General features: G+C 44.2%; 1 protein-coding gene across 1 annotated transcript; it reads left to right on the forward strand.

The window, feature by feature from the left end:
• The first annotated feature begins 7,049 nt into the window (after positions 1 to 7,049).
• On the forward strand, positions 7,050 to 52,838 carry APCDD1 (APC down-regulated 1). The gene is made up of 8 exons (XM_063077470.1): positions 7,050 to 7,116; positions 13,581 to 13,644; positions 13,759 to 14,048; positions 24,236 to 24,523; positions 36,908 to 37,091; positions 39,910 to 40,441; positions 49,783 to 50,104; positions 51,571 to 52,838. The coding sequence occupies exons 1-8, from the start codon at positions 7,050 to 7,052 to the stop codon at positions 52,017 to 52,019; spliced, it is 2,196 nt and encodes a 731-aa protein (XP_062933540.1). The 3' UTR covers positions 52,020 to 52,838.
• Positions 52,839 to 72,089: the final 19,251 nt, after the last annotated feature.

The following is a 72,089-nucleotide window of genomic DNA, read 5'->3' on the forward strand; positions in this document are numbered from 1 at the left end:
TTCACTTAAGATTTTAATATATCACTGAAAATTCTACTCAGGAAATATACCATTGACCAATTTCATTTTTGTCGACTTGGTTTAACCAGCATTTTAATGACACATTATGATTTCAGGAGACCATGGTAATGCCCCACCCTTTTTGCCACGGGGCAATTCTTCCATCTACACCGAGATCTTACATCTCAGCCTCCCTCTTGTGTACAGTGTAGTGCAGAATAGGTGACATTTGGAGATCATTACTAACCCTCAGGAGTCAGGACTTCTTTTCAATTCATAGTACAAATACGTCTCCAGTGAACATCTGGTATAATCAACTAGGCCTCACTAACTAGTTCAGATGAAAAAAGACTCCTCTGATGAACAGGTGGAACACCTATTTGGATTTTTAGGGCAGCGAAACTATTCTGTATGATACTGTAATGGTGGATACAAGTCACCCCACATTTGTCCAAATGCAAAGAGTCTACAGCCCCAGGGATGAATCTTAATGTAAACTACAGACTTAGTTAACAGTAACGTATCAATATTGGCTCATCAAGTGGAACAAATGTACCCCACTAATGCAAGATGTTGAAAACAGGGGAGTCAGAGGAAGGAGGACATGAGCGTGTATATAGTACGTTTACTATATAGACTTAAAACTGCTCAAATAAACAAAATAAAGTCTATTAATTAAGGGAAAAGACCCTCGTCTTAGCCATTATGCAAATCTACAACAGCAAAATAATGGAAGAAAGAAAAAAAGAAGAAAGAAAGAAAGCAAAGGACCCAATTAGGAAGAAAACATAACTTAAGAAGTGGAAGAACTGTGAATATAACTTAAGAAAAAGAAGAAACTCGCTAGCTGGTTTACACTATAAAAGTTTGAAAATGCACATTAATAAATGATTATAATGTGGCTCAGATCTAGCCAAGGCAGAATCCAGCAAGGCAGTAGAGAGGCTAATCGAGTCCACCACCAGCGAGATAAATGGCAGCAGCAGGAGTTCAGCACAGAATTCCATCTGTCCAAACCTGGGATTAACACGTGGAGTAGAGCAGGATGGGCCACGAACAGTGAGCACATGATGGGCTCATGATGGGCTCCCTGGTGAAACTAAATCTCCCCTAAACGTGAGTGTTTGGGCTTCTCTGATGCCCTGAGAGCCAGCACGGGTGATCAGAAAGGTTGAGCACGTTCATCTGTGGCTTGGAGCCACTGCTAGTACTTGACCACTGCAAAGTGACTTTATATGCATTGGATGCATTGGAGACAGGCACCAGCTCAAGGAGAATAAGGTGGTGTGTAAAAAATGCCTTTCTGTTGTACCAGTTAGAAAAAGGTGAATCCTGTGGGCAGAGCAGTGAGTGTGAGGGTCCTTCCTCCAGTCTGACACACACCCTGGCTGGCGCCATGTCTTGGCAGAGTGCAGGCTGGATTATAGCTCCTGTGATGCCCTTGTGCACATACCCTTGTGCAGGGTATAACTTGCACAACTGTTCCTGACTTCTTTACTTGGATAAAATCATCCTGCAAGTGTGCAGCCCTCACTTACTGCATCCTGAGCTCAGATCTTGGATCAATAAGCAAGTGCACTGATGCCTAGACTTTTTGGTCCAGGAAACCTCAGTCCACTTGAGAAGGTAAAACTATTCCTCTTTGCTGGACATGGAAATGTATAAGCACATGAGGTTTTAAAAAATAAATATGAAGATAAAGTAATTCAAACTTACAAGGTTGTGTCAAATTTATGTTTATAAAAAGAAGAATTGAATTTGTGGGTTATACTTGAACTCTTAAAATTAGATCTTGAGATTTTCAAGTTTAATCAGTCAAATATTCATTTTAAGTGGAATAAGCTATAAATAATCCTTTCTGCACATAAAATCACTGATCTAAGATTTAAAACAACTCCATAAAACTATAGACAAAACAGGATTTGGAGGAAACACAGATTGAGGGTAACTGTAGAGCTGAAGAAACAAATTGAGCATTAAAATAATACCATTACAAAATCAATAAATAAGTTGGAAACATCAAGAAACAAAATAGTTAAGGTCAGAAATCAATTCCTAAAGTAAAGGAATGGCTTAAAATAATCAGAGTAAATTTAAAGGAAAAAGACAAAATCCCACATAGTAAAGAGAGGATAATAGGTATAAAGTTGGTGTTATGGGGGGATGGGGGTGGGGGAGCCAGCAAATGAAAACCTAAAAGTATTCAAAGATACACCAGGAAAAACATTTTTCCAAAATGCAGAAAGAAGGGAACTTCCAGGTCATAGAAGCACATTTTTCCAGAAAAGCAATCCAAAGATGATGAATATTGAGAATTTTCCTGGGTGTTATTAACCTTTAAGGCAAAAATCAGGATTTCTGCAGTTATCCAACTAGAGAATCTCCTGGGGCCCAGCTGGCTGGCCTCAGACTTGGCCACAACAATATTCATAGCCAAAATACATTTGAGCAATGTTGTAAGGGAGAGAAAATATGATCCAAGAATGTTATACCCAACCAAGATGTCATTCAAGTACAAAGACAATAGGTCAAAAGTCCCAAACATGAAAGAACTCAAGAAATATAGCACCCTTGGGTTCTTCTTGAAAAACTGTGCATTGATGAAATCAAGCTAACCAAGGGCTGACTGGAGAAACTAAGGGCTAATATTTCATGCCAGAAGATAGCCAAGCAATGTTCATGAGATTCTGAGGAAAAGTGACCCAGGAATTAGATATCCAGCCATGTTTTACTGTCAAATATTTTAGAATGAAATCCAGCCAACCAAGTGATAAATCAAAATACAGAAACAAGGGACAGAACAGCCATGGTAAAAGAACTATTGGTGAGTAAGGAATCATTTACAAACAAACATAAGGCTGAGCCACCTGTGGTTACAGGATGAAATATGAGTGCTCTAAAACTTTCTGAAAAAAATCATGACTGAGCACAAGACAGGCAGGGAGAAGTGGAAAAGTACTCGACTGTCACATTTTTCACTTCAGGAGGGAATTTATCTGATCTAATATTGAAATGTATTTTAAAACTGCCAATGACTCCTACCACTTACTACTTTCCTGATCTTTTTCATTAATCATAGAATGGTGAAAAACCATTGATTTGATGTCCTAAAATCCCTTTATTTTTTCATAAGTTTCTACTTAATTTAATAAAAATTATGTTTTATTATTTCTACTTAGAAATAGAATGCGCAACATGATTCTAGGATTATAAGAGGATGTGGTTAAGTCTGTTGATGCTTTTGTTTGTACATGTTCATAGAAAGATGGCTGGAAATTTGTTCACTTAATGCTAGCAACACTTAATTCTTTGTGATGATTTGGGTGAATTTTTTTTTCTTTTTTCTTTGTATTTTTATGCATTGCTTAAAATTTCATAACAATTATGAATAATTTTTACAAAAAAGTAGTTATTCTGAAAGGAAAACTTGGTCTCAGGAGGAGAAAAATTGGTGGATAGGGAGGAGGAGGGCTGTATATGCCAGTAGTCAGTTTAAAAGGACCACGGGCAAAGATCTAATCTGAAAGGTGAGAACAGAAGCCACTTCCTGACCTTGTGTGATTGAAGGACACAAGAAGATGTCAGCCCATCCAAAACAATCATTCCTCCAAATGGTCAACTACGATTCCATCTAGGTGAATTCATTTACCAGAGTAGAGGCCCCAGAGACTGCATGCAGCACAGAAGCAGGTCAGTTTGAGAAACAAAGCCAGCTAAGAACCAAGGGAAGTTAACAGTGGAAGAGTAAGGCTGAGATGGGCTTGCTTAAGAGAAATTTCCAGACCCTGCTCTAGGAGGCCCCTGGCTCACATTATAGGCTCTCTTTCCCCATTTTGGCATGGGAGAAATGCAGTGACAAAGCTGAGATAGGAGGCATGAGCTGAGTGGTCTAACTTGGATGGAGTCCCATACGTAGCCTGGGAGCAGCAGGAGATGGAGATGGAGATGGAGGGGGAGATGGAGATGATGAAGATGGAGATGGAGATGGGGATGGAGATGATGGAGATGGAGATGGAGATGGGGATGGAGATGATGGAGATGGGGATGGAAATGGGCATGGGGATGGGAATGGAGCTGGAGATGGGGATGGGGATGGAGATGATGGAGATGGAGATGATGATGGAGATGATGGAGATAGAGATGGAGATGGGGATGGAGATGGAGATGATGATGGAGATGATAGAGATGGAGATGGAGATGGGGATGGAGATGATGGAGATGGAGATGATGGAGATGGAGATGGGCATGGGGATGGGAATGGAGATGGAGATGGGGATGGGGATAGAGATGATGGAGATGGAGATGGGGATGGAGATGATGGAGAGGGAAATGGGCATGGGGATGGGAATGGAGATGGAGATGTGGAGATGGAGATGATGATGATGGAGATGATGATGATGGAGATGATGATGATGGAGATGATGATGATGGAGATGATGATGGAGATGATGGAGATGATGGGGATGGGCATGGGGATGGGGATAGAGATGGAGATGATGGAGATGGAGATGATGATGATGGAGATGATAGAGATGATGGAGATGGAGATGGTGAAGATGGAGATGGAGATGGAGATGGGGATGGAGGTAGAGATGGAGATGATGGAGATGGAGATGATGATGATGGAGATGATAGAGATGATGGAGATGGAGATGGTGAAGATGGAGATGGAGATGGAGATGGGGATGGAGGTAGAGATGGAGATGATGGAGATGGAGATGATGATGATGGAGATGATAGAGATGATGGAGATGGAGATGGTGAAGATGGAGATGGAGATGGAGATGGGGATGGAGGTAGAGATGGAGATGATGGAGATGGGGATGGGGATGATGGAGATGGAGATGGGGATGGAGATGATGGAGATGGAGATGGAGATGGGCATGGGGACGGGGATAGAAATAGAGATGATGGAGATGGAGATAGGGATGGAGATGGAGATGGGGATGGAGATGGAGATGGGGATGGAGATAGAGATTGAGATGATGGAGATGGGGATGGGGATGATGGAGATGGAGATGTTGGAGCTGGAGCTGGAGATGAGAGCCTCCACTAGGAGGGGCAAAGTGTGGCCTTGAAAGGTGTGTGTGTTGAGAGGGGTGATGATGAGCACCAAAAGTCAACTCCTTATCTCCCCATGTTCCCCTGTATCCAGCTGGGCTTGCCCCTGTGGAAATCGTAGGACACATCCTTGAATAAGCCAAGGCAAAGGTGCTGAGAGTCGATAGAAGGGGCACTTTCAGGGGGCAAGCAGCTGGTCTCCTCTGATCAGTGGGAGGGGATAAACTTGTGCTGGTTACTCTGTGCACACAGCTGCTTTCAAGACCCTCACCTGCTTCTGAATTTTAAACAGGTTAACCCCAGCCAAAGGCAAAAAGTCTGCTTGTTCTCTGTTTGCATGGTGGCAGTATAGAAATTACGCTGAGCTCCTATTAAGCTAGTTGACTCACGCTGAAACTCAGGATTTATTTCCAATTAGTAATGATGTGTAGTAGAAGGTGTTCCTCAGGCAGCCTTGAAACACTCCCATTGTGTCAACAGGGCTCACAAAGACAGTGTTTGGCAGCTCCATTACACAGTGGGCCAAAAAATGGAGAAGGGATTAACTTTGAGTAAATCCATTTAAAAACCAATATTAGTCACTTCAGTGTACACCCAAAGACTGACAAAGGCCAAGTATGCATACAGCTACTAATGCGAAACTTGGAACAAAGACTACAACAGGCATCCACAGAGTCAGACGAGGAATAAACAGCCACGAAGGAAACATAATTAAAGGTATTCTCCCTCTGCAGAGAGGCAAGACTCTGCCCTTGAAGGAAGTCAGGGACTGAAAAGATGTTCTGAGCACTGAAGCTGAGAACAGCTTCTCAACATCACTATGGAGACCATTAGACAAACACTATCCCTACCTACCTGACAGTGTGAACGTGTAGAGAACACTGCAGAAACATAAGTGAATGAAAGGTCAAGCAGAGCAGTGGGAGCATGTACTGGCAGGGAGTGGTTAGCACAGCTCCTCCACTAGTTGGCACTGTAGCCTTAGCCAATCACTTAAATGTTCAAGGTCTCAGTTTCCTCATCTGTAAAATGGAGCACTATTGGTCAGCACTATCCACTTGGCTGCAGACCATGAACCTGGAGTCCTCCTACCCTCTTCAGTACCCAGATTCTTCCATGGGTCACCAAGTCCAGTAGCCTCTTTCCCTCCTCCTCACGCTCCACCCCAAGCACCTGCCTCAGCTTGTGCCATCCCCCACCGTGGTCACCTCGAGAGCTTCCTTCCCACCGGAGTCTCACTCTCTTGTAATCAATCATCCACCTGACCTTCAAAGTGATCTTCCTAAAACGTGAACCTGACGATCCTCCCCTGCTTCAGGACCTTTATTGGCTCCCGCAGCTCTCCATCTAGAGCTAAAACCCCCTGATTTGGCACAGGTACAGTCAGGGTGTGAACTATGCCCACCTGTCTGGCCTTATCCTCCCGCTGTTCCCAAGTGACCAACTGCCCCAGTTTGCCCAGGACTGTCCTGGGTTCAGTACTGTGTCCTGGGAAACCTCTCAGTCCCTGGCAAACCAGGATAATTGCTTTCTCTACATGGGCCCCTCTCTACAGCCCTAAGGGCTGTTTATAATGCCCACAGTCTCCCCCTTGGCATTTCTTATGTCTAGAATGATCCTCTCTTTTTTCCTCCTACAAAACCCAGCCAAATGTCTCCTCCTCTGGGACAGTGTTTCTCAAAGGGTGGGCTCCCAACCAGCAGCATCAGCAGCCCTGGGCACTTGATGGAGATGCAAATCCTTGGGCCTCACCCAGACCTACCGAATCAGAAGCTCTGGGTGTGGGGCCCAGTGCTCTGTGTTTTAACAGCCCTCCAGGGGATCCCTGCTGTATGTGCCAGTGTGAGAACCACCAGTCCAGGAGCCCTTCCCTGAGCAATGACCCCTCGCCAGAGCAGACTGGCCAGTTCCCTTTCATACATTAGCAGGGGGCCTGGCTCCTATGTTTATTACTGTACTCGCCCACCCAGTTGCAATGATTTGCTGACATGTCTGTTTCTCAGTCCAACTACAAGTTCTTTGAAGGCAGCATTGCCACTTTCTATTGCTTTCCAGGTAAGGTCAGACTATGTTTATAAATCCTTGGCAGTTTTATTAGCTTTTTTAATAAGGGAACAGACTTATTAAGTTATATTTAGTTTCCTAAGTCAAACCATGTTGGAGAGAAATGTGTAATCCTCAGAGAGAGAATGCAGAGAATGAAGAGCAGCAGGTGTCACGCTGTCACCCTGAAGTGTCTGCATGGGCCCGTCCTGCCCTCTCCTCAATTACACGTCACAGGTATTGGCTACTATCATCTAATGTCAGAATGAAAGACACTGTTTCCTGCTCTAAGAGCTCTCACCACTTTTCAAACTATCTTATCCCTGAACTCTAAGGCCACACACTGAATTTTGAGGAGTTAGAAAAAAACTCTGAAGGACTTCAGATTGCCTGTGAGCCTTTCATGGCCACTAAGCTCGCACTCTCTTTGTGCTCGTAAGAACCCACACTTTTGGTCTCAATTAAAAACACTGCCACATGTCTGCTATTAATAATGACAGCAATTTACTTATGTTGAAAGACTTCGATTCACTTTGAAAAACCTAAATGCATTTCACATGGTTTACAGACATGTTTCAAAGCTTTCCACTCCTTTATAGTTTTTTTTTTCTTTTTGTTTTTCAAAATAGACTTAATTTTCAAAGTTTATGATGTCCATTTGGTGTGTGAAGATAGAGATCTAAACATGCACACATATGTATATGCATATGTTTGTGTATTTATATTGATATTTACATGTTGTGGTTAAATGAATAGGTCTGCTTTCTGAGGCAATTGCTATTGTTAATGTGAATATAATTTAACTGTTTTTTCCCTCGCATCTTTACTTGACATGTTAAAAGTCAGTGAAACTAACAAAAGAAAAAAAAAGAAAAACCTTGCAACGAAGAAACATAATTGTTTTCAGCTAACTGCGTGTGACACTTCAGATTTATGTTTTAGACGGTATTGTCTTGAACGAACATACAATTGAGAATATTTTTTAAAGTAAATCATTAGAAGAAAACCTAAAACAATGAATTAACATTCATCAAATACATAAGAAGAGATGTGATTTTGACCACATCAGTGGTCTGAGTTTTAATAGGCCAGTTTCACCCACTGAACATTTAAGAAACAAATTCTGATTCAAGGATCATGCCCTCCTGCAGACAAGTGCACACGTGCTGGAGGGGCTGCAGAGAGTCAGCAGACACCTGGAAGCGACTGGGGACACTTCCCCCATGGTCACAGAAAGCAGTCCTATGCCAGGCCTTGGATTTTTGAAGGACTTGGAAAATTTAGGGTCAAAATTAAGTAAACGTTTTTTGAGGCAATAATTTGGAAAATTCATTTTTACAATTAGCTTAAAGCCATTAATAATGAAGTTTGGGGGGTTTTCTTTGGAATTTGTTCAGTTTGGCCATCCTCATGAATCATATTTGTTGAAATAGCTTAGCTGTCTCATTTTGCTGAATATACACAAAATAAACCCATATGCAATTGTGTAATGAACAGCAATATACTTAATACAGAAAATTTTTTATATTTATGATGTATCAATCAAGCATTTTTATTTATCCATTTGTGCATTATTGAAACAGTGATTGGTCCATTATAGATGCTTGACAGATTGGATGTTTTAGTAATTGTTCAGTAACTATTGTAAATTCCTAACAGGTATTGTATTATATTGTCTTTTTTACTTAACTTTTTGCCTAGGAGTTGAACAGACCAAATATTTCAGGGTTATTCAATTTGGCTATATTCACAGAGAAATAATGTGAAGGGAGAATGTAGATATTGGGGTGGAGATTAATGAGAAACTAGTTGGAAATGATGCTATATTGGTGGATTAAAAGTAAACCCATAAATAGACTGAAAACCCAAATGCTGCAATATTCCTATCTCTGTAGGATTCCGTAATTAAAATAAAATAAAATATTAACCATAAATAGCTGAATTAAAACAACTAGATATAACTGAACACACAGAATATATAAATCCTTGTGATATACAATGGAATACTACTCTGCCATAAAAAGGAATGAAATCTGCCATTCACGGCAACATGGATGAACTTAGAGAAAATTGTGTTAAGCAAAATAAGCCAAGCACAGAAAGAGAAATACCACATGTCCTCACTCATAAGTGGGAGCTAAAAAAGAATGAAAGAAAGAAAGAACAACAGTCACTGTAATTCCTTGAGCTTTCAAAAGGAGAGAACAGAACTGAGGCCACCAGAGGTGGAAAGGGGGAGGCAGAGTTAGTGAGAAGTTGGTACAGGGCCACAAAAAATGTTTACATTGTGTAATAATAACATTAAGAGAAAAAACATCTTTGTTATATAGTTAAAGTGGCATAAGCATTCCCCAAATTTCCACTTTTAGAGTATATTGTTTATAAGAACGTTTTTTAAAAAAAAACAAAAGCTCTGACATTATTTAGAAAACAAGTTATTTAAATTGTATCAAAATTAGAGGCTGAAAATAAGTCTTTCATGACAATTAGAAATTAAATTAAACAGATTTCTATATTCAACTGGTCCACAATTTCTGTATTACAATTTTCATCTACTGCTCCAGCTATTTTTGACCCTTCCTTATTAAGGTAATACTAAAAATCTAATAGTTAACATATTTATAAAGAGTTAAATATGTAAAATTATATATACTTTGTCAAGTTAACACTCTGTAACTTTCTTCTTAACTTCTTATTTGAGACACAAAATTAGTAAATTTTGGTAATCTCCTTGAGATGTTTAATTTAGCTTTTTACAGTATAGCTGAAGCACCTTCTAACAAGTGGAAGGAAGTTCATCTTCCATTTGCCTCGCCTGCAGGAAGAAATCCAGTTTCTCCAGATTTTATAAACGTCGAGATCATACAGCCCCTCTGGTAAAAACAAACAAACAAACAAACAAACAAAAAGAGCATCACGCCACTATGTCCTTAACACAACATACACGAAGACTAGGATTTTGAAAAGTATGAGATAAACTAAACAATATCTTAAACGTTAATAAATGTTACAAAAGCCTCTTTGTTTTATGATTGACTATGCTCCTTTGTAAAGCCTTTGGAAATCTTGCTTTAGCACTTGTGATAAAGAGATTTAAATGTCTGGCTCTAAATCAGTTGACCATAATTCTTGGCTAAAGAAGGCAAGACATTTCATAATATCAAACGGAAGAAGCTCCACTGGCTGGTGTCCTGAATCATGGTACTTATTTTTCAGTCCCGTGCACCAATTTTCTCAAAGTTTCCATAGAAATTTGCCTGAAGTTGTTTCATATTCTTCAAAATTTTGTACTGTTTGCAAACGAATCAGGTTTGGCACTTTAATGTTTGGACATTAAATTGGACATTCTAGAAAATCTTCTTTCCGAGTATTTTAAGAGTAGAGATATCACATTTTTAATATTATTTTAGTAACAAAATCATATAATGATTGAAATAATTGCAAATATCTATTTTCAAGTTTTTCTGCCTCAAGAGTTTCTTTTGAAAATGAGTTTCTTTCTTTCTGTTTTAAAAAGTCACATTTGCTGTGAGAGTAATATACTAAATAGCTGCTATTTATTTTTGAGGATTGCTTCTTCATGAGATAGCTGCTCCCTCCCGCCAAAAAAAACCCCTGCTAGGTAGCTTTCCACTGACACGGAATTATTGTTACAAAAAAGGACAGAATTTCTGAAACATGTTGCCTTTTATTAATAAACAAATACTACTTATTTATATATTAGACAACTCTTCTAAGAACTGTAGTATAAGACAGCAGTAAACCTAGTGTGGAACAAAAGATTCCCGTGCTAACCCACAGTCTCATGACGAAGCATCGCGCTTCCCACTTACAGTTCTTAGTTGTGACAAGAGACAGCGGTGCACCCCAGGCACACGGAGCACCACTGACGACGGGCTGAAGGAGCCCCACGGGCCACTGGCATGGGACGTGTGACTGGTGGCCTCCTGACACATAGACCAAATGAGCATGATGGGCCAGCACATGGATTAAAAAATAGAAAAACTTAGTTTTTGCTTATTTTTATCATAAGAATAACAGTAATTAGAAGTTCTACTATTTTCCTGCTGTCCCCAATGAGGAGGGAAGCATGCATGGCCACTGTGGAAACTGCCATCCTCCGGCTTTCCCAGTCACATTTGTGTCTGTCCTCTATCCGCCATCTCCAACCTGCGGTCCGGGAAGAGGCAACAAGGTCACTGTGCTGGACGATGGCATATCCACACGTGTCAGTGGCACCCTGGGAAAGCCGCAGTGAAGGCTGCCCTCTCCCTAGAAGGTGGCCTGGGGTAGGGGAAGTTTTGAGGACCCTCCATGAGCTTTCCTGGTGCAGCTTAACTAGGACCAGGAGACGCTTCTTCAGCCCTCACCAGTATAGGGTTGGGACTCATCCGGGCTAGAGCCCGTGACAATGAGTATGACATGCTGATCTGACCTCTCCCGATGTGTCAGGACCACAGGAGCATGGTGCCAGGGACTCATCCAGCTCTCCAGGCTGACCTCCCATCTCAACATCCAGGGGTCTCCCCTTCCATGTTCACGTCCCACACACGCTTTCTATCCCCAAGTTGTTTTTCCTTGTTAATCCCCTAGATGCCTTCTACAAGGAGTGCACTGGTTGTCCCTTTGGTGCTTCCGAGAAGACTGAGGCAGGCTCAGGTGGAGGCTAAAACACATGGGTACAAGGAACTGGGTGCCAGCCAGTCCCCAAGTGTTGCCTCTTCTAGCTCTGCAGCTCATGGGGGCTGGAATCGACGCATGCTCCCACGGCTGAATCAGGAGCCCCTGTAGGGCAGCAGTGCAGCCAGCCTGAGAAATGTCAAGGGGCCCAGGGCACAAAGCACCCAGGAACACAGAGGGCACTCCTGTAGGCCTAACGCAGCTTCCTGAGAAGGGAACTCTTTCTAGTATCATGTACTGCGGTTGCAAAGACCCACCCACATCTGAGCCCCGCTGCCTCCACATTCACGTTCCTCTGCCTGGACCCCAGGGCCTTCTCTGTCCTTTCCTTCTGTCCTTGGCCTCTTCCCTGGCTCAGGATGAAGGCCTTCTCGTGATCAAAGAACCCCCAGATTCTTAGAGACAGGAAGCCCAAACTCAGGCCGTGGGGCTCCCATCAAGGATGATTCCTCAGGGATGCTCAGAAGTACAAGAGGCCGGCCATGGGGAGAGGAATCTTAAAGACCTGAGATGACAAAGTTAGGTTCTAACCATTGTCTCTGGAGGGAATCAAAGTACATGGACCAAACCACTGGGGGCACTGACTGCCTCCTGAGCTCCAGGAACTGTCACATACATGATGTGGCTTCTTCTTTACAGTTCCATTAGAAGTATTATAATGATGACCCTCATTTTTCAGATAGGGACGCTGACACCCAGAGGCGTGCTGTACACAAAGCTAACGAATGACGGACAAGACTGCACCAGGTCTCCTGATTCCCTCTGCCTCTGTCCAGCACCCACAAGCTGCGTCTACACTGTTGGATGTGTAAAAAAACCTTTCAATATGTGGACTCAGTTGAGAGAATGGTCTTCCTTTCAAACTGGACATGAAACCAGTTAACATAATCTAGGGAATGACAGGAAATTTCCTGTCTTGTTTAATACCCCAAAAAGCACATTTTCAGTCTATGATTGGCTTGTAGTTAATCAGTTCATTATTATAAGCTGACTGTAGAATATTAGAGAGCCCTCAGGCCCTCTGCTGAGGATGCTTGCTAATTTTGCTGGCCTTCCAGCACATGAACCCCATTCATATAATGAGAGCTGCAGCCCACCTTCCACAAGAAGTTAATAGTGCCAGCCTCCCTTGCAGATTAAGGTTTAGGCCTGTGACCAGGTGCTGCCAAACAGACTCACCCGCCCAAAGTCTGGATCAGAAACTCGTGGTGACAAGAATAAGGGTCCTTTAGGAATCTGTCATGGTGCAGGTGGGGGCAGCAGGGGCAGCCAGTCACCATTTGAGAGGGGGCAATTCTAGTGGCTCTTCCCAGGGTCTGATGTGCATGGTGTCCCTGGAGCAATCTGCAGTGTCTGGTCCCAGGGCAGCAGCAGCCTGTCTGTCTCAGACCAGCTCTGTACTTCAGTTAGCCAAAGTTGGTCTCTGCTGCTTTATAGCCGAGAACATTCCTGGCTTTTGCAGTCTTATAGGTGGATTCGAGGCCACAGAGAGTTGCCATCTGTCCTCAGAGCTGGCCGGAGGGACAGGCAGCACCCTCGGGAACTCACCTGGCCAGCCTACCCGAGGGCGCTCAGCCACCACCGCTGAGTGCCCATTGACTGATATTCACCATGCGGGGTGCAGTGTGGAGAGTTCAGTGGTTCTCTCACCAAGTCTCATCCAATCCTCACAGCGACCTGACATCAGCGCTACCCTTTGACAAATGAGAAACAAGGTTCTCCGGAGGGTGAGTAACTCAGGGAAATCTCATTGCCATACCCCCCCCCACCCCGTGATCCCCCCCCACCCCCGCCAGGGTACACCAGCCGCGCCCCCCGCTGTGCTCCGCGCCCGCAGCCCCGGTTCTTTATCACCTGCAGGTGAGCAACTCATTGCCGACCCTGCTGAGTCCCACCTTTTGACCCAGCACGAACCAGTTTAAAAATAGGGAGCAGTTTTCAACCGAGACATTCGAACTTCTGCCAACCGCACAGATTGGAGAAGCGACTATCAAAACGGCCAGTTGAAGTCATGTCAGATGTGGCTGCGACCCTCAGTGCAAATTTTAAAAATCGCCTAAAAATCGTGCAGTCCATAGGCTTGAGCAAAAGGACAGAAACTGCCTTCCCACCCCGCGCCTGCGGCCCGGAGGCCGGGAACCCAGCGCCACACTGCGTCCCGCCGGTCCCCAGACCCGCCGTAGGCCCGCGCCGTGCGACGCTGTGGGGTCTTCCCAGGCTCTGGCTCCACCGCCTCTCTGCCCGGCCCTGCCGCTCCCGACCGCGTCGGTGCTCCATGATTCAACGTCTCTTTTGTCATCTGTGTTGAGGCTGGGAAAAGCCATCACGGGGTTGGGACAATAGAAAATCAGTGCACTGGATGCACATTCAATGCGCACACAAGCCCCAGTAATGTCTCCCTGTGCTCTGGCCCTTTTGAGCAGATGGTTTGTTTTAGTTTTACGAAGCCCTGTCTTCTAATCTGGTGAACTACACTTCATACATAAAAGGAGTTGGTTCTGGACTCTGTGGTTTTAATATTTTCCGTCTTTGTATGAATGTTCGTGTTAAAACACTCAAAGGACATTGTAAGCTGGCCGGCAGCATTAACTTTGGTTCTGTTTGTTTTTCTCCAGTTTATGCACGTTACCATGTGTATTTTGTAAATGTATGCAGTAGGCACTACATGCACACACAGCTTGATCGTTTAGCAGCTACCTGAATACCGCTTCATTTGAGTAAAAAGATACAATTTTAAAAATACTATTATTTTTCTTTGTGTGTATACATTCAGGCTGTGTTTTAGCCATTCTGTATATTCTCTAAACTGTAAAAGCTAACTTGCACCCCCAAAAGCAAATGAATTAAAGCTAAACCATTCCATTTCTACTTAGTAACAACTTCTGTCTCCACCTGAAATGAAATTAATTTAATAGGCTGACGATGACCCATCTTCATATTACTAGGAGAGGTTGTTCTCCCTTGAAAGAAGAAAATAAACAAAGTGGAAATTTTAAATAAACACGAACAGAGCACTTCTCTGTAGGACTAAAAGAAACTTTTCATTTCCTGTCTCTTAAAGAATCATGAGTCTTACTGCAGTCCAGAGAAATGTTTTTAAGTTTACTTTTTGTTTTTTATCTTTTTATTCTTATTTAACTTCAAAGAGTTTTGTATCCGAATGGAATAGAAAGTATGAGAAATTGCTTCAGAAGTCTGATAAGAAAATATCTTTCTTTCATCTCCAAGAATGGCAAACCTCTTTCCACAGAGAAAGATGCAATCCTAAGGTGTCTGTCAGACTCTGTCCTATTTATTTATTTAAGTCAGGTACACTAATTTTCATAATGAGCTGTAAATAAAGCTTGTTACAGCTTGCATTTATGAGATCAGAGTCCCACATGTAAAGATAGACTACTTATTCCTTCCTTAGGTAATACTGAAATACCGATGCATTGGCTTGGGTCTTGGGCCAAGCCATACCTCACCCCAGCCAACCTCAGGCCACTATCAGCACTTTTGGGGCCTTTGACACATCTGGAGATCCATCTAGAGGCTGCAAAGTCCATCATGACACAATGTGCTACTGCCAGGTGTCTTCTGCTTCTTCCTGTTTCATGTGTTCTTGGAGAGCATGAAGGACTGCCAGCACATTCGGTGATGGGACCATTGCCAGCTCTTGAAGGCATGAACTGCCCATCTATTGCAGAAGATCTCCAGGGTGAGGCCACTGGCCAGTAGGGGATGGGAACGAGGAATCCTAGACCTCTAGCTTGCTGATGATGGAGAAATCACCACGGAAAATGAAAGGTGAGGAGACCAGGGAAAAGTGTGGAATGAGAAGGAGGTAGATAGAGCCTCTGGTCACTGCACTGTGTATCAGTCTTCCCTAGTGACACCTCACACAAGATGCAGTGACTGGCCAAAGCATGGTGGGGAGGAGAGGAGGGACAGGGAGGGGAGGGGCGGGGAGAGAAGGACTAGTGAGAAGCAAACAGTCCTAAAAATTTATCTGACTTAACAGGGATGGTGATTATCTGCAGACAAGTCCCACTGTTCCTCTATACTTTCATGTGGGAAAGGGAAGGGTTCTGCAACCCGATTAATGGCTCAGATAACTGAGATACTGGATCTATATTACATAAGGTGGAAAAGAGAATAGAACCAGATAACATTTACAAGTTAGAACGGAACCAAAAGACAGCACTCGGTGGTGTTACCCAATTCTCCACCCCCAGCTAAAACTAATAAAGCGACCAGACCTATAATGTAAATGAAGAGAAATCTGGCTTCCCCAGAGCTCAAGATAAACACAGCAAAGCCAAGTCTCCACCACTCCCCCCACTCCCACCCCCACATGGGGAGGACACCTCTAAGATACTGCAGATAAGCTTGTGGCAGCATGACTCACTGAAGGTGACATGCCATGGGGTTGTTCTGAGTGCTGTGGACTCCACCTTTCCCGTTCCATTCTAGCTCGGGGCTTCATCTGCAGTTTCAGTGTAAGAACCAAGATAAAGGCTCCCGCTTTAGGACTTGAGGGTTATTTATATTTTAGCACAAATGAGTTTATGAGATCAGTTCTTCTTTGAAGGAAGAGGGCAGAGGACATGAGGACACTGGTATCCTTAGGGAGGATGGGGCGAAGAAAGGAAGCCCTAGGAGATGAATTTTGACCACGGCAAAGTGGACCAAACCCAAGGCAGCATAGGGAGAAGAAGACCAGAAATACTTCTTGGGATCTGTCATCTAATGCTTACGCTCTTCTGTGTTCATCTGGTGGCAATAGTGGTGCACTTATGAACACAGTGCGTGAACCACGGTGGATGCTAAGGACATATTTACTGAATGAGTGACTTAAAGGAGACATGGAAGGCTCTCATTATGTTCCGAGTACTATTAATAACAGGTGGCCCAGGGTCTGAGCTGCAGCCCCTCAGGCCACCCTTCCTGGTTCCTAGTGCTATACCAATGACAAGGTCCTTCGTGGACCAGGCACTGTGCTCGATACTTTCCATAATCCACGTCCCTAAGCCCCTGCCAGCTCTAAGAAGTAACTCTCACCACTCTTACGACTACTGGGCTGCATGAGGACTCACAGACCCCAGGGCCCAAGCTTGGGGTCCTAACCACAGGCGATGCTGCCACTTTCTTAACTGAAAAAGTGAAAATACACTCTCATGTGTATCATCACGATTCTTCCTACTGTGATCACATGTGTTTGGAAAGGTCTTCGATATAATTTAGTAGATTCTCATGGGAAATTTTAGAAAAACAGTGGTTTTCAAATGCGGAGTGCACCTGCTGGCAGTCATTCCCACACACATTTGATTAGATTTGACACTGCAGAGAATTTAATTTTCAAAAACATTTAGGTGAAAGAGGAGAAATAAGACTCACTTCTCAATAAATATTTGTTGAACAAAGAAAAAAGGTTTCTTTACTATTTGGCTCTCTATATACAACAGCTTTATTCTAAGGTTTCTCTGTAATGTTTCTTTTCTTTCTTTATCCTTATTCTCAGATTGCTCCTGTTCTTTGGTTTGTTGGAGAGAATTAATATCTATTTTCAAATTATTTTGCTACAATATGATTTCAGTTATTGCTTGTGCAGAAGTCTTTGGACTCAGATATGCTTACTCACCAACTGATCTCTTTGAGTTAACTTGTCCAGCACCAGGTAGAATGGAGTATCTACATCAGCATCATTTATTATCCAAGGGGAGGACTTTAAGTCTTTGGAGCTGGAGAAAGACCTGTGTGGACATGTCCCCTGGTGGTAGTTGTGATAACTACTTCTGCCCGGACAGTGCTTTATGGCTCTTCCACTCCAGCACCTTCTACATCCAGGACTCAGACCTGCACAGACGCTTGGGTTCCATGGCAAGAATGTCTCTGTGGCAGGGCGGTGGGTGAATGCGTGGGAGGATTAGGGAGGTTCTTCTATGCAAAGTTTTTGCAGGCTCAAGATTTTACATCTGAGCTACTGAATTCAGTAAAATAGGCTGCGTTAGCACTCTTCAAATGGCCTTATAGCCAGTGGTCCCACCTCTAAAAGTACCAGATGTCATGAGGTCTGCCTGCCACAGTGACTTCCATGGAATTGGTGACAATGTGCACCATGTTAAGTTTAGCTTGGGCTAGGAATGCCTTAGCCTCACATCCATAAATCATGAACCAACTGATGCCCACCCTGGCACCCCTGTATTCTTGGAGAGCCACTAAGTCTTAGCAAACTCGGCACACCTAACTCTGCATTGTCAAGAAAAAGTTCTCTGTACTTCATTCTGCATTAAAACACTAGAAAGATGGGTATGAGGATCTGGGAAGGTACGGCAGAATGTTTATGGGAATGTAGCTTCTAACATCTCTCCTTTGTCCATCTCTCCCAGAGACCTGCTCTGCAACATGAATAAATTCTTCTGAAGTGGTTCTCTCCGCAACTCACCCTCACAGAAGCACGCTGGCCATTCCGCACAAGTTCTGTATGTGAAAATGAAACAGATTCTAAATTAGACTGCAGAATAAAGTGCACATTCATAGTGCCTGCGGAGCCATCATTAACCTCTCTAAACCTCAGTTTTGCATCTCTCCATCAGAACAGCCCTAGCTGTCCTCTGGCCTTCACAAAATTGCATGAAGATCAAAAGAGACCATTTCTGTGGAAGTCTTTTGAGAATTACAAAGTATTACATGATTATGGAGATAAGCATCACACGAGCTTTGTGACATTGAATTTGGTGGCCCAGAAAGCTGTTTAGTTTGTATGCTCAACTCTGCTTTAGAGACTTAAGCTTCAGATAGATGTAACATGATTGCATATAGCCATTCCTGAACGAATAGGAACTCCTTTTTGGTTGTGCTATTCCTCTCTGAATAGGCACAACCAAAAACACAATCACACAAATGTGAACATTCTAAAGGGACTGGTCAAGTCCTAATACCAAAAAGTACAGAGACTCATGACCATGAGCAGCATTTTAGTCATTAGCTGGTCTGCGTGTGTGTTTTACAGATTGCAATAATCTGTTCTAAAAGTGAAAATGGGGCCGGCCCGTGGCTCACTCGGGAGAGTGCGGTGCTGATAAAAGTGAAAATGTTTGGAAATTTTATACATAAAACAGTGAATTATAGCACCAAAAATTAAGATGCCAACTTCAATAAATGTCCAAATAGCCTCCTCCTTCAGCTTGAATGTTTCAATCTGAATCAATTTTCTAAATCACATCTACTAAGCACATATAAGACGATTTTCTACTTCTGAGATGTAAAGGACTTTTTCTTTTTGGTTTAGACTTAGAGCTAAAAAGGGCTTCTTACTGAGAGTTAGAAAACCTGATGATTCCACCCCTATAAAGTTGTGACTTTTACAGGCAAACCACTCGATCTGTTTGTCTTCAGTGTTCCCATCTGCAGAAAGAGACTAGGAATAGTGAACTATCTAGATCACAGATAAACAATACTGAAATGTGATGTTACGGTGATGTAATCAGATGGTAGACCACCACTCCAGATGGTCAGCTGAAGTAAAACAGATTTTGTTTCATATAATCAAAACATATTCAGTGAATTAAAGAAACAGTTATTATAAATGTTTGATTATATGATTAATTATAATAGGACTAATCTTCTGATTTATTCACCTTGTGCAATATTTCTAAACTTTTTTATTGCCTCTCCCCCCCAGGGAGCCTTTAAAACTTTTCTCCCAATTGCCTGCCACCCCCATGAGATTGTACGTACCATGGATATACTTTATATCTGGTTAAGTACTGTGTCATTTTGGAGGCCACAAACCATTGTAATATCTAAGTTTTCTCACCTCCCCCAAGAACCAATTTCACCTCCTTGGGGGCAATTTTGCTGTTGTTGAGAATGTATGGTCTACTCTAGACTAATTACTGTCAATGAGTTATTTTGTAGTGCTTAACTATGTGTGGGCTTATGCTACTATTGTCCCCATTTTACAGATGGGGAAACTGGGGCACAGCCAGGTTAAGTAGCTCACCCAAGGCCATACAACGGAAAGACTGAGCCTAGTGACTCTGGCTCCTTGGCAGTCATGCTACACTGCCTCCCGTTCCGCAGATACGTTTGAGCGCTGTTATGTGTGCCTGACAACCTAGGGCATGCTCAGATTGAATACCAGAGTTGTTGTATCTTTCTGTTTCTGTGTTGTGTGCCATCGTGGCTTAGGGTGGTGTTAGCCTCATAAAGACTCTTTCTTGATGGTCTGATCTTATCCTGCCTCATTTACCAGCCCAACAAATGCCCATTATGGAAGGACATGTGAAGGGGCTGGGGGAGGAGACACAGCATAATGCCCAACTTTCTTTCTGCCTTCAAAGAGCCGAGTAATCGAGTGCAACAGATAAAGCATTAGGCAGAGAAGGCAACCAGTACTACGAGAAAGAAAATTCTTGGAGTCTAATGAAGGTACAGACAAAAAACTACTAAGGTTCTTTATTGTTTCCTGCCCCCAAAGGGGTCTCATACTTTCTTCCAGTACTAAGGATCCTAAGTCATCTCATCAGTCCCCCAAAGAAACTATGAAAAAGAGTGAATGGCTGGTTCAGCTGAATCACCTCACACACATCTGTCCCTATCTTTACATGCTTGTTCCACACATCTGATACTTAGCAGTTGGTCAATACATGGATGAATCAACCAAGGGACAAACAAATGAACGCTAATCTCACAAACATTTTATTGGTTTTCTCTGATAAGTACCAGGAGTATAAAATCAAACGTAACATGTAATTTCTTAAGCTCAAAAGGTCATTCCATGCTGAGATATATCTAAACTACATTTTATTTTCAAAATAGAGTTTGTTCTAGTTGCATGTTTAAAAAAATATAACTCTGAAGTGTGCCCCTTTCTAAGGACTCCTCAGAATAATTTTATTATCTCTACCCCTGAGGAAGCTGTGTAGGATTTTATGTCTTTACCATTTGTCAAAGTCCTGCTGTGGGCAATATACTGGAAGCATTGGCTTAGGTGCTAAAAGGGGTATAGAAATGCTTAACTCTTTCCTGGCCTTCAGATGCTTCCAGTCTGCAGTAATTTAACATAATGCCACAGGGTTGGCACTGGCATCTAGTAAGTTTTGAGAAAAGTCTATTCCTGGTGACATTTCCCAGCCTCTGAGGATGCAGAGGTAGTAAAATGCTTTCAACCATATTTACAGTTGAGCATTTCAGAATTCATATTTTAATTACTTTGACCCTTCTTAAAACTATCATTTTCTTCAAGAACCAAAAGTCCCAGAATCTCAGAAATTCCAAATGCCTTGCGTGATGGCACAGCTATAGATCAATTTTCACAAGGACTGAATCAGAAAACCAAATTGTGGCATAAGTTTTAAGGGGCATTGGTCCTTTTGCCTCCCAGGACAATAATGAAATTGAGCTCTCTACTATTCTGTGCTCACTGAAAATCAAGACACCCTCCTGAGAAAATCAAATCAAGGTGATCACTCAAGCTCTGTGCCCAGTACAGGACATCCCAGGAAATGTGCTCATGATTCAGAGTTCCTATGGAAGAGCTACAGACTAGTTCTGACACAAAGACAGGGTTGATCATAGAGGCTTAAAGTTAGGATCATCAGAAAAGTCCTCTTGTTAAGACTGTGATTGACCTTGTGTGTTGGCAAGCGCACAAATCATGGAGTTCTGAGTGTGCTTGGTGGTTCGCTGTGTGGTTGAGAACTTGGCCCCTGAGTTTCCTCTTCTCCATCAACACAACAAACGTTATTTGTGAATAGCTCTGAATATTTTAGCACACCTGTTGATGCTACTAAGGCAATCCTGTTCAGCTGCCCCTGCCTGGGACTCTCCCATTATCTCCAGGACCTAGTCACACATGTTCTTGTTTGAGGCTTGGGTCCTCACAGGGGTCTGGGGAATTCCCCGTGCTTGCTTCAGGGGTTTGGATTCTGAACTGGATTTAAGAACAGTTTTATTACCTCCCCGGCAATGCCTTCTTCCCAATTCTATCACTTTAAGCATATATCTACAAATACTCTAAGACAAACATGCACTGCATTTTGTTCATTATTCTTCTCCAGAATGGGGTAGCCTCACAGCAAAAGTAAAAAGTAATGCAGAAAGCAAATGCTGTCACTAGGTCACATCTCAACCTTTCAGACAGGCAGAAGTGGGTGAGGACATTTCTGGGAGTAGTGACTCTGGCAGGATGTTACGTTGAGGGTCGAGCACGTAAATCTATGATACTACATGTGGAAAATAAACTGGCAAGACAAGTTTAAACTGCTGACATTATTCTGGCTATGTTTATATCACAACAATAAAACCAGTTGGAAAAACAAAAATCGAAACAATTTAACTGTCAACATGACACCAAATTACCACTGGCCTGTTGGTTTTCTTCTTTCTTTTAAATAACAAAATCAAATAATTATTTAAGTAAATGTATAGCCCAATTGTTCTGCTAATATGTGATGCATGACCTTAACATTTTTCAGTTACTATCAACCACATTGCTTATACAAAACACACCAGCCCTAACACCTTAACACCCTCTTATGTTGTTTGCATGTTTCAAATATTTCCTGATAAACCAAAAGGCACCCTCCTAAGAAAATCAAGTTTAGAAAACTAAACACCACCTAGTATGTGTTCTTGGTGACAAGGCTAATGTTCTACTTAAGGAGCCAAGTATGCTGTTTACATTATTTCCAACTGCCCAACATTCATGAAGAAATCAAGTTCTTGGTTTAAAATGAAGACCTGACTGACCCTTGGGAAACATTCAAATCCTGCAAATCTGCCGCCCAAGCCTAGCAAGTGATCAGAAACGAGGTCAGACTCTGAAAGCTGTAGCGGTGCAAGATCGACTCACAGTAGTGCTCCTGCTCATAGGCATTACTTCGGTGATCTCTTTGCCCACACAAGGACTCTCTCATCTTCAAGATTTGCCAACAGTGGCAAGTTAATCCTCACAACACCATGTTCTGATCCCGTGTTAGTGATGGGAAGATGATAATGATGGTGATAAAAATTAAAACACGTCAAACACTATCAGCACCATCACATCAAAACATCCATGGCTTTCTCAGGGGCAAAAAAAAAAAAAAAAAAATTGGAAAAGTGTAAACTGTCTAACGTGTTCTCATCTGTTTTACTATTACACAGATGCTAAGATTCAACTAGTCTTGAAAGTCTAACGCACAAGGAGTTGAATTCTTGCATTGTTCAAAGGGGCAGAAAGCTCTCTTGGGAAGTCAGGCATTTTTAAAAGTGTTTTGTTTATGAAAAACACCAGCAGAGTTGAGTCAAGAAATGTTCTCTGGACTCCATAGGGTCTCATGTCTGTTCTTTATCCCAGAGTGAGGAAGAGGTGACATTTGGCTTAGGGGATTGGGTCAACCTCCTCCCTGGAGAAGTGAATGGCCAAAGCAGGACCTTTGCAAAGGAGAGACGTCGGAGGTAAATCAGACAGCCACTGGGGGGCTTCGCACCAGCACCCCGCGGAATGGAAGGAGGGGAGTGGAAGACTCCCAAAGGAGAGTTCCTGCCTTTGGGTCTTCAAAACCGATGAAAAACTGAACAACTGCCCCCAATCCTGAAACCACAGAACACATAAAACGAGCGCGACTGTGGTTATCACATTTACGCGCTGGGCGGGAAGAGGACTCGGGAGGGGCCTAAGCGCACTTTCTTAGGGACTGCCGGGGAGAGTTTCCCGAGATCTCTCCCGTGTTTCAACAAGTTTCTGCCTCCTGGAAGGGGGAGGAAAGAGAGAGAGGGCTCTCGCGGACTACACCGTGCGCTTCACAGGTCGGGGCCTGTGACGAGGCTCCTGCGCTCCCCAGAGGGGCCCAGGCACTCAGCCCTGATGGAGATTTGCAGTGAAGTCAGGGCCCGCGCCCCGAGGGAGCCCCGCTAGCGCTGCAGCGTCCCCAGCCCCGCGCTTGCAAGTGTCTGGAGCTCGTCTCCGCGCCCTCACGTGCGCGCACCGCGCCCACCCTTAGCAAGCAGACCGCCAGCCCCGCAGCCCCCCGCCCCGCCTTATCGAAGGAACACCTTTCTCAAGTGGTGAAGCCTCGGTTTCGGGGGACAGGAAGGCGCCAGTGCTGCCTGGGGGGGAGGCGGGGAGGGTGAAGGGCACATCGCTCCTTGTGCGCTGGGTTCGGTGCCAAGGGCTGCAAACCCCTCGCAGGAGGAGGCTCGTGTGGAGTGGGCGGAGCCAGAGGGGGCACCTGACGGAGGACTGAGGCGGGGAGGGAGAAGGGAGGAAGTAGGGAGGGGAGGGGAGGCTAAGAGGGGAGGGGAGGAGGGGAGGGGAGGGGAGGGGAGGAGGGGAGGGGAGGGGAGGGGAGGAGGGGAGGGGAGGGGAGGGGAGGAGGGGAGGGGAGGGGTGGGGAGGCGGGAGGAAGGGAGGGGAGGGGAGGGGAGGCGGGAGGAAGGGAGGGGAGGGGAGGCGGGAGGAGGGGAGGTCCCGCCCCCGCAGCCGCCCCGCCCCGCCCCGGCCGCCCCGCCGGCGGGCTCTGGAACTATGAAGAGGCGCGGCGGCGGCGGCGGCCACTGCGGCTCGGGGCGGCGCGCGAGGCGGCGGCCGGGGCGGGACGCGGGGCCGGGCATGGGGCGCGCCGCGGCCGCCTGAAGCGGGCCCGGCCGGGCCGCCGCGGGCTGCGGCCCCCGATCAGAGGACGGCGCGCGGACGGCCCGAGGAGCGCCGGAATGTCCCGGCCGTGCCGCTTCATGCTCGGATGCCTGGTCCCGGCCCTCCTGCTGCACGGTGAGTTCTCAGGACGCCCCCGGCCCCAGCCCTCCCCGGCGGCCCCGGCGGCGGCGGCGCGCAGACCTCTGGCCCTCGCTCCGCCCTCCGGAGCCGTCCCTCGAGTCCGCGGGAGAGCTTCTGTCCCCTCGGCTGGGTCTTCAAACCGTGGACGTCGCGGGTCGCAGGCTCGCGGTCCCGTCTCCAGAGGGGCGGCGCGCGGGGCCTCGCGGGGGTCCGAGCTTGAGGAGGGAGCCGAGCGCCCCGGGAGGAGCAGTCCTCGCCGCGGTCCGAGGACTCGCGGTGGCGTCCGCGTCCCGGGCTCCTGGCGGGCGGCGGCGGGGCTCCGGGCGCGGTTTCCCAGTTGTGATCATTGAAATCGGTCTCCTAAGGGTCTCCTGACCTTGCCGCCCTGTCGCTCTCAGGCTCCTGCTGGATCGTCTTGTCTCTTCCTGTGCTTCACGGGCCGCATTTTCGCGGCGACTCTAGTTAGCCAGTAGTCAGAGAACATCTGCGCTTTAAAAGGGTCCCAGAAATTGCACTGAGAAAAATAAGACGGAATTGCACTGGGGTGAACCAGGCGGGTTTGGGGCAGGTTGTCGTTGGTGACCATGACGGGCCATGGCAGAACACAATGTGCTGATTCAGGTGTCCCTCCTGGTTAGACACCTCACATTTCAGCAGAGTGACTGCGTGGTTCCCCTTCCACAGCACCCACTACAGACACCCAAACCTGCAGCTGGCCCTAGCTTCAGAATGCATAGTAGCTAGGACTGAAAGTGAGGCTGGGGACCCCCAGAGGATCAAGGCTGACTGCTTGGCTTCTCTCTTTGTAGTCCTGTGGGGGTGGGCGGCTCGCACAGCTCCACTGGCCTTGTGGACGTGTCTGGTTGGGCCTGACCTGCCAGATTGCCAAGGTGTACTGTGAGCCCCAGCGATCCCAGAATTTTAAGTCAGGATGCAAGGCTTGCAGTTGGAGGGCAAAAGAGAGAAGGTATAATTATAGGGTTGGACTCCTAGGCCCATCTGCTTAGAATTACAGAGCAGTTTTAATCTTTGGCTGAAACATGAAACAAATCAGAGCCAATGAGCAGATCAAACAGCAGCTGCCACACAGACAAGAAAAAAAATAAATAAATAAAAGAGAGAGATGAAACAGGGAAAATTGTCCCCTTTAAAAAAATTGTTGTAATATCTCTGAAGAAAAAGATAGTATGTTCAAATGATTTTAAAATGAAAAATTACTTGAAAATTTGGCATCAGCACAGATTTTTTTTGCGTAAAATCATTGCCTTTTAAACTGCTAAAGCAATCTAGAGTCATGCAACCTGGTCGAACTCTGAAGATTGTCTCCCTCTTTTGAGAAGTAAGGGATGCAGTTATGCTTCCTACTTGCCAATCCAAGCTGGTACGGTAAGAGCTGGCAGGTAACAAGAGCCCAAGAATATCCTCAGTGAGGGTCTAGTGTAGCTAACGTCTCCCGAATTTGAATCAGGAGTATGTGGTGACTCCTTGGGATCTGGGTGTTTACCCAGAACCAGTGGTACTGGGAAGGGGACAGCATGGGGTGGGAGTGGGAGTAACTGGAAAGGGCAGTCTGGTCTAAAAAGGGGAGCAGAGTGGAGCCAGACCCTGTATGTGTATGAAGAGAATAGAAGATAAGGTAGGTTTGCACAGCTGGATTGGATGATGTGGGCAAACCTATAAAAAGTTATCCAATTTCAAAATGAACCTGCAATGACAAAATTATTAAAACTAAAGTTGCCCAAATATCTACTTAGGTCCAGCAGGGAGTGTTGGACTTCAGTTTAGAAAATAAATAGAGGAGATAGTTGTTCAAATTACAGATCCTCAGGATTTAAGAAAGGTTTGTCAGAATTAGGGTGAAGTGAAGCACCAAAAAAAAAATTGGATATTTTCCCTTTCCTTCCCCCCATCTCCTGAGTTTTATTCAATTGAAGTTTTATTCGATTGAGTTTTATTCGATTGACTGAAACCCATTTTCACAGAAAATGGGTATTAATCAACCTAACCCAAGAGAATTGTTTGGTGAGTATGTCCTATTCCACAGATCAGGGTTTTGCAGGCATTTAAAAATTCCAGAGTAACAGATGAAGCTTGATCATGAATTTAAGTAGATGTTATAAATCTGAAGGAAGTTACTTGAATTTTTTTAGAATAGATTAATGGGTTTTTTTTTTCCTGATAGTAGGCATTTTATTTCGCTAACTGTATGATTTTATATGTCTATTTCTGGTAGCAATTTAGTAGGTAAAAGCATATATTCTGTAGTTATGAATGTACTTGTGACAAACTTGAGTGAGTTTAGTTTCAGACATCATTCATAGATTATGTGTTACACCAACAAGTCAGGTTAATAAGATTATAAAGCACACATGGCCTTCGTGAAAATCCCATGTAAAGATGCTGTAGACACCACTATGTTTGCATCCAGTCTTTGTTCAGTTTTTTGGCTACTGCTGTTTCAATTTATTGCAAGTCATAAATCGCCCCTAAATCCTATTGGTGAGTGAATTAGGCTCTGGCAAGACTTGAACCTGTTTATTGTTGCTGTTTTTCCCAAACTGTAAATGTAGTGCAAGACCCGAGTTCATAATTTGATGGCTTTAAAGTACATGTGTCAGTTTTACTTTCCTTCCCTTCAATTTTGAAAACAATTGCATTTCTTAATCCAAATAAAACCTATTGGATGTCCTGAAGGTATGCAGCTGGAAGATGTCCGTTATCGCTAGTTTCTCTGCTTGGATGAAAAGCCACAAAAGTTTTAGATGTCAAGTTCTAAAAAACACTTAGCCCACGAACACAGGTTCTCAAAGGGACCCTGAGGTGGTGTTTTAATGCACAGGGAGTGCCGATTCTCTTTGCCAGTAGAAGGATAGATTTTAAGTTCGGGGGCTGCTATTGGACAAGATATTCTATTCCCAAATGCTGTTTGCTTTTGTAGAAATCATTGACTTTTCTGAGAGGTGAAGACTCTTTCAGTTCTTCCCTTTTGTTCAGACTTATTCTGTCAAAACTGCTAAAAACTGTGGAGTTTAAAATGAGAGCTTAACTGACAAAATGTGAGGAAACATTTAAAGAGGGTAAAATAGAAATCTTTGAAATACTGTTTTACTGAAGACAGTTTTTGTTACTAAGAAAATATTGTCTTTTCTGAACTTTTTCCCCCTTTTAGTCATAAAAAGAAAATGAAATCTTGAAGAGACACATGATGCATCTGTTCACAACAGAGGGCAAGGGTCTTAGATGTTAAATATTCTCTGTTTAAATAAATTGACTTGCTTCAAACACGTAGTTAAGGAGTTTTACAATGGCCATGTTTGTTCTTTTTCCCCCTAAATGAGAAAAGAACTAAATATAGATGGGTGATAGGACTGTGTAATTACATACTGTTTTGGGACAGACTGGTGACAACTTGATATAATCAATCGAAGTGAAGCATGAAGCGTTCTAATACTAGAAATAGAAGATGGTATGCTAGGGACTGTCTATGTCAGCTGAAGGTGTCCACAGCAGGGCATGCCTTCAGCGCACTATGCCTGGAGTTGAAGGGATGGCAGAGAAAACTTCAGGAAAAGCTCTATCACCATCATCCCAGTATGACTTCTTCCTGCGTCAAGATTTTATGTGTACAGGTCATTGCTTAGTTCTCTCCAACTTGGGAATAAAATTATTCTGGAAAGTTTTGTAATAGGTATCTAGGTTAGAGAGGAGATAATGGTGTCACCCTAAAATTACTAAGGGTATTCTGTTCTGTAATAGTTTTACAGTTTCATTCACTCAGCTAGCTATTCATTCAACAAGTTCATTTATGAAGGCCACTGCTTGCTAGGGACAGGAGCTGAGAAGGAGCATTCTCCCTGTCCTGAGGATTCTTGGAGAATACGTAGGGATGGGAAGAAATGCCGATTTTAGACCTCCGGAGCTGGCAGGATAGCACACTGTGATTGACTGCACTCTTTTCCTTGTTGGGAATCCCATACACACATACACATGCACACACACGACACACACACACACCACACATACTACACGTGCACACACCCGCGCACCACACACACTGCACAAACTGTGGACACTCCCCCACTACACCCCCCTCACACAAACTTACCACATGCACACACACACACGCACAAACACACACGCCAGTGATGAAGAGGGCAGGTGTGGCTGCAGCAATTAGCTGCAGACACCACATGCAAACTTTGCAATCTCTGGCTCACCCCAACAGTCTAGCCCAGGGACCGTGGCATCAGAAGAAGGTGATATAGAAAAGTAACTTCTTTTCAACTAAAATTAAATGGAGCAGGAATTCGAAATCTTGACTTTATTATATTGCTTATAAGGGGAAAAAACTTTTAGATGTGAAGGTTTAAAGATTGGTGAAAGCAGCTCTCAGCTTTTGTTTATCACACGTACACACAAAATTGGAAATAAAAGCAAGAACTTGGTAAGCACAGGTACCTGAGTGGTAGTAAAATCCAGTACTGTCTGATATATACATGATTTTATTCCAAAAAATGGAAAGCTCTGCTGGAGTTTATCTACCACTATCCACTTCAAAGCAAACATTTACAGTAATTGCTGCTTATTTAATTGGGCAGGGCAATTTCATGGCTAAGTAATTACCTGCATTTAATCTAATCAGTCACATTTTATGTGTTACACCAGTTCAAACTTGAGAATACTTTTCTCACTCTGATTATCCAAGTATATATGGCACATTGTATGAAGTACAGAAACATGCAGAATGAATAAGAAAAGAATCATTCAAAACCCTTTACCCAGAGACAACCATTATTAATATTTTGACATTACACTTATTCAACCTTTTTTAAATTAAGGTTTTTTCCTTACAGCATTAAAGTACATATAAAGAGACTAGCCTGATCAAAGATTAGTTCAGCCCCAAGTGTGCTTGAAAATTATCCTTCCTTCCCAACAAATTTTATTATGTGTAAAATGGTTTGAAACTTTTGATTTCTCAGTCAATCTAGACAAGCAGGTGAAAAAATGGATATGTCTATCTAGTAATTCAGATTTTTAAATGCTACTGAAAAATCAGGGACTTAGACATGGAGTGTGCTGTCCTTTTGTTTCACTTTTTGTTTCATACGTCAACAATGGTCCACACCCAAGAGATGACCCAATCACCCAGTGGGCACTCAACCGTTTGTTGAATGAATGAATGTTGATTTTCAAAAGGTGAGCAGGCACTGCCCTGTTTCCTTCTGTCACTATCTTCAGAGGTTCTGTGTGGTCTCTCCGTGGACTGGCTTGCTTGCTGAGAGCACCATGGAATGAGATCTGCTGTGGACGACTGCATCAGTACTGTGTTTGCTCCATGTGAAAACAGCGCTGAGCAATGCTTTCTATGTGCGTAATCTGGGGAATTCAAGTGACTTAAACAGTTAATCTGGACACACTGGCCTTTATTTAGAATGCAAACATTTGTGTAACTGGTCAACCCTATGCTTCCTTTCATTTGGAAAATCTGTTTTTTTTTTTTTTTTTTTTTTTTTTTTTTTGTCGTTTTTTCGTGACCGGCACTCAGCCAGTGAGTGCACCGGTCAGTCCTATATAGGATCCGAACCCGCGGCGGGAGCGTCGCCGCGCTCCCAGCGCAGCACTCTACCGAGTGCGCCACGGCTCGGCCCAGGAAAATCTGTTTTTTTATTTGATATCATTGGGAATTTTTACTCTCTGAACAGCAGACTATTATGATTGTAGTTAAAGCTCATCGAACAGTCATTTAGGATTACTGTTGTGGAGTAATTTATTCCTTGAGAGTACATTTCTAGTGCATGTGCGCGCGCGCGCGCACACGCGCGCACACGCGCACACGCGCACGCACACACATACACACACATGCACACACTCACGTGAATCGTCCTTCCAGAGCTCCAGGATTTCATTCAGTGCTTTGGAAGTGCTAATTTATAAAACTGTACCCTAAACCTCTCAGGATTTAATTTGTTTTCAACAGGTGAACAATTTCCTTCCAGAGTCTACTCTTTTCTCCCACATTCACTCCAAAGAAAGTACTTCTCTGCCATAATTCTTTTATCTGGGCCCAGGCCACGGGGTCTCCCAGTGTTTGAGGTGAAGTCATGTTGGTAACATCCTCACTCAGAATTCCCCTGGGCTGGGAGGGGTGCTGGGGACAGCTTGCCGTCTAGTTGGTGCCACGGACGGACTGTTCATACATTCACACTGAAGCATGTCTCTACAGCTGAATAGTAACTAGCATTTGATCAAATGAGAGAAAATATGCTAAAATGAATTGCTAAGTGTTATCAAAGTGTTAGTTATCATAGTTTTTGGCTAATACAGGAAAAGGAACACACATATTGGGTGATTTGCCCAAAGCTACCTTGAAGACTAAAACCTCCAACATTTTTTTACTGACAGTTTGTTTACTCCTTTGAAATACTCTTTTCCCTGAATTCATTTACAGCAAAATCTTAGTGAATGGGAAGCCTGTAACCTAGTCCCCTCAATTAATCAGATCATCTAGAATCCTCAGTTGATCAAAATGTTGATGTTATGTGTGCAATGCACTCACGTATGTGCATTTGTATTCTTGTCTTATCAGTAAAATGAGGGGGGAAACTTTCATGGCCTAAACAAGGCTGTTACCGGTTCTTCTCTATCCACAGCACCATCCTACAGGCACTGAAGTTCCTAATAATTACCTTGAGCCCTTAAAGAACCTAAATCATCAGACAAAGATCATAATGTCAACTGCCTTCAACACACAATGGCAGAGGTTTCAGTAACCAAATATTGTGATCAACCAATACTTCCAATTACACAAATAATCCAATTAAGTGGACGTTTTTAAAAAAATTATTGTATATAATAAGCACAATTATTATTATAAATAATAGGTATACTCAGTCAGGAATGATTATTACTGTTAGCTGCCATCCTGAGTTCTGCATTGCTGAGCAACAGGCTGATTGATTTATTCAGTTTAAGATATGTTAAGGTAGGACACAAATATTTTACAAAAGTTCCTTTTCAGATGTGATGCTAACTTCATATAGCTTCCTTCCTTCCTTTCTTCCTCCCTCTGTCTCTTCCTCCTTCTTTCCTTCCTTTCTTTCTTAAATATAACTTCTTGGTAATGCTTCCCCCCACAAGATGTAAAAGACAGTACCTCTCCAAGACTGCAGAAAAAGGTGGACTGCTGTTTGTTGAAAGCAGTTCCCTTCTCTAATCTTTTGCATTTATTCAGGCAAAAAGTGACACAACATTGAACCATTGCTGTAGCCTCATAATTGATCTTCCTGCTTCTAATGTGTGCCCCACGTCCCTCCAAAATAACGAAAAGGAATTCTTATGCCATTGCATTGCAATCTTTTGATGGTGCCTCTTCTCTTTTCCAGTCAAACCTGCCCTCAGTATGATCTATGTTCACGGCCCTCACGACCATGGCCCCACCTCCCTCCTGCCCCGCGTCCTGGACTTTTCCCAGCCCTTCCCACACGAGTCTCTCACTCCTACCTCTACTGTTTGAATGTGCTGTGTACTCTGCCCGGACCATTCTGTTCAGCTTCAAGGTATAGATGCCCCTCTGTGGACCCCCAAAGAGGAGCTCAGAGCCTGCTCCCTCTGTGCTCACGAGCCCTCTGCAGGCCCATTCTTGCCCATCTGAGACTCCTGGGAGCATAATGTTTGTCACTGATGTGCTTAGTGGCCCCTCAGAGCCTTACTGATTATTTGGATGAGTGACTTGCTAGTTCCAGGCCCAAATTTGGAATTGGCATACTCTAGGCAAGGCAGCAAACATGGGGTTCCCTGGGTTGACCAGAAGTCTAAGGCCAGCCTCCTGGGAGGGCACACCGTGGTTGATCCTTGAGAAGGAAGCCTTGGGAATAAGGATGTAGCTGTTATACTTGGCCTCTCCTGCAGCCGGATTGGTGCTTGACAATGACTTTTTAATTCCAGCCCTTTAATAGAAGTAGCACTCCTGAGAATGCCATCCACATTTTCCACATCAGACGAACCAAGTAAATGTTGGGGACCACTGGCCGTGGTTGACCAAGGACCTGACAGATGGTTCTCCTGCCTTGCAGCACCTCCTTTCACTGGACCATTTAATGTTTCTCCTCGAGCATAACGGAGGTGGTGAGTGCTTCAAAGGGCAAAGACAACAAGGGAATAAACACCAACCCGATTTTTCCACCCTAAAAATACAGTATCCCCTAGACTGTGAGACCTAAACCACCCTGCCTGAGTGAACTGTGCCACCTGTCCTGTTCTTCTCCATTTGGCCATTCCCTGGATGCTCTTGCTGCTCTGACAGGCTCACCAGTGTCCTGAGCTTTGCTTATTGCCAAATAAGAGCAATAGTGAAATGGATTCTTGTCTCTAGAAATCCTGGGCAATTTAATGGGAGCTTTTGCCTGCTTTCCAATGATATGATCTTGGTGGTTCTTGGATTTTATTTCTTCCACCACTGGTTAAAAAGCATAACAGTAGGCCCCCTTCCCTGTGGGACTGGCCTTATGAATGACCCATACAAATGCTAACCACCACTCCCAATTCCTCTGCCTTTGAACTCCCCAGCTTCCTTCTCCATCTCTACCCTTGTGCTTTGACATCCAGGCCAGAGAGACTTTAAGATCTTCAGCATCCAAGAAACTTGTCTTTGTCTTTATGCTTCCACTCCTAAAATATACAAAGTAATAATAGCTCTTTGTTGAGCTGAGTAGAACTTGTCAATAACCGCAGAGCCTGGCTCTTTTGTCCCACTGTCTTCTATGTTGTTATTTAACTTTGCCTAGTAGCCCCTGTGTCTTGTCCTCAGAGCTCAGAGTGAGCCTGGCTCTGGATGACGTTTTGTTATTTTAACTTTTGTTAGGAGGGACTTTTTAAGGGTGGTCTAAGAGCCCAAGCCAGCACTGAACGAAAGGCACTGTGCTCAACTGAGACCGACTTGGAGATGTGGGTGATGTTGTTGCTCTCTCATGACACATGAGGAGATGGGAGCCTGCAGATGTCAAGTAAAGTGTGCGAGGTCACACTGCTAATAGTGTATTTCATCATTTGCAAGATACCCGTTTTTCTTCCCCATGTTCAGATCTTTCAGTGGGTGGGCTGTGCATCTCAGGGTTGATGGGAACTGCAGTCCCTGTTGGCCTGCAGGCAGCAGTCACCAGGTGTGACATTGCCTTTGCCTATGTGAACCTGGACTCAGACGCTCCTATTGTCCTCATGTCACTTCCTTGGTACTCTGTATCTTGAGCTTCATTGCAAATAGCTGGCTTGAAAATTGAGAGAGTAAACATTTGAGTCGGCACCCTTGGTTTTTCTCCGTAACTCACTTATAAATTACACTCTCAGCAATGAAAAGAAAAATCACTGTGAAAATCAGACCTTGTTAACAGAGCAGTGGAGTTTTAATTTGACATTAGGGAAGCAAACATTTATCACTGGAAGAATAACCCCAATTCCATATTTTCTCACAGAGCATCAATCAATTACTTGGAAAGGAGGATACCTGCAAAAAGATGAGGCCATGTTTGTGTTTTGTTACTGAGATTCTTGCAGAGCGAATGGATAACCTGTCACACATGAAGCAAAGCCACTGAAGGCAAGAGAAATTACCAGATCTCTTTGAATAGATAAAAGAAATGTCAAAGCCATCGGAGGCTGCCCTGTGTGATCCATGGGCACCCCGGGGCTGTTGTGAAGGCATGTGTCATCCTTTAAATGCCAGCATTCTTGTCACTGGTTATAAAATAGTGATGCATCTTAACAATCATTGAAGTCTCGGATTCAATGAAATCCCTTAAGTGGCAGATCCAGTTTCAAACCCAGGCAGCCTAGCTTTGGAGATTTCACCGATATTCACTCCACTCCTGGCTTTTGTTATCTTTACGGGAAAACATTTGCAGAGTGTAAGGGGGTTTACAAATCAGGTTTTAGAATGCAGCTTGGTTGATAGTGAGATGATGTCATCTTTACTGAATGCTTCATGTCATATTTGAAGCAGAATATTCCCCAACTCCCAATGACTTGTGACTGTAATTAAAATATGTTTTAAGTTAGCCACATTGTAATTGATCACACCACTGGCCCACCAGACAGCAAGCCGAACTACATTTCATTCCTTGCTCGCCTAACAGGGAAGCTGAGGAAATGCCTACTGTAATCAAGATGATTATAACTACAGGGGTTGGCAGAGGTACAGTGAATAGTGCCCTCTCCCCTACTGTAGTTCAGAAGTAGCTAAGAGATCAACACGGTGTCAGACCAGTGGGGATGACAATGTTACAATAGTGATCAATACTGGAGCAGAAGACACAGTGCAGATGGTGTCCATGTCAGGATTGCTAATGGTTCACCCTGAATTTTTCAGGCTTTCTGCCTGGCCCAGTGCCACAGCTGAACAACTGAAGGGGCAGGGTCCTTACTGCATGGGGGGAGCTGATCAAATGCACATAGTTTGTCAACAGGCTGATTTTCAAAAGAGAAGGAGAAAGATGGCCTGGTCAAGCCTGCTTGCTTCCTCCTACGCTCGTGCCCATTCCCCTGGGGAGGCTGGATGAGGGACAGGGCCACCCCAGGGTGCTGCTCCAGAGGAAATGCTTTCCCTTGGTAGAAAGCGAGGCCGCAGGAAGGGAGGCCTTGCTGAATACCCACAACCATGAGGCGTGACACCACTAGGCAGAGCCTTCTCATTTTTAGTGTTTCCCTCCTTCTAGCTGAGCCCAGAATCAGTGGACTTGCCTAAATGGGGCTGGTGGTGAAGTTACATTTAATTTGAACATGGCACAATCATCTTGTCACAATTTTCATTTAGTTGAGTAATACACATGGGTATCTTTGCCTCATTGCCCTTGATTGCATGTTAGATCCGCGAGATCGGAAACTGTTGTTCCATCCCGAGGCCAGGGTCTTACTCAGAAGAGAAGCCTGAGAGCTCACGTACACCAAGACCCACTCAATGCCAAGACTTTCCATCAAAAATTAGTTCAGTCGTCTGAATGTTTTGGCCACGTGATGGCAAGTGTCTGAATAATTTACAGGTTTCTTAATGTTATCAATCTTCAAGTCTAGGTATATCCAGGTAGATTTTTATCTTGTTGCTGTAAGTCACTATATTCTGGATCTAACTTTTCATGTTCAAATACTCTCTCATAAGCCATGAAGTTATAGGAAGTTTTTACTTCTCTCATAAACTATTAAGTTATTTAGGGATTGACTAAAAATATACATAATTGCCTCCTCATAAGCATAAGTAACATTCTAGCAGGTGTGTTTTATGTGTTTTGATTTTTTAAAAAATTTCTGTACATTTGTCTAACTAGTGTTTTTGTTAACATGGTGCTAAATACATAGTAGGATCACTGTAAAGACCTGTTGATTTGTTAAGCACTTCACGAGTGAGTCAAAGAAGACAGTGGGCTGTCAGATTATAGCTCCACTTGTTTTCATTGCTTTATTAGGCTGGTGGAAGTTTTGCATGGGTAAATTTTGGCCAACCTAAACTACTTGTACTGAAAATAAACTTAGTCCTAGTATTTCCTTATCCCTGAGAAATAAAATGTGCAATCTTCTTAAAATTGTTCTTTATTAAAAACCCTATATCATCTGTTGAGCTTGTTTCTGGCTTTGTGGGGGTGAGGAGCTAGACTGAGAAGATACCTGGGGGAAAGTTCACACCATTTCCTCTTGTAGGAGGATGTATGGCTCTCACCCCCATGGTGAGCAACCCTGGAGAGGGCATCCATTTGAGACCAAGAGAACCAGAAGGTGCGTGACTTGGTGAGCGCAGGTGGGAGCATGGCCAGGGAGCAGATCCCAGCTGGAGTCTTCCGAGCTGTTCCCTGGATCTTTCCCTTTCCATCTCTGCACAGGCTGCGTTTTCACTGAGGCCGGTCTCCTTGCTCTTTCCCTGCCTTACCTAAATGTGTCACTGTGCACGTCCACCCTTCCTGATGACCCCTCTCTCATCTCTCCCTTCAACTTCGTCTCCTCCTCTTTGATGACCCTAGAATGTGTCCATTTCTCTCTTCCACAACCCGCTACATTCACTTGCCTATCCCACAGTTATATACTTAGGTGCACAGCCTTAGGTTTGCAAGATGCATGGATTTGAGCTCTGGCTTTGCCAGGAACCAGCCAAGTGACCTCAAGTGAGTCATGCACATTATCTACGTGGACTTCAATTTCTCACCTGGAAAATGAGCCCCAAGGACAGCCCCACTCTGGAATGTGCATCCTCAGAGAGCAAGCACAGTGATAAGACGTGGTCAATAGAGCGCGCATCTCCCACCTGCGGCTGCTCCGTGCTGCCGAGGCAGTTGCTTGGCCTGGTTCACATCTGCTGCTAGTTCTCCTTTTGGCTAACTTTCCACTCTTCTTTTTCAGGGCTGGGAGAGGGTTCTGCCTTCCTTCATCCAGACAGCAGATCCCATCCTAGGTCCTTAGAGAAAAGTGCCTGGAGGGCTTTCAAGGAATCCCAGTGCCATCACATGCTCAAACATCTCCACAATGGAGCACGGATCACCGTGCAGATGCCGCCTACGATTGAGGGCCACTGGGTGTCCACAGGGTAAGAGCATCCAGGGTGGAGTGGGGCCGGGGTGGTGCCAGAGAGCGCACATCTACAGAAGACCCTTCTTAATGGTTCCTCATATGCACAGAGACTTCATATAATCTCAGTGATTTAGGTGTTGTCTAAGTTCTAACTAAGAACCAAGCAAATCTTTGAAATTATTAAACAGAGCTAAGTACTGTAGAAACCGTATGCTAAAGCAGAGATTATATTGTACCACTGTCCGGCACACAGTATGAGTGAATAGATCCTTGTTTACTGAACTCTGTGGGACCACTTGTGTATAAAAAGAAACCATTAGCAAGTGAAATTAAGAGTCTGTATTTCACCAACTCTGAAACATGACTTGCAAGCTTCTTATGGTCTAAATATTCTAGCCATATTCTGGTAATTTAATATATGGCTTCAGGGTTCTAAGAGTAAGTTAAAAGCTAGCTCTACTAGCCAGGGCATAGTTCTTGGATACTTTTCCATGCTGTGAAGCTGAGATTTATCCCAGTTTGAGCTCTGGCTTATCTTCCATTAGAGCTTTTAAAAATAGCCTAGAGGCAGATCTGTGATTTTTTTTCTACCCATTAAATTGTTGAGAATTAACAAGACTAACTGTGGGATCTGATCACTTCTCCCTGTGTACTATTCCTGGGATATGGAGAGCAGCCTCTGGGTACCTTGGGGAGGGATCAAATGAATATGGAGAAGACAAAGAAGAAATTTCATAAGATGATGAAGCCTCAATTTTTTTCTTAAATGGGGTCTCTCAAAATAACTGCATGATAAAATTGCATAAACAACCTTAATGCTATGTGCTTTAAAATTATTTATCATGCTATTCAATAATAAATATTTACTGAATGCCTGCTGTGTCCAAGCACTATTCTAGATTTTGTGTATATAGCAGTGAACAAAACAGGTACGGTCCCTACCTTCAGGGATTTTACAAATAACACAGAAATACTGTAAAAGGGAGGATGGGGCAACAGGTGTTGAAAGAGAGTACCAGGGGGCCCTATTTTAGAATCAGGAAGGGGTCCAGAAAGTCTGCCCAAAAAGGGGCCCCTTGAGCTGAGACACGATTGGCTGTGCAAAGACAGTGGGAAGAGCTTTCTACCAAGAAGACCAGCAAAGGCCAGGCCACATGCAGGGTAGGGAGAGCCTGGCTAGATTGGAGGACCACCTGACCAAGAGCTGTGTGGCCAGGGTGTAGTAAACCAGCAGGGAACAGCCCCAGAAGAGGCTGCAGAGGAGGGCGGGCCAGCTTGAGGGTCCCTTGCAGACCAGGACTCCTCCTAATCTAAAAGAACTGGAAAGTCATCTTAGGGGCTGTGCGGAAAATATGATTCAGCATTATTAAAGGGCAGCCTGGCTGCTGTGTGAAAACGTGATGTGGGGCTGAGCAGTTAGAGGCTATTGTAGTAGTTTGGATTGGAGCCATCGGAGGCTCAGGCACGTGGAGTGGCGGGGGTGATGGAGAGACGGGTGGCCCTGAGATCCGCTGTGCTTGGGAAGGAGAACCAGCAGATGGTTGGTGCTTAGTAACTAAGATTTGAAATAATGGAACTTCTTTCTACCCTCAAGTGACACTAGTCACTGCTTTCACTAAACTTCTCTTACCCTGGGGGAGACATCTTGGGGTGTCCTCTCCCTCCTTTTTCTCAGATTACGGATGCTGAAAGTATTCGACATCAGTGGCCAAACTTTACATAGCAAAAGGTACCCGCTTCTAAATAGCGTTTATCTTTCACCAATATGTTAACTAAAAAGTTAGAATGTTAGCAAGTTTAAGAACCACCTGTGTGCCTGACTGCTTGGTTTGGCCATGTTGTGTCAGCTCAGGCAGACACTCTGTTAACATTGTGGATGGGGACAGTTAGAAGGCCAGAAACTGATGGGTGGAGTCGTGACATAACTGAGGTGAGGACCTAACAAATGCTTCAAGAGCTGCCCCTTCCATGCCGCAGGCTCTGCTGTGTAGGTTGAGTCAATGACAGTTACAGCAGCGTGAGAACCCACCCATTTCATGCTCTGATGATTCAGCCTAAGTGTTTCTGGCTTAGGAAACTAGCACTTACCGAATGCAACGGCAAAGGACATTTTCTCGTTGTCATCCTGCGCAAACAAAAGGAACCCTTCTTTCTGTTGTTGTGTTAGCTCTGCTTTTACTTAATTGCTCCTTTATTTCCCTGCTAAACGGATAATTAATTTTGAATGCACGGGAGGGCAAATATCCATTTGCCACGAGGTGACACCTCCTTGAGACTAGATCCATTTCAGGGCGATGGGCATCTTGCACCTGCCTGTCCTAGACAAGGTCCATAAAATGCAAGTGTCAGGAAATCAACCCGTTTTTGAATTAGCATAAGGGAACTTCTTTGGTAGGTCAGTACTACACTCTTCTTTCTTATCCAGAAAGAAACAAATTTCTATGTGAGCTAGGCCCACAGGTGAAACTGAGAATGGCATGTCTGCTGTCCTGGACTGTTCACACGATGAGTGAAAGGCTTTCTGGTGTCGGGTGACTGGAAACATACCACTGGAGCCAGGCTGCCTGGATTCACAATCTGGCTCTCATACTTACTGGTTAGGTGACCTTGAGCATGTGACCTAACCTTGTGCTTGGGTTTCCCCATCTGTAAAATGTGGGTGATCATATACCTAACTCAGAGTTGTGAGGATTCAATGAGTAGAGGGCTTAGAACAGCGCCTGGCCTATAGCAAGCATTTTGTTATTACTACTGTAATTTGTTACCACCATCATTAATCTCTTCCTCATGGCTTTAGGCTTAAAAAGGTCTCTCTTTCCCCTTTCCTTTTTCAGCTGTGAGGTAAGGTCAGGCCCCGAGTTCATCACAAGGTCCTACAGATTCTACCACAATAACACCTTCAAGGCCTACCAGTTCTACTATGGCAGCAACCGCTGCACCAGTCCCACCTACACCCTCATCATCCGGGGCAAGATCCGCCTTCGCCAAGCATCCTGGATCATTCGAGGGGGCACAGAAGCCGACTACCAGCTACACAATGTCCAGGTCATCTGTCACACGGAGGCGATGGCTGAGAAGCTCAGCCAGCTGGTGAACCACACATGCCCGGGCTTCCTGGCAGCCGGGGACGCCTGGGCACAGGATGTGGCCTACAACCTGTGGCGGGAGGAGGGTGGCTGTGAGTGTACCAAGGCCGTGAACTTTGCCATGCACGAGCTTCAGCTCATCCGGGTGGAGAAGCAGTATTTGCACCACAACCTGGACCACCTTGTTGAGGAGCTCTTCCTTGGTGACATTCACACTGATGCCAGCCAGAGGATGTTTTACCGGCCATCCAGTTACCAGCCCCCCCTGCAAAGTGCCAAGGTACACATTTCAGCTGACTGCCCCCCAGAACCCTTTGGTCTCCTCTTTGTTAAGTAAAATGGGTGATCTTTTGTAAAGGTACTTCGCAGAGGTCTGAGGGGACCCGTGAAAGGGAGAGGATTCTGTGTTGCAGAGGGGCAGGCCATAATGGGGCTGCTGTGAGTGAGAGGAGATGTGGGATGCTGGGCGGGACATGTAGCTGGTCAGGAGAGCTGCGTCTGCCGCCGACTTGCTCTGTGATCTGGGGTCTTGGTTTTCCTCTCTGAAGTGGGTGGTGGTGTGGGGTGATTGCCCTAGAACATTTCTAGGGCTCCTTTCAGCTCTGACTTCCTAGGAACCTCTTTGCGACTCTAAGAGGAAAGCATGAAGGAAATGTGGAGATGTTGCGCCACATTTGGAAAAGACACCAAGTGATAGCAGTGACCCCAGCCCTGCAGGAGGGAGAGAGACGGAAAGGGGAAGCTGAGGGTGGTTTGCCCAGGGCTGCGGACATCACAGACTGCTTTCTGTCCACAGCGACCCTCTGAGGCAGAAGGAGGCAGCTGAGGTCTGAGGGGTTAGGGCTGCTGCCCAAGGTCATGGGGTTAGTGAGTTTCAGTGCTGAACTTGAACTTGAAGCTCTTTCCTCCAGAAATCATGTTCTTTCTGTTTTGCTAACCAAAATGTAAAGTGACTGTGATCAGAAGGGAGGAGTGAGGAAGGCAGGGAGCAATTGAAACCTTGTAATGTTCTTTTCGTAACTGATGTTCCAGCAATGACACTGGAATTCACCAGGCATTTCCCTCCCACAAGCTCAGAATACATGTCAGTCCGTAACTCAGCCGTTCCCAGCGCAGGAGTGTGTGCAGTCGAGGCTGGGAGGGGCGCTGGGCTCTGGTCAGCCAGAGCGAGGAGCGGGCAACCCGGACCGCGGAGTGTCCCCTGCCCTCCCGGTCTGTTGTGTGCAATGCTCTGGAAGAGTGGCCCTCCCATTGCAGACCCTGTTTGGCTCTTGTTTGGCAATTTATTTGTTTTTTTAAAAATGTTCTTCTTTCTTAGTAGTCCTTGAGCTTATTCATAACTAATCGAGATGTCGCAATACTTCCTCTTCCAAAGACCACTCAGTGTTATCTTTTTTTATGTGTGTTATTGTGAGCTCAGGTAATGAGAGTAGCCTTTACTATAACTGTGGAGGATCTGCTGAGGAAGCCCGTTGGCAGAAGCTGCTTCCTCTGGATGAATCTCAGCAAGGCTACGTCCCGTGTGAAGACAGTCCCACTGAGGGACCAGTGCCCTCAGACCCGGGCTCCCTGCCGCTCCCTGTGCTATGCTTGGGCACATTGCCAGCAGGACTGAGTGCCTCTGGGGGTTGATCCAACACAGAATAGGAGGCAGGTCTACTTTGTTCTGCCTTGTAAGTTTCCAATGTGCAGAAGATGCGAGATGAGCTAGAGCAGGAGGGAGGGGCAGCCTCTGGGGCCCGTCTTCTCGGGGCAGCTGTCTGTGACCCCAGATGTTCTCTTAGAAGCTCTGCCCCTTCAATGACTTGATTCCCCAGCAGAGGCAGAAGAGGAGAATCTGCTTGCCAGGGCCGTGCCTGGCTTCAGTGGATCTCTGGGGAAAATAGATAGGAAAAATGGGCTTCCAATTCCATTTTGGGACCATTCCAGGTGGTAGCATTCTCCAGTGTCAGCGTTGAACACTGAAGCTACATAGCACTTCCCTTGGAATCTCTGGTTTGAGATGGTGATAGAGAAAGGAGATTTTCATTCCTACTTTTGGCTTCCTCTGAGTACAGTCTGGCCAACTTTCAAATGATCTCGGTAATGGGAGGTACAAGTGGCTTGAATGAAAATGATCCACAGATAATCCAGAAACCTCACATTAGCCAAGAGCATCCCCCAACTCACCCCAACCTTTGTGAAGAGCTGCTAAGCAGGCACAGCCTTTTCATCCCCTGCTCCCCTCCAGCAGAGACACTAATGAGCAGAAAAACAGCCAAAAAGGCGCATCAGGGGTCTGAGTGAGGAGACTGAATGGCTCCCAGAGGAGGAAGGTGCGCCAGGGAACTTGCTGGGGCCAGAGCCAGCCCAGTGGCCGGGCCGTCTGCTCTGTCCCTGGCCTTGGGCTGGTCGTTTGCACTCACTCAGGTCCAGGCTCCCTTTCCTCACCTGCATGCACCTGCGTGGTCTCTGTGATCTCTGTGAGCTCTTTTGGTATATATAGAAAGGCGTTAATCATCACCACCTCACTCTTCTTACCTGTCTCTTCCCCTCAGCTCACTGTTGTTCTTCCAGCAGGGAGGCCCCTCACAGGGGCTCTGAATTGGCAAAGCAGCATCCCTAGGCTCATGGCTCTGGTGCATTCCCTCCCACCCACTCCCTGGTCCAGGCGAGAGACTTCATCCTGGTCAGTGTCCCTCCCTAAACAGCCTGTCTGTTGGAAGAGCACACACTGTGGCTCCTGGAGGGAAAATGTCTTGAAAGTGGGAGCTATTAAATATTGGCACGGGAATTAAGGATGGCAGTTGTAAAGCCTACCTGTTTAGAGTTTTTATAAACAAAACCTAGAGAGTTTTTTTTTTTTCCCCCTAACACTGTCTGGATAAATTGGCAAGAACACAGACTTTGGAAATGGTAGCCAGTCTGGAATTCAGTTCTGCTGTTAACCAGCTGTAGGGTGTTGGTAGCCATCTGACCTCTGGGAGCCTTAGTTTTTTTTTTTTTTTTAATATAAAATGGGAGGAATGTAAGAATCAATGGGTTCATGTGCTAGCTGGCATCTGGAAAGTCTCCTTGCCTAAGTTCCCACTGGCCTGCACTAGGAAGCACTTCTGAGCTGTTGGCTTATGGAGGAAGGAGAAGGACATTGACCGGGGACGTCGGCGAGCTTTACGATGCCTGACCTCAAAACGCTTACTCTCATTTTCTCCTCCCTCTCTAGGGCAGTGTGGGAACATTTACTGAGATTAAGACGTAGACTCTTTGAACACTAGGCCTTTTCCCACAAAAGCTAAGGGTGGGAAGAACTTTAGGACCTTAGGTATGATCCAGGACATACTGTTATTTTTTTTTAAAGATACAGAATAGCATGAATAATATACCATTTGCATAAAACTAATAATAAAAGATGAAGAAAAAGATAGGCTTGCAAAGGAATTGAGTATTTCTGGAAGGGCACCTAGGGAAGTCAACAGTGATTGCCTCTGAGGAAGGGAACTGGACAGCTGGGGAGGGTCGGACAGAGACGCACTTTCATGCCTTTCGCAGTTTGCACCATGCTCTTTATTACCTAAACACAGTCACCACACAAAATAAAAATTAAAGAAAAAAGAAAAAGCCCGGCCAGGACAGCGAGGCTCAGAGGACTGCTGTGGCCGCAGATGAAGAGGACAGCAGCCAGGAGGAGGACCCAGGCTTCCGCAGCCTGTGCAGCTGCCCAGCCAGGGTGGCGGGGGCCCGTCGGAGGCTGCGTGGCTCTTGAGCTGAAAGGGGCCATTCTTCTCTTGTTGTCCTTCGCCCTGTACCTTTTGGCCTGCAGTGTGCAGCGGTGTCTTCAGGAAGTTTTTAGATCCTTCCCCAGGACAGCTACGAGAAGGAGCGCGTGGATGTGGCTGGTGGTGTCTCTGCGGGTGCTGGACACTGCAGCAGCAGGGTGTCTGAGCCACCGTGGCTGTGGCCGAGGCCGAGACAGGGGAAGGGGTGGGAGGGCATCGTCAAAGGCTGCACGAGCCTGCCCAGGAGGGCTGGAGCCTCTTCCTTTGAACTCTTCGCCTTCCCTAATTGCCGGTCCATAGAGACCTGGCTGAAAATTAGTTTAAATGCTAAATTGAGTTTGAAACCACGAGCCTCAGCCCCTCTGGAAACAGGACACCATGTAAAAGTAGGAACTTTAAGTCTACTTGTTTTTCTAAGCTTTATGCAGCTTTGCTGTGAGGTTCACAGTCCTTTGGCAAATAAATTATGTTTGAAGAGATTCAGGTGCCCTGGGAGGGTTCTTTCAGTATGAAATTGGCTACTCTTCATTAAAAAAAAAAAAAAAATCAAGCGAAAATAACCCTGCAAGCAGATGCTGTGCCTGGATCGAGTGGACACCAGGGCAGCCGTCCCCTGGCCTGGGATCTTCAGAACCTGCAGCTGAAGGGTGGTGGCTGGGCTGGTTCTTTCAGTGATGGAATCAAATGGTAATTAAAAGCAAATGACTGCCAGGGTCGTTAGAAACGCCAGAGCCTCAGGATCAGACTTGTAAGCAAATGGAATTGGTCTTTCTCCAAAATCCCAAACTGATTTAACCACAGAGTCGTAAATCAAAGGGGCTGTCTGAAAACCAGACAGCTTGCCCCAAGCTGTGGATCTTAAATATTCCACTCCTGCACACATACAGCTGGGGAGCTGCACATGGGTGAAGGAAAGCAACAGGCTTCTAGAGTGCCTGAGCACGCGAAAGGAGGAGAAAATTCTGGTGGGCTTTCTCTGGAATTCTCTGGAATGCTCTTTATTACCTAAACTAGGCTGTGGACTGGAGTGTATCTTTGAGGTAGCTTTTCTATCAGAGCCTTCTTAGAGTATGTGAGAAGGACACGTTAACTGTGGACTTCCTGGTATCTGTGACATCAGAGGGACTTTGGATCAGGTGGCCATGGGCTGTGGACCTTTCAGCCCATCTGTAAGGGCCCTTTCCTTGAGCACGTCCTCGGCTGGGCTCCTGGGTGGGTGAGTGACAGGGTCGCTGGAGTGTGGAAGGGGCCAGGTGCTTGTGGAAGAATGCTATGCTCCTTTTTCTGCCAGTGTAGGGAGAGGAGAGGGATTTGCAGAGGTGATGGGAGATGGAAGGGTGATGGGAGACCCACAGTTCAAGGAGTCATGACCTAAAACAGTTACAGAAGCTGGTCTCACCCAAAGGATGCCTCCTAAAGAAAACTGATTGCTCACTGGAGCCAGGTGGAGTCTTGACTCTGAGAGGGTTGCTTTCGTGGACATTTTATTTGGGCCAGGGTTTGAAGTGTCCTGGGATTGCTGGCCTTAATGGCTGTTGGCATAGACTTTTATTGCAGAAACAGCTCGTTATGTTTCTTGACTCCAGAGAACTTCAGCAGATAAACAGGCATGCGAGGTTGCTTTATTTAAGGAGTTAGCAGACCAGGAAATATTTGTTGTCAGGGACAGTGCAAGTGGTAAACATTTCATCCCTTAAAAGGCAAGAAAGCCGGGAGGACAGAAGGAACGCCTGTGCGAGCAGGAAATCAGCCACTTAAACAGTATTATGAGTCTCCACTACAGGGAGTGTTAGCTGAGCACTGTGGAAGGCAGGGGCACCGGATTTACAGTAGATTTAATTTAATTATTAAAATTAGTTTACTTTAATTATTCAAATGAATTCAAGCAAGTAAAAATAAACAACAATTTTCTTCGGAATCCATTCTTAAAGTCATTTATCCTAAAGAACCAGCTTCCTCTGGTCCTTCGTATGAAGCTATTCCGTCTGTCTGCGGTGTGTGTGTGGAGGTGGGGTGGAGGGGACGTGATCCCTTGCGTGATTACTGATGTTCCTAAAACAGGAAAGGCCTTTGTGAGCTCACTTATTACATTCTCAACTTCTTAGAAACCCACTTCTAGAAGTATCATGTGTGTTGCTCCTGAGGACCGTCAAGTGCCCCCTCTTAACTCCAGGACACAGAAGAGCGTTCGGTTAATGTTCGGCCTTGTCAGCATTCAGTAGCCAGCTTGAAGCCCAGGACCAGCAGCCCACCTTTCTCGCCTTCTCCCTCCTCTTCCAGGCCAGGGCTCCTTCTTGGATGACTGGACCGTGATGGGGTTGCCACGCAGTGTCCGTGAGGCTCTCTGAGTCCTCCGTGCCCTAGAGCATGTGCCTGCCTCCTGGCAGGGGATCAGGCTGCACTCGGTCAGTGCACTGCTGTGCTTGTGGCATCTCTTTAAGCACATGCTGGGCTGCAGTTGTCTTGGTCTGTCCTCCTGCTCTAACAATGCACCATAGACCAGGTGGCTGGTAAACAACAGACTCGTATTCCTCAGTTGCAGAAGCTGGAAGTATGAGATTGGGAGCCAGCAGGGTGGGGTCTGTTCAGGACCCTCTTCCAGGCTGCAGACTGCCCACTTCTCAATGTGTCTTCACGTGGTGGGAAGAGGTCAGGGCACTCTCTGGCCTTTTCTTATAAGGGCACCAGTCCCATTCATGAAGGCTCCAGCCTCATGACCTAGTCACCTTCCAAAGGCACCACCTCCCAATACCTTCACATTGGGGGTTTGGACTTCAACATGTAAATTTTGGGGAGACATGACATTCAGTCCATTGCACTGCAGCAGAGTAGACAGCCATCTGCACCTAGAACTGCAGTTAAAGGGACATAACACACATGGACACAGCTATTCACCCGGCTTCCTTCTGAAGGTAGAATCGCCCTGACCCCATTAGTGATCAAAGTGGGCCTGAGTTCACAAGCTTCTGGAATCCCAGACCTGAAAAGCACCCCAGGAGCTCCATCCTGCAAGGCAGTCGGCTCTTGTCATTTGTGTTGAATGCTCCCTCTCTGTTCATCTCTATGTATCCAGTGACGGCTTTCCATCAATCAGCCTGTCAGGAGCCTCCGTCCTGTCCACGGCATGTGCAGCACTCTCCTGGGTGTCATGGGAATAGGAAAAAGAAAGAACACTTTGGTCTTGTCCTTTAAAAACTTATAATGCAATGGAGAAGACCCAAGAAGGACAAACATGCAGGATTTTTTACAGCAGAAATTTAATCAAACACATGGCAAATTGCAGTTAAAAGAGCTTTTGACATGGGCCATTGGCCACAGCAACTTTCCTTCTGAGAAACATTAATGTGTTTTTTATCCCATGGAACAAAACCTTAGGAAAGAAAGTTTCCATAATCTACTCCCATTTTTCCTCCTCCTTGAACAAAACTTTAGCCCAAGTAATGCTGCTTTTGAAGACTTCTGTTTTATCCAGCCTGCTTCTCTGATCTATTCACAACAATATCATGTCAAGTAATTTCTTCCATTTTGGGAAGACGGTGAAAACAAGTGGATACTGTCAGCAAATGCTGTTGACAAACCAACTCTCCAGAAATAAATATTGGTAGGGAATGGGAGAAAGCCTGGAGAATCCCCATCAGTCATCAGCTGGAGAAGACCTTTTGCAAGGACTGGAGACATCTGCTCTTTGCAGGACCTCAGTCTGAGAGGGAGTGTGGGGCCAGGAGATTGCGCTCTGCAATCCCCAAGACCACATTACGGTCTTGATTCTACTTTGGGTTTGGAAAGTCATCTGAGTCAGGTTATTTTCTCTCTCTGAGCCTTGGTTGCCTCATCTGCACAGTGCTCCTGTGGTCTCTTTGGGAGGTTGGAAGGCTTAAGGAGATGATATACTTGAACCTCCTCAGAATCATATGTCCTGTGAACGTGAGCTGCAGTTATTTAACTTGTTACCAGGGAGCTGGGCAGGAATCAGAGAGAAGAGTAGGCAAAACCACACTCTTTGCCTAGAACATTGCTCACTTATAAAGCATAAGGTTTATTTTTCATTTCTAGAATAAGCTAGATTTTTCTTCCTTTTCAGACATGAATTGTACAGGGATCTTTTTTCTCCTCTTCCTCTTCTGAATCAGAGCTTTTTATAGTGAGTATAAAGAATAGCAACAAAGAAGCACTTTCTGGTCCCTCTGCATTAACCTTCGAATCTTCTGCGCACAGAAACTCTGATGACTTTAAATAGCCCTCTAAGATTCAGGGACAGGGAGCGCTGTGGAAGCCAAGTTGGTGAGCCTGGAAGAACACTTCTCAAATGAGAATCATGTATCAGAACAGGCATCCAAAACGAAAAAAAAATAATGATAATTTTATAAAGCAAATGATATCCCATGGTACAAAATACTCTTCATATTTAAAATCTCCATGTGGAATCCTCTTTCCAGTTATTAATCTTGGAAGCATACTATTTAAGAAAAGCACCTTAGAAAATTGAAACTTTAGAGTCAATACAATGTACAGGCTTTAATTTCTGCTCCCCCATAGCTGTTCCTTTATGTCTCTTTTTTATTCAAGCCAAAGATTGTGAGAATTGGGAGCACAAATGATTTTTTTTAAGCTCTCTACAAAACAGAGATGTCTCTATACAACCATGGCTAAAACTGTCCCCTTAACAGTATCCACAAAGAGGCCAAAAGACTACCCTTATCTGTGACATCTTTGGTTTCTTAATGGCAGCAAAAGAGTTATTTTAAAAAGTAACTAGTCAACTCAACAACTGAAAAAAACCCAATTAAAAAATGGGCAAAGGGCTTGAACAAACATTTCTCTGAAGAAGATATAGGAATGGCCAACAAGCACATGAAAAGGTGCGCAGCATCACTAATTATTAGGGAAATGCAAGTCAAAACCACAGCAGGATAGCAGGCCACACATCAGGATGGCAATCCTAAAGAACAAAAACAGATTTTTACCTTATGTATTTTTTAACACAATAAAACAAAAGTAATTTGTTTAGGAATTTGGCAAGACTAACACCTAAGAGCCAGGTTCCTCCCACTTGCTGCTTTCCACCCTAAATTCTCACAGGCCCAACTGGTGGAAAACAAGCCTTCCCGCCCCAAACTGCATGGCCTGCTTTTCTCTGCTACTGAACAGAAATACTTCAGCTCAGGGCCATCATTTGCCCGAAGTGACCACAGTTCCGCCAGGTTCTCACTTGGCGCTCAGGCTGGCGCTGACCGTGGCTTCTGGCCAGGGGCCGGCTCCTGCACAGCCTCGTGTCTTTGTTAACAGGCAGCAAGTTCCTGTTTTCAGTTCTTTCGGGTGTATGGCTAGAAGTGGAATAGCTGGATCATATGGTAACTCTGTTTACTTTTGTGAGGAACTGCCACACTGTCTTCCACAGTGGCTGCACCATTTCCCATTCCCACTGGCAGGGCACAAGGGTTCCAGTTTTTCCACATCCTCACCAACTTGTTATTTTCTGCTTTTTTGATAACAGCCATCTTAACAGGTGTGAGGTGTTGCCATTTTATTCTTTCATTTTGAAACCAAGCATTCAGTACACGTAGTGCAAAAACTTAACAGGATTCTGAAGAGAGTCCATATCACAGCGGAACTATTTAGGCAGGTCTCCACTGTCAGGCAAACACATGTGTACTTGTGAGTTCACACACACATGCACACCACTCTCTATCTGTGAACCAGAGCATGGCTCCAGCTGCCTCTTGGGTGTTCAGGTCATAAGTGACAGTGACCCGTCACCTTGCCCTGTCCCAGCTGTGCTGAGACTCATTTGTGAGGAAGCACGTGGAGACAGATGGTGCTCTTGGGAAGACAGAGGTCTCTAAGTGTGTTTGTTTCTTGGCTTCAGAACCACGACCATGCCTGCATAGCCTGTCGGATCATCTACCGGTCAGACGAGCACCGCCCGCCCATCTTGCCCCCGAAGGCCGACCTGACCATCGGCCTGCATGGGGAGTGGGTGAGCCAGCGCTGCGAGGTGCGCCCCGAGGTCCTCTTCCTCACCCGCCACTTCATCTTCCACGACAACAACAACACCTGGGAGGGGCATTACTACCACTACTCCGACCCTGTCTGCAAGCACCCCACCTTCACCATCTATGCCCGGGGCCGCTACAGCCGTGGCATGCTCTCCTCCAGGGTCATGGGGGGCACAGAGTTCGTGTTCAAAGGTACGGGTCTCACCTTGAATCCCAACAGAATGGCCAGGGAGTGGTTCTGTGACACCTGCTGGGGCAGAGCCTGAGAGAAAGGGCCACTTTTCTGCTTGAGATGCTGGGGAAGAAATCAGTAGTTTTGGCCCCAAGCCAGTCCTTCCTAATGCCCCCTGAGCACCTCTCTGCTCGGTACAGGCTGGGTGGGTGGCCTTGGCCTGCGGGCCCAGATGCTGGCGGGGTCCATGCTGCTGCGTGAGGGTATGTGTCAGGTGTGGCCCAAGGATGATGTTACTGCAAGTGGATTCTCAAGTCTGTGTGTTTCCTTTATGTACACAACTCACGTGGATCCCTTGCTGCCCTCTGACACCACCACACTTTCTGGCAGCCAGTGTGCTACCTAGTGGACAGTAGAGAGGAGTGTTAGAGACACCGCAGGGGCTTGGAGGTGCCACCTCCAACCCATCGCTTGCCCTGCACTTGAGAACTGTCACACGCCTGAAGGTGGGAGCATCTTTGGGAAGGTTCAAGCAGCATACTGATCACCTAAATGAGGGGGTGAGGGATGGGCTGCACCAGGCTGTTACCAGCGGGAGGTCTGTGGTTGTTATTTTGAGAATTTAAGTTTGAACATCTTTATAAAAAGGTGTCAGCCCTGTTATGACCAAATAAAGAGGGATGGCCTAAATCCTGGTGTGACTTCTTCCAGGATAGCATTCCCTGGTGCAGCCAGATTAATATAGAATATTTCTGTCACCTCAAGTAAATCCTGGAGCATCTTAACCCTCCTTTTAGGAAGGGAGGTTTGCTCCAGGAACACTGGACTTTTGATAAACTTGACTGAGAGAGAGTGAGCTGTATCTGATTTCATCCAAGCTCATCACGTTATACACAGAACATGGTCCCCTGGGAGGACCGTCAAAAGCAATACTCCACAGTGCTTGGAGTTTTATTTAATTACTCATCCGTTTCTCTCTTGCAGCCTAATTTATCTTAGATATCCAATTTATGGTCCTGTATTAATTTGTGAGAATGCTAACGAGTGTAGGTACTTGACACCACAACTTTTAAAAACCTCAAAACCTTTTCATGAAGACAAAATTCCAGATTTTGTTGAATATATTTTCAATCCCAAAGAGTCGGCAATACCAAATCCAACTCCTTGGGAACACTCTGCTCTGGTTTCATTTCACACTCCAAGGCACGGCCAGCTGCAGCGGGGCTCCGCATTTACACACCACATGTGGGTTGTGTTTTCTGGCCCCACCTGCAGTACATTGGTGTGATTCCACTCACATACACACGTTTTACTCTTCCCGCCTGAGGATGCTTCTCTGGCTACTGCAGTCAGATGGGTGGGTTGGTAGGACTGTCTTTCGAAAAGAAAGCCTTGTCGCGATGGGGCACCGCCGCGCTGGCAGGGTGGGTTTCTACCCCCCCGTAGCTCCTCTCTTGAGTTATGGGCTCTTCTCTCTCCTCCGCAGTGAATCACATGAAGGTGACCCCCATGGATGCAGCCACAGCCTCGCTCCTCAATGTCTTCAACGGGAATGAGTGTGGGGCCGAGGGCTCCTGGCAGGTGGGCATCCAGCAGGACGTGACGCACACCAATGGCTGCGTGGCCCTGGGGATCAAACTACCTCACACGGAGTATGAGATCTTCAAAATGGAGCAGGATGCCCGGGGCCGCTATCTGCTCTTCAACGGCCAGAGGCCGAGTGATGGGTCTAGTCCAGACAGGCCTGAGAAGAGAGCCACGTCTTACCAGATGCCCTTGGTCCAGTGTGCGTCGTCCTTGCCCCGAGCCGAGGACTTGATGGAGGACGGTCGGGGCCACCTGCCTGGACGGGCGCCTGGGAGGAGTGCCAGTCCCCTGCTTCTCGCCACACTCACCAGCCTGTTGACCTTACCCCACTGGAACCTCCTCAGATAGATGCTTTTAGAAAGCTCCATTTTTCCAGACCAGGATTCCTTACAATTTACAGATTTTCTCTACAAAAAGAAAGGACATTTAGTCTCTTGATGCACTTGAATGTCCTGTTCTCCTCTCCCTGCCCCAGCCCCTGAGTCATGAACAGCGCATTTGAAATTTCTGCTTTGAACTCTGTCCAGCCTGATCCCTGGCCTGAGTGACTCCACAACAGTAATTGCACTTTAAGACGGCAGGGAGTTTCGGGAGAGTGTGTTTGGTAGTGGGAGCAGGGGTGAGAGCTGGGTCCTCTTACATCTTTTCTCTGAATTGTTCTTATATTTCTGAGTTGAACTTAGGAGAAACAAATATCAGGCTACAACTCTTCCTGCCATTTTACTGTGGTTGCTTCCTGTTCTCCTTTGGAATGGTTTCACTCTCCGAGTTTTATGTGCTGGAATCCAGTGCAGGGGTTGGTTTGGGACTGCGATCTAGACACCTTTTGTTAATAAAGAAGAGACGCGGGTGTAGGTATGTCCTAGGAAAAGACGCAAGGTTTAGCTAAACCACCGCTATAGCCTTTATGCAAAAAAGGAGAGAATCAAAGCTTTCATTTCAGAAATGGTGAGTGGAACAGTGTCTGTAATTAAAGTTTCAAAGTAATTTAAACGATTTTTATATCAGTTGTTGTAACTTGCTGAGAGAAGAGGTGGCTGCAGAACACTGCTGCTTCCTTCCCGTCTCAGTAGACAAAGGGATCGTCGGGGAAAGCAGAAGCAGTCTTGCTGCGGCCACAGGAGCAGTGACACGCAGGTGCTGCAGTGGGTTAAGTGCCACAGGAATGATAGGGAACGTGCCCATCCATTGCACAGCTTCCTCTTCGCAGGGGACACTAGTCCTGGCTCGCACTGCCTGGGCAGGGGCAGAGAGCTGAGCTCTGGCATCTCTGCTGCCTTCGCAGGTGAACACGTGGGGAGGGCTTCGGTGCTGCCGTAGCTGGCTGGTCACGGGGTGCAGTGGGAATCATCCATGCTAGCTGCTTGCTTTTTTAGACCCTGACGTGGTGTGCGGCCCAGGCTTTGTGTGGTCATCTTATTGCATTGGACCTGCCAGCTTGACTCGGTTTCTGTCCTACCATTGACTTGACTCTATAGTGAGTTTCAGGGTCACCTTATATAGAGGTGGCTGCTTCCTCACAGAGACTCCAGAAGGTGCCTGAGTTCACCTGCCCATTGTTTGGGTGTTGTGAACAGCACCAACTAAACACAAGTGTCACCATCACCACTGATAGAGACTGGCAGAGGGAGGCTGTGAGCAACTAAAAGCCCAGGTGTGCCTGGAAGCAAACATGGAAACCATGGTCCAGGTTAAGAGTCATCTTGTATTTAAGAAGTAAGTTTATGGAATGCTGTAGCATTCGATGTGGTATTAAGTTATAATGATGGCACGGACTACCAAAATGCTTTATATTTAGAGTCTATTTTAAGTTGTGGTGCCTACTGAGGGGGTTTATTAAAAATAAAAATACTAACTTAATGTCTGCCAAGTTTAATGAACAAAGATATTGAAAATGCTGTCACAAAATACATCTTATCTGTGAATCTACTTAATACTGATACCATCTTTATAGGACATCATAGAATCATGTGAAAAATTGTATTCATTGCTAAAGAATACCTCGGTGATTTACCATAAAGTGATAGGTTTATAGCTGCTCAGTTCACAGCTGCTCACACAGACTTAGCTATTCATACTTTTTAATAGTAGGCTACACAACATGTATATACACACATATGAACATACACCAAATATATAAGTTACCATGTACACAATGTATGTATGTGTACATATGTCTTACGAATGACATGAAATTCATGTGGCCATCACTTTCTGATACAATATAAATCATTACAAAGAAGGACCAATATAATTTATTCACAAATCACTGACACACTTAGATTTATGGCTGTTGCTATATCACCCATATACATTACATCTTATCTTGGTTATGTCGTGTTAACACAAAAAGGATCTCTAAAAGCAAATCCCTCGTCTCCCATGATGCAGGACATGTTACATGATTTCTCATCACCTTGAATGAACAGCAATCAATCTCTAAGAGTCATTCAGATTTGAGAGTCAGACATTTTAACTCAAGACAAAGATGCTATCTCTGAGGAAGGTATGCCTGACCCTAGAATATTCTTTAACAGGCTTAAAATACTCCATAATATGCACTCAGGCACTGGCAGGTCTCTTCCTAAGTTAGCAGCAGGAAGCTCTACTTGTAAATACTGGGTTTGGAGAAAGTCATGAAAAAACAAAGGAAGGCTTTTCCAGACCTCACTGGCTTGCCAGAAGTAGGCTTCATCTTCATGGGTAGCAGGCTCATGAGAGTCAAGGTCAGAAAGTTGTTCTTTGGGCAATGGTAGAATTTGGGTGTGATCTAGGCTTCAAACTACAAAGTCCAAGACGACCCTGGGTTCAAAAAGGACATTCCTAGAGTCCCAACTCTACCTAGTGCAGGACAAAAGGTCACTTTACTCAGACAGGACAAGTTCACTGTGTGTTGGAAAGAGAAAAGCAGCGCACAACAGGCTCAGCGTCTGTGACTTCCAGGTGACATCGTCATGGCGGTCACCACAGTGGTCAGTCTGTGGCGGCCACTAGGCCAGTTCAGCAGTGCCAACATGCAGGGCACCACTAGAGGGGCTGGGAGCCCAGCACAGCCTCAGCAGGGCCTCACATACACAGGAACGACTTGAACGTAAGACTGATAGTTTCTGATTGAAGGAAAAACTTTAATGATAATGAAAGAGCCATTCTCTACTCCACTGACTCTTGGTGGACTGCAGGAGCCAACAGTGTCTTCTGAGGCATTGCAGGACATTGTCCTCGAAGGGAAATGCTGAAGAGCCTAGGGCAGGGTTCCTGGAGGGGGCGTGGGTGGGGATGGAGCCAGTGGGTGCAGACTTCTCTGACCTCTGAGTGTCCTTGAATATAAGGAAACATCTGCATCAAGAACAAATGAAGGCAGTTTGGATGTTTCCACTGATTTCTAGATTTGTGAGAAATGCATACGCATTCTTTCTTTGCCAGTAAGAGAATCACATGTCCTATTCTTCAAATTCCTATGATAATCCGAGAGTGTTCTTGGCTTGCAGGGTAAATGATCTCTGAAATCGGGCCCCTATTTGCTCATGACGCCATGTCGCCGGCATTTCAGTAGGTAAAAGTAACACTATCTTGAGAAAAAAAGGGAAGTATGTCCTCCACCTTCTCCATTGGCTGAGATGTGATCACACTGACACATTACACTTGATGCGGTCTCACTCAATCAAGTGGCATGCCACCAGAGGTGTGATGCTGGACCACACGATTTTTACCCCAGTGTGCTGCTGCGTTTGATGGCAGGTTGCAGGGTCTGACTAGTAGCCTCCTGTTTCAAGAACAAGGCCGCGGTGTCCGTGGATTCACTTCGGTCCCTTTGTTTCTGACATCTGCTGTACATCCACCCTGCAGCCCTACACCCAGTGAGACACCTCTCTTCACTGGATGACTCTGGAAGTCAGAGCGGGCAGCTTGTGAGACTCCTTGTGGCAGGCCAGCGAGGTCTAGCCCGTACACCAGCTCGGCCTGTGTCCTCCTGCGCCGGAGGAGCAGCGAGCACTTCCTCCAGCCTCGAAGGAGCGGCCCCAGCCTTTTTATTTCTAAGTCTATTCCTCTCAAGTGGGATTAAAGGTGGAGGAGGATCCTGCAGAAGGCTGGAAATTGTATTTTTCAAGGACTTTAGGCATTTGAAGCCTGGTCCCTTTGCTGCAGCTGATGACGCGATGTAAAAGACAATGTCAGACAGGCTAAGGCCTTCCGAAGACCAAGGTTAGCGTAAGCAAGTGAGGGTCACTGTCCACTAAGAGGGTCTGCCTGCACAATGTCTTCCTATCTCCTAAATGAAAACAGGCCAGCTTCTCACAGGCTAGGACCAGGGTAAGATATCTGCCCTCGGATCAGTTTACATTGACTCAAAAACTGAGATATATCTATTACATATTAAGTTTTATCCTCCAGCTTATTTGGGAAATAAAGCTATTTCATATCTACATTACAGCATTACTTATATGAAAGAAAATAGTTAATTAGCCTCATAGTATCCTTAACTCATATCCTAAGTAGAGCTCTTAAGAAAGTCCCTTGAGAGAGCCTACAGCCTCCTGTGGTCCTGAAGCGGAGGAGAGCGTGCTGTGCTGTACGAGAAGCAGGCGGTGCAGCGGGTAAGGTCAGCCGGCAGCCTATGGGGCAGGACAGCAGAGAGAGGTTCCTCTCTTCCAATACTGCTGCCTTGCTCTACTTGGAGGTAAGAGGTGTCTCAGCAGAACAGAGGGCTGGTTTGCCTTAGAAGTCCTTTACACGGCTTTTGGAAGGGATTCTCTTCCTCATATCTAACGGAGAGCACAGCAGTAATAGTACCAGGTCCTGTTAAAGAGCAATAATATTCTTTACAGAGTTCTCTGCCATTTATATAGGAAGAGAAGCAAAGAGTATCTAACGTCCAGGTTAGACCTAATCCATTTTCAATGCAAACGTCTTTTTGTTTCTCAGTTGTATATGTATCTTATCAACGTACAAAACAATTCTTCCCTGCTGCGTGTTCCAGATTACATTGCCTAAGAAATCTGACCAGCTGCCGAAATGTCCACTGAAGAGGGAGCTGAGAAGGTATTGTCAACCTCGTGTTACAGATGGCAAAAGTGAGGCTCCCTGAGTTAAGGGTCGGGGGCCAAGCACTTCATTTAGCGCGTCTCCTTTCTTTGTCCTGGAACTTGGAACTTCGGCCTGGCTTTCTTGGCCTTGGTCGGCAGCAACAGCAGCTATCTCTTGAGTGCACACGCGATATACAGCACTGTCCCCAGTTCTTTATGTAGATCACCTTGTTCATTTTTTACAACAATCTAGCATGGTACTTTACAGTTTTAAATTCTTACTGAAAAATCTAGTTACGATTTGCAGATGCTCACCCCAACTCCCTGCAAGCAAACATCTTTTTAAAGGCCTTTTAAAATTACTGACACCTCCAGAACATGTGGACACACAGTGAAGCTAACAAAGCACACGGTCTAGTTTCTGACCTAGGGAGAGAGAAAGTAGAAACTAGTGGGGCGTCAGTCTCTGCTTTGAACTTGGAGAGTGAGACTCACCAACCTCACTCCCTCGATCCAGGCTTAGGAAAGCCAGAGGAACCTGTTTCCTTCCAGAAACCACACAGGCAAAACAACAGGTGCCTGCTTTGCAACTTCCAAACATCCTAAGACTCGAGTGACCCTCAGTTCCTCTGCCAGTCCAAGAGGGACTCCTTCCAGATCTTTCCTGGTCGAAGATCTCCAGGCCAGTGGGTAAAGGTGCCTTCAGGAGGGATTCATGCACACACGAGCACACACTCATGTTTCAGTCTCTCCACTTTCTCTCCAGCATTTATCTTTTTTATAATGGCCATCCTAACAGGTGTGAGGTAATAATAGCTCATTGTGATTTCTATTTGCCTTTCCCTGATGGTTAGTAATGTTGAGCATCTTTTCATATTTCTGTTGGCCATTTTCATGTCTTCTTTGCAGAAATGTCTATTCAAGTCCTTTACCAATTTTTTAAATCGGGTTATTTGGGTTTTCTTGCTATTGAGTTGTAGTAGTTTCTGATATATTTTGGATGTCAACCCTTTTTCAGATATATGGTTAGCAAATATTTTCTCCCCTTGTGTGGGTTGCCTTTTCTTTCTTTCTTTTTTTTTTTTCCTGACCGGTAAGGGGACTGCAACCCTCGGTACAGTGTGGTCCACACCACACTCAGCCAGTGAGCGCATCGGCCATCCCCATATAGGATCCGAACCTGCGGCCTCGGTGCTACCAGCGCTGCATTCTCCTGAGTGAGCCACGGGGCCGGCCCGTGGGTTGCCATTTCACTCTAGGAATAAACTTAACTAAGGAGGTGAAAAGCTTGTAGACTGAAAATTACAAAGCATTAATGAAAGAAATTAAAGAAGACACAAATAAATAGACATCACTTGTTTGTGGAATGAAAGACTTAATATTGTTAGAATGTCCATAATGAAAAGGGGTCTACAGATTCAGTGCAATCCCTATCAAAATCCCACTGACATTTTTCACGGAAATAGAAAAAAACAAACCTTAAATTTATATGGAACCACAAAGGTCCCTGAATATAGCCAAAACAATCTTTAAAAAGAACAAAGCTGGAGGCATCACTCTTTCTGGTTTCAAAAAACTACAGTAATCAAAACAGTATGGTACCAGCATAAAGACAGACATATAGACCAATGGAACAGAATAGCCCACAGTTAAACCCACACATATGTTGTCAACTAATCTTCTATAAGGCTACCAAGAGTACACATGGGGAGAGGACAGTCTCATCAACAAACAGTTTTGAGAAAACTGGGTTTCCACATGCAGAGGAATGAAAGCCCCTTACCTTACACTATATATAAAAATAAACTCAAAATGGATTAAAGTCTTAAACTTAAGACCTAAAACCATAAAACTCATAGAAGAAAACATAAGGGAAAGCTTCAAGACATTGGTCTTGGCAATGATTTTATGGATATGACACCAAAAGCACAGGCAACAAAAGCAAAAATGAGCAAGTGGACTATATCAAACTAGAAAGTTTCCGCACAGCAAAGGAAAATATTAGCAGAATAAAGAGGCAAATATAAAATAGGAAAAATATTTGCAAACTATGTCTCTGATAAAGGGTTAATATCCAAAAAATATAAGGAACTACTACAACTCAACAGCAAAAAAAAAAAAAATAATAATAATAATAAAATAAAATAATAAATAAATAAATAAATAAATGTCCAAATAGCTCGGTTTTAAAAAATGAGCAAAGGACTCAAATACACATTTATTCCACAACTACAGTCGTATTACATTTTATATTGTCTCTTCCTTGACTATTACTGTTTTACCATGGAAACCACTTAATGATATCACAGGTGGATTTCATAAACATGGAAGTTCAGACTTCATGAAATATTTGGTCAAAGATGAGATATAGCTCTGGTTTCCAAATAAAAATCATTTCAATAGCTGAGAAAACAAAGCCCTTAGTATGATAAAATGCATTCTCTCAAGAACCTTCTTTGAGCGTGTTCCAGCACAAACGTCTATCTACAATATTCATAGCAGATTGTAGCCAACCTCTGTATTTCCTTATTAGTTTGAAACTAAATGGCAGGAAACACCCAGGGGCACCAATAACACTTCAGAATCTTGTGCCAATTTAAAACTGGGTAGACAGTACTGTGGAGCTAGTTTCTCAATACTTTGAAAATTTCCATTGAAATGAGAGATAACCAACTTGAAAGGCAAGTATTTTTTTGCTTCAATAAATAAAACATCAAAGTGATTATTGAACCAAAGATCCAAAGAAGTCATGTGCAAATTTTCAGCATAATAAAGCAGTGAATATGAATTCAAATGATCAGCTTGGGTACAATAAATTAATGATACTTTGTATCAATGATGTAGGTACTGATATCACCGTACTATGCCCGACTTTTCATCTGTGCTTTGTTTCTGATCATTTTTCCAGACAACAGACAGCCAATAAGCTAACATGTCAGTTTCAATTCACTTGAAAAACCCAGGATGTTAGAGAAAATGGTAGTGATAAAATAACTAGAAACAAATAGCAATACTGGAAACCCAAGGTTCTTGTGACAATGCCTGAGTTGGAGAGCTCGTGAAGCCTCTCACCTTTGGCTGACTCTTCTCATGATGGCAAGAAGGCCAGCAAGATGCAATCTTGCCCGAGAAGCTGCTCTTTACCTTTGTGGTTTTCCCTGAGCAGGTTGGGCCAGGCTGCTCTCCGTTTCCTCCAGTCCCCTCATGGATGTTTTGGCTCTTGAGTTACCTTTGCTTTTGACTTTCCTAGACACGAAGAGGAAGGAGTGTGGGCTTTGGAGCCCAACAGACCGTGTTTGAATTCCTGCTTGCCCACTGCCCTTTGTGTAGGTCCTTCAGATCCTCTGTGCTCAGCTTCCTCACGGAGTTAGCGAGAACCATAACCCAGCAGTATGGAAGCTTCCTTAATCGACCCACATTGACCAGCTTCCCGGATCAGTGGCTGATGTGCACAGCCTGCTCCAGCAGCTGGCTCCTCATGTGCAGGCTCTGCCCAGCAGTGCTGCAGTACCTGGGAGTTTATCAGAAGCACACAGTTCCAGGCTCACGGCACACCTGCAGAGCCAGAATCCGCATTTCAGTAAGATCTCTCAGGGATGCGTGTGCACGATACAGTGAGAGAGGCAAAACTATACCCTCTAGGACACCCGGACACTCCTGCTGCCACCAGCTGAGTGGTATGCCCATTCATAGTAAGTTGTTTTAATTCCCAAATTTATTCATGCTTGCCGTTCTTTTTGTTGTAGTTATGTAGTAGTTCTTTTTAAATAAGAAAAGAGAAAATTAATAAATAAAACAATAATCATTAAAAAAATTTTAAAAGAGAGTCGTCTCCATGAAGCCAGTGTGAAGGTGTTGGAAAGACAATATAATAAGTGACTAAAAATTTTGTTGCTGAGTAGGGTATAAACAACACAATAACTGTAAGTTACTGGTTGGGGTGATTGGACATAAAAATATAGAAGGAATCTGAACTCTCGTGATCTCACTAGTGTCTCTAAGTTGTTCCTTCTCATTAAAGAAATTGAAACTGGAAGTGGCAGGCCCTGCATTATAAGTGAGGCGTGTGCGAGAAATAGGGACACCAGCAAGCAAGGACAAGTCCCTGGTCCGTGTGAAAAGACTGAGGAATAAGTATGCGTTTATATGTTTTTGATTAAAATAAAATATTCAAGGCATGTAGGGATCACTGTTTGTGATACGCTTGCTTTATTACTCCCTGTGGTCTGCTGGTGGACCTTCCTCACAGAATTGTCATAAAGATTAGCAGTAATGACTGTGCATGGGACAGGGTGGACGCCCAGAAGTGAGAGTTATTCCCGGGCGACGTTATGCTGCTCGCCATGATGGGCGAAGGCTCTGACTCCTCTCTCTCCTCGACGAGGCATGTTACTTTAGGAACTTTCACATGCACATCACCGAAAGAGGCCCTGGGAGATGTACGATGAGATTCATACACCGACTGGCTTCAAAGAGGTTGCAACTGCACACTGATAATAAGGTGACAGAAATAATTATCGTTCCAGGCAACATGTTATCTGTGCATTTTGATAGTTATTCACTTTCAGAAAAATTTGACACAGAATCAGGTATAGACAAAGATGAGGTTTATAAATAACCATTGGCATAATAATGAGTTTTTTATTATGTTAAAATTAAATAACAAAATTCACCATTTTTATCATCTTAAAGTGTACAATTCGGTGGCATTTAGTGCATTCACAACTTTATGCAGCCATCACCACTACCTGACTCCAGAACATTTGCATCGCCCCTAAGGAAACACTGTACCCTGTAAACAGTCACTCCCTTCACCTCCCTGCTCCCCAGCACTTGGTAATCTGCTTTCTGCCTCTATGCTTTTGCCTATTCTGGATATTTAATTTGACTGGGATCACACATTGTGTTGCTTTTTCTGTATGGCTTTTTCACTTCCCATTTTACATTTTCACCAGCAGTGTATGAGGATTTCAATTTCTCTACATCCTCACCAATATTTATTTTTAGTGGTTTTTTATTAAAACCATCCTAGGGTGTGTGAAGTAGTATCTCATAGTGGTTTTGATTTGCATTTCCCTAATGACTACTGATATCGAGTATCTTTTTTATGTGCTTATTGGCCATTTGTATATCTTCTTTGGAGAAATATCTATTCAAATCCTTTGCCCATTTTTGAATTGGGTTGTCTTTTACTTATTGAGTTGTAGGGATTCTTTGTATATTCTGGATTCTAGATCCTTATCAGAATCTTGTTTGATTTATTGGTTATTTAAGAGTGGGTTGTTCAATTTCAACATATTTGTGAATTTTCCTTCTATGATTGATATAATTTCATTCCATTGTAGTCAGAGAATATACTTTATATGATTTCAATCTTTATAAATTTATTGAGATTTGTTTTTGGCCTAACATGTGGCCATACTGAAGGATGTTGCATGTGTAATTTAGAAGAATGTATGAGGGTACTCCAAAAAGTTCATGGAAAAATAGAATTAAAAGATAATGCAAACCCTTCCGTGATCTTTTTAAGTACCTTCATATATTCTGCTGTTGTTGGGTGGAGTATTCTATGTATGTTTGTTATGTCTAGTTAGTTTATAGTGTTGTTCAAGTTCTCTATATCTTTATCTCTTCTGTCTGGTTGTTCTAGCTACTACTGAAAATGAAGTATTGAAATCTCCAAACATTATTGTAGAACTGTCTGTTTCACCCTACAATTCTGTCAATGTTTGCATCAGATATTTTGGAACTCTGCTGTTGAGTGTATATATGTTTATGATTATAATATCTTCTTTATGGATTGACCCTTTATCAATATGTAATGTTTTTCTCTCTTGTGAAAATGTTCATTTAAAATCTGTTTTGTTTTATATTAGTATAAACACCCCAGCTCTCTTTTGGTTAGTATTTTCTTGAAACAGCTTTTCCATCCTTTCACTTAGAACCTATTTTCGTCTTTGTATCTAAAGTGAGTCTCTCATAGATAGCATCTTGTTGGAGTATGTTTCTTTATCCATTATGCCGATCTCTGACTTTCAATTGAAATTTTGATCGTTTTATATTTAAAGTGATTACTAATAAGAAAGGACTTTCTTCTGCCATTTAAAAATTGGTTTTTAATATGTCTTTTATTTTACTTGCTCCTCAGTTCCTCCATTATTGCCTTATTTTGTGTTTAATTGATTTTTTTCTAGTGTACCATTTTGATTCCCTTCTCATCTCCCCCACTTTTTTTTAGTTGTTTTCTTAGTGGTTACTCTAGGGTTTACAGTTAGCATCTTAAATTTGTAACAATCTAGTTTGGGTTAATATCAATTCTGCTTCAATAGAATATAAAAACTCTGCTTCTGCATAGTTCCATTTGTCCCCTCCATGTTGTTATTATCACAAATTGCATTTTCACATATTGTGTGCTTATTAACATAGATTTATATTATTATTTTATGCATTTGTCTTTTAAATCATATGGAAAAAAGAGGTATTACAAATAAAAAATTTAATATTGGATTTTATATTTACCTATGTAGTTGCCTTTGCTGTTGTTTTTTAGTTCTTCCTATAGCTTCTGGTTATAGTCTAGTGTTCTTTCAATTTAGCCTGAAGGACTTGAATTAGCATTTCTTGTAGGGCAGGCAGGTCTACTAGTGATGAGCTCCCTTAGCTTTGTTTATTTAGGGATGTCTTAATTTCTCATTTATTTTGAAGAATAGTTTTGCCAGATTTATAATTCTTGGTTGACAGCATTTTGGTTTTTTTTCTTTCTTTCAGAACATGAATAGCATTCAGTTGCCTTATGGCCTCCATAGTTTCTAGTGAGAAATAAGCTTATGATCTTATTGAAGAGCCTTGTATGTGAGGAATCACTTCTTTATTGCTGTTTTCAAGATTCTCTCTTTGTTTCTGGCTTTCAACAGTTCGATAACATCTCAAAGTGAATCTCTGAATTTATTCTACCTGGAGTTCATTGAGCTTGCTGTATATGTAGATTCACATCTTTCATCATATTTGGAAAGTTTTTGACCATTTCAAATATTCTTCTTCCCCCTTTCTTTTTCCTCTCCCCTTCTGACTCTGGTTATGCATATGTCAGTATGCTCTATGGTATCCCACCTGCTTCTTAGGTTTTGTTCATTTTTCTTCATTCTTTTTTCTTTCTGCTCCTTAAGCTGAATAATTTCAACTGACATACATTCAAGTTCACTGATTTTTTCTTCTGCCTCCTCAAATCTGCTGTTGAACTGCTCTGATAAATTTTCCATTTTCCTTATTGTATTTTTCAGCTCCAGAATTTCTATTTTGTTCCTTCTTATTATTTCTATCTCTTTATTGATACTCTCTGTTTGGTGAAATATAATTCTTTTGGTTTCCTTTAGTTCTTTATCCAGGTTTCCTTTGTTCTCTGAGCATATTTAAGACAGCTGTTTCAAAGTCTTTGTCTAGTAAGTACAATGTCTGGTTTTCTTTAGAGACAGTTTCTATTAATTTCTTTTTTTCCCCCATGTGAATGGGCCCTACTTTCTTTCTTCTTTGCATGTCTCATAATTTTTTGTTGAAAATTGGTTATTTTGAATATCATATAGTGATAACTCTGGAAATCAGACTTGCTTCCCTGCCCAGGGTTTGTTGCTGCTTGTTGTGGGTTGGAGTGGTTTGTTTAGTGACTTTTTCCAAACTGTTTTCGTAAAGATTGCATTTCCTGTTGCACATGGTCACTGAAGTCTCTTCTCCATTAGTTTAGTTGTTAATAATTGGACAGAGTTTTCCTTAAATGCCTAGAATTAAAGAAAAAAAAGATGCTCCCCTCAGTTTGCAGATTGGCTTTTGTCAGGCCACTCATTCCATGTTTAGCCAGACTGTTTATAATTCTGCCTTCACTTTCTGCATGCACAGAGCCTAAAGGTCAGCCAGACATGAAAGATTAGGGTCTTCTCAGGTCTCTTCTGAACATATTTCCAGCCCTGGGCATGAGCATGACCTTGTAGATTCCTTGTATACTTGGCAGCTTTTCAAAGTCCTTGTTCCTCTGTGTATCTCCTTCCCTAGCCTCTGCCTTCCCAGGCTTTTTGGTCTGTCTGCTCCTTACCCATTAGTGGTTGCTGCTAGTATATTTGTCATTAAATGCATTTGACAAATGCTTCCTGGGAAGCCACCCAGCCCTGAGAGAGCTCAAAGATGACCAAAACAAAGTTTAGCCCATGGGCCAGTCCTCAGGGAGCCACTAGATAGCTCAATGCCCACAAACACTTCTCCAGGAACAAGGCCAACACTGCTCCCTCCAGCCCCAGCAAGCTGCTCCGTGAACACAGGCTCTGTAGGCATGGCTACTGCCCTGCTGAGGCATGGGGGCTGTGGGCAGGTAAGTCAAAATGCCACCACATCTCTTACCAAATTTCAGCAGCTTCTTTCTTTGAACATTCCCCTTGTTGTTGTAAGTTTAGGTTCCAAAGATCTGAAAAATACAGATTTTGCTGGCCTAGTCACTGCTTTAGTTGGAGGAGGTCGTTTTGGAGTTTCCTATTCTACTGTTTTCAGTCACGTAGTAATGTATTAACCTAAACTTGTCTAGGACTGTTATTCCTGTTTTGTACTTAATAGCACAATTTATGCTGATTCCAGAAAATATTCCTGATGCAGAACCCATCCTGTGCTGAGAACCCAAGTCCTTGCTAAACTTCTAAATCAAATTTCCTTTATGTATGTTCATGATGGGCACTGAAGGAGGGTCTACTCCACATTTTTAAAAATCCTTGATTGCATCAAAATGAAATCTACTTATTTATTGACCATGTCTTAGAATTTAAGCCTTCCTTTCTTCTAATAAATGTTAGGACCTGTTTCTTTAAAATAATATTGTTTACAAACAACAAGCTGGAGACTAATACTGTCTTATCATTTTCCATCTCTCAGAAAAGTCTAAGAACAACGGTTGGGAATGGGAACCTGGCTCTTTATAATTGTCAGATTATCTTTGGCACATTTGGGTGACCTGTGACTTCACAACTTTGCCCCATGACCTGTGATTCTACAACCTTATTAATAGGAACTATGGTAAAATAAATGTAACTCTCATGCCAAATTCTGCCACGCATACAAACACCTCCTAACACACAGGTGCAGAAACAGTTATTCAGCCTGTTCTTGTAAGTTCTGTGAAGTCCTATCATCTTTCTTCTTGTTAATTACATGGCCTGACTGCTCTTTACTAGGAGTAATGCCAAGACGTAGTGGCATGTGCAGGTTAGCTAATCCTAGATGGTGTGACTTAAATCAGTTATTCTGAAGTTCAAATTTCTGTTTTGGTACTTATTCACTAATTTTTACTTGACTGATATTAAGTAAACCTATCAATGAGGCTAAGCCTTTTCACTATTTAAGAACAGCAAATGTGTTGCAACAGAGGATTTTACACTCAAAGAAACCTTTGAATCCATCTAGGCCTGCCCCACACCCTATGCAGTGACCCCATCCACGCTGTAACTGATGGAGGACGTCCAGCATCTGCTTGAACACTTCCAGAGACATTGCTCAAATCTCCAGGGCAACTCATTCCATTTTGGAACATTTGCCATTCTTAAGAAGTTCTTTCTCATGTCGGGCTGAAATCAGTCCGCTTTCACCCATAGCCTTAGTTCTGTCAGAATAAATCAGACTGTTCTTTAACTTGGCACTTGGTAAGCTTCCAAATAACTCTTCTTCCTAGTTGTGTTCTTAAGAAACTTAAGCTTTCCGAGTCCCCTCACACTGTCCTCACAGCACCAAGACACTAGCACCACCAGACACTGCTCCATTCTTGCTCCTTTGGTCAAGCTCCAGTTTGACAAATTAATGTTTCTCTGAAAATGCTGAATAAAACATCATAGATGTAGATGAACCAATGAAAATAATATTAGCACCACTACTTCACCTATCCTGGACCAATTCTGGTGGAATAAATTAGTTATAATTTTAAAAATAAGTCTTAACATACATTTTTGGAATTGGTGTCCTTAAGGATTTAGAAGTTAAAAATTTCTTTTATATTACATGGTGTACAAATTCAGTAAACCATTAATATAGGAACTTATGAAGATTCAAAGTTTTTCATAAGTAACTTATACATGTAACAGTTGTGTCTCTTTCTAGAGCTATTCCATGCAACTTCAGCTTTACCTGCCTAGTGTCTGACACTTAAGGAATGCATCATATATATAATCCACAAAATAAAAGATGAATGCATGAAGATACTGTTAAAATATTTTACCTTTGACAGATTTGTGAGCTTACCAAAGCTCACAGGAGATATTTAGTCGCAATGGAAGAAGCAGGTGAGTCTGTAGGAGCATGTCAAGAGAGTTGCTGGAGCCAGGACCAAAAGGCTTCGACAGTCGGACATCTCTTCAGGGGAAGATAAAGTGGGAATATCACATTGGTCTGATAACGAGTGGTTGTATTTAAGGAGTGGGTTATAAACTTAAGTTTTGCTTATCTTAGTTCCTTATTGTTTGTGCTGTTGGATGGTTGATCTGTATTCTTGATTTTGATTTTATTGCCTTAGTTCAGATTGTATGGTTAAACTGTTTGAGTTCTTTAATTTTCTTTTTTTTTTTTTTTAAACATTTGTTTTTGTTTTAAATAGATTTTATTTTATTTTGTTTGTCGTTTTTTCGTGACCGGCACTCAGCCAGTGAGTGCACCGGTCATTCTTATATAGGATCCGAACCCGCGGCGGGAGCGTCGCTGCGCTCCCAGTGCAGCACTCTACCGAGTGCGCCACGGGCTCGGCCCAAGTTCTTTAATTTTCAATCAGTGTTTCTTTATTTGCTTATTTATATCCCACTTTATTCCAAAAATAATTCAAGGCAGCTTACGAAAATACCTACAATTCAACAAGACCAAATAGAATATAAAAACAGCTGAGTACATCTGGACAACCAGCATGTGGGCTATGAAATGAGAACACTCCAGATGTGGCCTTGGTACACTACAGCGTGCTGTCAAATCTTAAACCCTCGCTAGAGGTGAGCCGTATTTAATGTCAGGCTTTCTAGAAGCTAAAGTGCTAATGTGACTTAAAATTTTGTGTGACAAACAAATTAATTGCTCTGGAAAAAGAACACTTTCTGACAGCAGAGAGAGATTTCTCCTTTGGGAAACATATTCAATAAGGAGGAATTCTCTTGCTTAGTCCTCAGTGTGCTGCACTCCTTTCCCGTCAGGAATGCAGATGTCAGATCATCTGTGGAGGCGACCTACCATCCTGGAGGCCGTTTTGTGTGTCTTTTAGAAGATGGAGTGCAGATACCTGTATAACACGCCCCAGGTCTGCCCCACATTCAGTCCAAACATGGAAGTTTTCAGCTAAATTGACAACTGTGGGCCCATCTGAAATTAGCCTCCTCTGGTCCAGGGATCTTTAGGCAACATAATTCTCTTATTTGTGTGTACCTTTGATGTATGTGGCTTTTATGTTGAATTGCTGAGTTAAACACAGCAGTCTTCCTTCCCAGGGCTTTGTGTAGCAAAATTTGACTTTCATCCTTCAGTTAAATCTAATTAAGAAAATTAACTGATGGAACTTCCCATAAAACTGAGATGTTATTATGTGCTAATGAAAGGCAGATTGATGGAGCAAGCCTCCTAGTTACACAGGTCATAAATGCAGTCTCCTTCCCATCAAAGGGTCTTAATTATCTGTCCCCAGAGCTTTCACGTAATTATGGTATGCTATTACTAGGTGTCAATAAATGCCCGGAGGAAGCAGTCTGCATGCAGAGAATATGTTTCTGAATATTCGATGTGATGGTTTTTAACTCTATCCAAGTTTAAAGCTCTAAATCATAGGAACAGCATTTATTATGTAACCTCCATGTAGAGGATCCTTGCTTTTTAGAATATTTCCAAGGATGTTCTTGGATAGACTGCTGTGGAGGGAGGAGTTAGGGGGTGCCCATCATGGAGTTTGCCTTCCTGTCCTCAGCCTGGACGGTCTTGATGTGGTCAGCTTCACGGGGCTTTCTCCCTTCAATGACACTCATCGTGGCAGCATCTGTCTGCTCATGCCAGCTCTCTCACAACATGGCTTGGAATGGACCTGCCTTGCCTGTCTACCTACTCCTGATCGGTGACAGTGCACCACAGTGCAGTGGCTTTGTTAGGAGCCAGGCGGATCTCGGCACTGTGCCTCTATATCAGAAACACAGAGGATCAGAATTCTTGCTTTGCTCTGTCACAGACCATTTCCTTGTGCTGCCCAGGAAGGGCCTTCTGGACGGGAGCACTGCAGGTGCTCTGCTCTCTCCCAGCTTGTCTCCTCCTTCAGTTCTCCCCTATCTCCCTGCAGAAGGATTTTTAACATCCTTAATCCAGGCCAACTTCCCCTCTGGGAAATAGATCCCTAAGATAAATGTTCTCCATAAGAGGGGTGTATGTATGTCTGTCTGTGTGAGTGTCTCTGTGTGTCTGAGTATGTATGTTTGTGTGTGATGTGTCGTGTCTCTGAGAGGGGCTGTGTGTTTCTATGTGTGTCTGTATGTGTGTCTCTGTGTTCTCATTTGTGTGTATATGTATGTGTGGTGTGTCTTCATGTGTGTCTGTGTGTGTCTTCATGTGTGTCTGGTGTGTGCATATGTCCGTGTGTGTGTGTTGTATATGGTGTGTGTGTGTATCTGCATGTCTGGTATGTGTTTATGACTCTGTGCATTTGTGTCTGTGAGTCTGTGTATGCATGTCTGTGTATCTGTGTATGTCTATGTGTGTGTCTGTGTGATGTGCATTTCTCTGTGTGTATGTGAGTGTCTCTGTGTGTGAGTGTGTGCATGTGTGTAGGGCCAGTTCTTCCTCTGGGTTCTTTCCTCTGTCTTACAAGCCAGCATCCTGGGCTTTAGCAGGAGGCCCTTCTTTGCTGGGTCACAGCCTACTACCAAACAGGAGGAGACGGGCTGTGGCCCCGTACATGACTTCAAAGAGCATCCTGCATGTCCTCCTCAGCCTCTGAACCAGCATGAGCTGGGGCTGATTTCGTCACTAAATGCAATCATGCCACACCAAGATGAGCGCTATTCCTTTTTTTTTTTTTTTTAATTGTAGTTTTAAGAAGCATTTGACCCTTCTCTGGAATTGCTTACAATGCAAGAGTCAAAGGAAGGTAGACTGTTTTGTAAATTCCTAATCATTTCCCTTCCTCCATTCTCTTCTCCCAATTAAAGTGTTTCCTCAGTTCGTCTTCATATAATTACAATAGCCACACATGAATAACCTATCGTTCAAAAACCAATCATTCTAAAGCACAACCTCCAAATGTGAAAAATACCAGAGAGTCACCTGACTATATCTTTTCTCTTACTTCTTATATTACTGATCCTCAACCTTTTTGCCAGCTTTTCAAGAGTGGAGAAGCAACCTGCAAGCAAATGCTGACGAAGCATCACCTATTCAGGGTCCAGTTTGTGGAAGGCACTGTACTAGCCGCTCACAGATTTGCATCCACTCCGCAAGTACAGGTGGCACTCTTGGGCACCAGGGCCCAGTCTCTCAGTAACTCATTATCAACCAATGGCTCTTTCCTTAGAAAATCATCTCCCCAATGTTTTCCTGTGGTTTTTGAGATCCCACTCATGACCAATCCTCCCTAACGCACCCCATGCTTCACACCCTGGTGCACTCAGTCTCCTTGGCAATCATACAGGAGGTGCTCAGTTTCCCTGGGCTCAGGTTTCAGGACATGCCTTGGGTTTCCAGCCACTCCCGGAGGTCTCAGGCCCCCTCCTCTGGGCTGTCCCCTGGAGGAAAGTTACTATTGGTAGTTAGACCTATTTTTAGTACCAACACAGGGAAAATGAGACAAGAGGCTGGCTTAGGCCAATCCAGTGGCTGGGCATGAGAATATTCTTGAATATGCCTGGTGCGTGTGATAGGTTCTGACCAATGAACATGCTCCAGGAAGAGACTGACTGAGCATGGGTAAGACTACATGTTACATAACTGGCAACCACCCCCTTAACTGAATATTCATTAGATAGAGAAACTATAAAAGTTGTTCCTCACTTTCCCTGAGGCAAACTGCACTTCCCTGGCTGAGGTGTGTGCTTTACTTCGTATCAAACTTACTTTCAGCAATTGGGGGCTCACTCTCTTGAGCCAGCCTGGGCTCTGTACTGAACTTTAAGTATGTTTTTCCTGCTTTTATGTTAGACTTGATGTCTGCACTGAACTTTTGTGTTAGACTTGGTGCGGGCCCTGCTCAGTCTCAGAAGCATGCCGCGCTCTCTCCGTGGAGACTGTATTTCTTATCTGTCACATTAAACTTGTTCTCACTTTCTACTGTGACTCTGCCCTTGAGTTCTTTCCTGTGGAGGAATCAAGAACCTGGTAAGAGGACTGGGTGGGATGAGGCTGACTATCGGTCCCCCAGACCCTACCTCTGACATCAGCAGCATTTTCCATATTTGTAATTTTAAAACATGTTTTTTATTATCCTCCTGTTTTGCTAAAACATGAGCCCCTCAAGGAAAGGGACTGTGCCCAACTTGTCCCTGCTGGTGCCCTCTGGGGATCTCAGTACCTTGCACAGGGAACGCCTTTGGCAGAAAATGTTCTGATGAGTCAGTAAGCACTGAATGCACCATCTGGTTCCCCTACCAGCCTTAAAGCTAATCTTCATTAAAAACTGCTTCAGACAGAATTCAAAGTTACAGAATATTACAAAATTTGAACAAAGAGTAAGTAGATTTCATCACAGCTCTGGCAATAAAATTAACAGAACTTGAGCTTCAAAAACTATCCTGTGATTCAACTCAAAATGCTCAGTTCTATATAAAACATGTAGACTTTTCCCCTAATAAGAATGTTACTTTCATTCTCCATCTAAAACTATTGTCAGGAGCAAAGTTAATTGTAAATTCTCCTCTGTGAACAACAACAACAAAAATCCAATGCTTGCCTAAGAATCAGAAAGGGAATCCTTTACTCAGGAGGCAGAAAAAAGAATCTTGTCTAAGAAAATTACACGCAGATCATCTGAGCAACAAGTGCGAAGATCTACGTCTTTTCTGCTCAGTTGGTGAAGAGCCAGGCAGCCAAAGTTTTGGCACTGTGAGCATCAAAAGGCAAACAGACCTCTTCCTGGAACTTGCTTGGACTAACCAGTGCCTCGAAGTGTCCCTGAGAGCTGAGGGTGCCAACTTGGCTGGCCTGAGATGGAGCCAGTCCAAGGTGGAGGTCACACAAGCAATAAGGACTCCTAATGGCAACCAGAGAGTCTTGATAAAGGAGATGTTCAAGTTGCTACGTTCTGGTTCTGTCATTTTCATAAATTTGTACTTTTAATAAATAAGAAGATTATAATTCAGCAAGAGGGTTGATTTGAAAGCCTACTTTGAATATGAAAAACATACCCTGTAGTCTATACTAGAAACCA

Source organism: Cynocephalus volans, chromosome 13 (genome assembly GCF_027409185.1).
Source record: "Cynocephalus volans isolate mCynVol1 chromosome 13, mCynVol1.pri, whole genome shotgun sequence".
NCBI lineage: Eukaryota > Metazoa > Chordata > Mammalia > Dermoptera > Cynocephalidae > Cynocephalus > Cynocephalus volans.

What these genes read in the sequence shown, in the direction of transcription:
- APCDD1 (XM_063077470.1), top strand. Translation starts at nt 7,050, where the DNA reads ATGTCTGTTTCTCAGTCCAACTACAAGTTCTTTGAAGGCAGCATTGCC. An exon ending in CGGTTCTTTATCACCTGCAG is followed by an intron (nt 13,645 to 13,758) that starts GTGAGCAACTCA and finishes CCAACCGCACAG; the next exon opens with ATTGGAGAAGCGACTATCAA. An exon ending in GCCCTGCCGCTCCCGACCGC is followed by an intron (nt 14,049 to 24,235) that starts GTCGGTGCTCCA and finishes CCGCCCCCGCAG; the next exon opens with CCGCCCCGCCCCGCCCCGGC.